We start from the raw sequence: 72,089 nt of genomic DNA, 5'->3' as shown, positions 1-72,089 counted from the left end.
TGAGTCTTTGTAGTGCACGGTATTTTCAGTGAAACAGACGGAGGGCTAAGATATGAAGAATTCCTTTTAGAGGCTGGCGGATGAAAGTCCGGATCACTTGCTTCTGTTGAACTGTATGTTGAACTACGCTGCGTCTCAGCTATATAATAGTTATGTCTGCATTTATTACATATAACTGACCTCTCATCAGCGTTAATGAAAAACTTTTTCAACAGATACTTCTTTATGGATTTGTTCACCGGTCTTCTGTTTTTTGGTTTCGTACGTGTGTTGCACACAACACAGTTGTGGAACTTCATACTGAAAAATACAAACATATTGTAATTGAAAAAATATTTAAAATAAATCAAGAAATTACTTAAAACAGCATGAAATTAGACTTAAAAATGTAAGAAAAAGCAATTCAAAAAATGTTTATGACGCAAGTGGGATTCGAACCCCAACCGCCAAAATGCAAAGCGGGTGCACAACCACTGTGCCACTGCGATGTTAAATATTTTCTGTGCAAACTTATATAAATACTTAAACGACAGTTTAGGTTCAAATATATTACCCTGATCTCTTCATTTTTTGTTTGTTTTCACTTGTGAATAGAAACAGAGAACCTATTGTTAAAATGTTAAATATCGGTAAACGTATTTATACGTTTCTTCACATTCGTCCACACTTTTCGTAATTTAGGCCATGTTAGTTGTTACGGCATGTAGAACTACGATACTGGCAATTTATCTTTAACAATTTACATATTGTTTTTTCTTACCTTTCACGATCACTCTTGATTATATTTCTACATTTCGTAAGACGCTTGCTATTATACGACAGATATATGTCATGATGGAAACCGATGTAACTCATTGCAGACTTGGAGCGGTCTTCTGCGCATGCCCGAAAGTGATTATCAATTCTAGCGCACGGCAAAAATATGCATATTTTTGCATGTCCGCATGCATTTAGTGTACAGTGTGCATAAAATACTGACTAAAGGTTAGGGTTAGTATCACCATGGTTACAAAATATATACATTTAAGATATTTTCGTTCAAATTTAGTTAATCCGGTATGTACCGGAGACTGTAATTTATACCGGCGCTCCAAGTCTGCATTGAGTCACAGTCGATGGAAACGTGTTAGTAAGTATAACCACTACACTGGGGGGCGAACGTCACGGATCGCTTCAGCGTTCCAAATAAATACTTTTATTATCATCAAAATTGTCATTACATCACTCGTACCTGTCTTGAAACATATTATATAAGAAATGAACTTACCTTTTTCCTTGTACAATAACAGTAACTCTGATTTTCCTTCGAGTTGGATGATACGATCTTGTACGTTTCTATGGACGCTGAGTACGAAAGTTTCGAACCCAAATATAAAAAATACGATAAAAGCCGTAACAGCGCTGCACTTCGCATTCGTTTATTTATGGAAGAGAATCATAAAACAGTTCAAAAACAGAAAAACGATTTGTAATCAATACTTTCGCTTTTTTAATTCTATGGTTGTACTATATATTAATCCAGTAAGTAAAAATAGACCTACTAAGGAGTCCGTAATTTATTTATTTTTAGTATGAGCACAGCCGTCGACCACAAAAATATTTTGCATACAAGTAGAAATACTGAATTCCAACTAAAGTTCAAATTATCTTCGTGGTCGAGGGCTGTGCTCTATACTAAATTCCAGATAGACAGGACGAAATGCATGAAAATAACCAATTTTTAGCCTTTTCAGGGGTTTTCAAGCTCTTGTTTCTCTATCTGAGAAGTTATCGAAATTACTATACATTGTATATTGATAAAGTTTAGACATGTATAAAGACAAAAAACACGCCATAAGTAAAATATTATTTAATTCATAATTTTGTAATATTGTAGGCCGATTTCATATAATCGTGAACCTTGTCCTTTGACCCTGTGGAGTCAAGATTTGAATAAATTTTGTAGAGGTCCACTAGGCAATGCAACATGTCAAATATCTAGGATCTAGGCCTTCTGGTTTATTTTTTGAAATATTTTGAAGATTTTTCTGTGTAAAATCAAGTGACCCCTGGGGTCATGATTTGAACAAATTTTGTAGAGGTCCACTAGGCAATGCTACATGACAAAAATCTAAGCTCTAGGCCTTCTGGTTTTTTTTTAGAAAATTTTGAAGATTTTTCTATGTACAATCAAGTAACCCTATGGGGCGGGGTCAATTTGACCCCGGGGGTCATGATTTGAACAAATTTTGTAGAGGTCTACTAGGCAATGCTACATGTGAAATACCTAAGCTCTAGGCCTTCTGGTTTATTTTTAGAATTTTTTTGAAGAATTTCCTATGTAAAATCAAGTGATCCCTGGGGCGGGGTCAAAATTGACCCCGGGGGGTCATAATTTGAACAAATGTTGTAGAGGTCCACTAGGCAATGCTACATGTCAAATATCTAAGCTCTAGGCCTTCTGGTTTATTTTTAGAAAATTTTGAAGATTTTTCTATGTACAATGTACAATTAAGTAACCCTATGGGGCGGAATCAATTTGACCCCAGGGGTCATGATTTGAACAAATTTTGTAGAGGTCCACTAGGCAATGCTACAAGTTAAATATCTAAGCTCTAGGCATTCTGGTTTATTTTAAGAATTTTTTTGAAGAATTTCCTATGTAAAATCAAGTGATCCCTGGGGCGGGGTCAAAATTGACCCCGGGGGGTCATAATTTGAACAAATGTTGTAGAGGTCCACTAGGCAATGCTACATGTCAAATATCTAAGCTCTAGGCCTTCTGGTTTATTTTTAGAAATTTTGAAGATTTTCTAGTACAATGTACAATTAAGTAACCTATGGGGCGGAATCAATTGACCCCAGGGTCATGATTGAACAAATTTGTAGAGGTCCACTAGGCAATGCTACATTAAATATCTAACTAGGCATTCTGGTTTTTTAAGAATTTTTGAGATTTTCCTAAGTAAAATCAAGTGCTATGTAAAATCAAGTGACCCCTGGGGCGGGGTCAATTTTGACCCGGCGGTCATGATTTGAACAAATTTTGTAGAGGTCCACTAGGCAATGCTACATGTCAAATATCTAAGCTTTAGGCCTTCTAGATCTGGTTTATTTTTTAAATTTTTTTGAAGATTTTCCCATAGAAATCTATGTAAAATCAAGTGACCCCTGGGGCGGGGTCAATTTTGACCCTGGGGTCATGATTGAATAAATTTAGTAGAGGTCCACTAGGCAATGCTACATGTCAAATATCTAAGCTCTAGGGCTTCTGGTTTTTGAGAAGAGGATTTTTTAAGATTTTCCTATGTAAGATCAAATGACCCTGGGGCGGGTCAATTTGACCCGGTCATGATTTGAACAAACTTGGTAGAGGTCTCATAGGCAATGCTTCACACCAATATCTAAGCTCTTGGCTTCTAGTTTTTGAGAAGAACATTTTTAAAGTTTTCCTTTGGTTGCCATGCAACCAGAGTCTGCATGAAATTCAATTCTTTGAACAATTTTTGTAGAGCTTCACCCAAGAACATTCCTGTGAAGTTTGGATGAAATTGGCCTAGCGGTTTATGAGGAGATGTCGTTTAAAGTAGAAGTTTACGGACAACGGACGGTGAGTGATCAGAATAGCTCACCCTGAGCCTTTGGCTCTGGTGAGCTAAACGAGAGGGCCATGAAGGCCCTGTATCGCTCACCTGACCTACTGTCCTAAAGATCACCAAGATTAACATTCTGACCAAGTTTCATAAAGATATGGTCATAAATGTGATCTCTAAAGTGTTAACTAGATTTTCCTTTGATTTGACCCAGTGCCCTAGTTTCTGACCCCACATACCCAGATTCGAACTTGACCTAAAGATCATCAAAATTAACATTCTGACCAAGTTTCATGAAGATACAGTCATAAATGTGGCCTCTACAGTGTTAACAAGCTTTTCCTTTGATTTGATCTTGTAACCTAGTTTTTGACCCCACCTAACCAAGATTTGAACTTGACCTATAGATCAGCAAGATCAACATTCTGGCCAAGTTTCATTAAGATATGGTCATAAATGTGGCCTCTACAGTGTTAACTAGCTTTTCCTTTGATTTGATCTGGTGACCTAGTTTTTGATCCTACATGACCCAGATTCAGCCTGGACCTTAAGACCATCAAGATTAACATTCTGACCAAAACTCAATAAGATACAGTCACAAATGTGGCCTCTACAGTTTTAAAATGCTTTTCCTTTGATTTGACCAGGTGACCTAGTTTTTGACCCCAGATGACCCAATATTGAACTTGGCCAAGATTTCATTGAGAGTAATATTCTGAACAAGTTTCATTAAGATTGGGCCAAAATTGTGACCTCTAGAGTGTTAACAAGCTTTTCCTTTGATTTGACCTGGTGACCTAGTTTTTGACCCCAGATGACCCAATATCGAATTCGTCCAAGATTTAATTGAGAGTAATATTTTGACCAAGTTTCATTATGATCGGGCCAAAATTGTGACCTCTAGAGTGTTAACAAGATTTTCCTATGATTTGACCTGGTGACCTAGTTCTTGACCCCAGATGACCCAATATCAAACTCGTCCAAGATTTCATTGAGAGTAACATTCTGACCAAGTTTCATTAAGATTGGGCAAAAATTGTGACCTCTAGAGTGTTAACAAGCTTTTCCTTTGATTTGACCTGGTGACCTAGTTTTTGACCCCAGATGACCCAATATCGAACTCGTCTAAGATTTTATTGTGTGACCTCTGGAGTGTTAACAAGATTTTCCTATGATTTGACCTGGTGACCTAGTTTTTGATCCCAGATGACCCAATATCGAACTCGTCCAAGATTTTATTGAGAGCAACATTCTGACCAAATTTCATTAAGATTGGGCCAAAATTGTGACATCTAGAGTGTTAACAGTCAAATTGTTGACAACGGACGGACGGACGACGACGGACACAGGGCGATCACAGAAGCTCACCTTTGAGCACTTTGTGCTCAGGTGAGCTAAAAATAGGATGTAACATGCAAGTTGTACTTAAAGAAAAGTGGTTTCAGCTTTTCCCTAAGGCCAGTAAAAAGAGGACCATGATGGTCCTGAATCGCTCACCTCTTCCCACATGACCCAGTTTTGAGTATGACGTCGTTTTTTCTATTATTTGACATAGTGACCTAGTTTTTGAGCTCATGTGACCCAGTTTTGAACCTGACCTAGATATAATCAAGATAAAAATTCTGACCAATTTTCATGAAGATCCATTGAAAAATATGGTCTCTAGAGAGGTTACAAGGTTTTTCTATTATTTAACCTATTGACCTAGTTTTCAAAGGTACGTGACCCTGTTTTGAACTTAGATATCATCAAGTTGAACATTCAGACCAACTTTCATACAGATCCCATGAAAAGTATGACCTCTAGAGAGGTCACAAGGTTTTTGTATTATTTGACCTACTGACCTAGTTTTTTAAGGCACGTGACCCAGTTTCAAACTTGACCTAGATATCATCAAGGTAAACATTCTGACCAATTTTTATGGAGATCCATTCACAAGTATGGCCTCTAGAGAGGTCACAAGGTTTTTTTTATTTTTAGACCTACTGACCTAGTTTTTGACGGCACATGACCCTGTTTTGAATTTGACCTAGATATCATCAAGATGAACATTCAGACCAATTTTCATACAGATCCCATGAAAAATATGGCCTTTAGAGAGGTCACAAGGTTTTTCTATTATTTGACCTACTGACCTAGTTTTTGATGGCACGTGACCCAGTTTCGAACTTGACCTAGATATCATCAAGGTGAACGTTCTGACCAATTTTCATGAAGATCTTTTGAAATATTTGGCCTCTAGAGAGGTCACAAGGTTTGTCTATTATTTGACCTACTGACCTAGTTTTTGATGGCACGTGACCCAGTTTCGAACTTGACCTAGATATCATCAAGGTGAACGTTCTGACCAATTTTCATGAAGATCTTTTGAAATATTTGGCCTCTAGAGAGGTCACAAGGTTTTTCTATTTTTAGACCTACTGCCCTAGTTTTTGAAGGCACGTGACCCAGTTTCGAACATGACCTAGATATCATCAAGATGAACATTCTGACCAATTTTCATGAAGATCTTATGAAATATATGGCCTCCAGAGAGGTCACAAGGTTTTTCTATTTTTAGACCTACTGACCTAGTTTTTGAAGGCACGTGACCCAGTTTCGAAGTTGACCTAGGTATCATCAAGATGAACATTCTGACCAACTTTCATAAAGATCCCATGAAAAATGTGACCTCTAGAGTGGTCACAAGCAAAAGTTTACGGACGCACGCACGGACTGACGGACGACGGACACCGCGCGATCACAAAAGCTCACCTTGTCACTTGGTGACAGGTGAGCTAATAAAAAGGTTACAATATATAAGCTACTTATATCAATAACAAAGGGCAGTAATTCTAACTAGAGCTACCTCTAACTATCACTAAAGGTGATGAATGTACCCCCGCATGCACTGACACAGTACATTGCAATTTGACGCACACAAGATTGCATGATTATGTGGACTGTAAATATATAGACTGTATGTATACAGTATAGTTACAAAAACAAAGTCCCACAAGTATGCAGAATATTTATCTAAAAGAACGTAACATGCACCATGCACAACTAGGGTTAGTACTGATCACTTGTGTGAAGTTTCATTAAACTGTGTACAAGGGTTCGGAAGATTAGGCACGCACAAGATTGCATATGCAGACTGTATGTACATAGTATGTTAACAAGAAACAAAGTCCCATAACTCTGCAATTTTTGTAGTTGAAAGAACCTAACATGCCCCATGCAGAACTACTGTTGTTACTGATCACTTGTGTGAAGTTTCATTAAATTGTGTCAAGGGGATGAGGAGAGATGGTGTGCACAAGATTGTGTCTATGTATATAGTAAAGTAACAAAAAACAAAGTCCCGTAACTCTGCAAAAAAAATTTCTGAAAGAACCTAACATGCCCCATGCACAACTACAGTTGTTACTGATCACTTGTGTAAAGTTTCATTAAATTGTGTCAAGGGGATGAGGAGAGTTGGTGCGCAAAACATTGTGTCTATGTATATAGTATAGTAACAAAAAACAAAGTCCCGTAACTCTGGGGGGGGGGGGGTACGAAAACAAGAAGACCAAATGGTCCTTGGTCGCTCACCTGAGAACAGTTTGATCCAATTTAATGAGTATCTTACTTAAACTGCGACCACTTTTGCATAGGCAAGGTATTTGTTTTTTTTGATTCGACCAGACGATCTTGTTTATGACCCATACTTGATCTCTACCTAGCTTTTAAGACAAACATTCTTATCAAATTTCAAGGAGATCCACTGAAAGATGCAACCCCTATTGCAGATGCGCAGTCAGTGCAAGATTTATAAGTGATAAAGTGAGACTGAAAAAATGTTAAAAGTGTTAGATATACAGACAAGAATTATTGTAAAATCAGGTTAAAAACGCACTTTGCTACAATTAATTGCATGTATGTTGGAATACTGCCTGCTTGAAAGATTCGAGCATAGGAAGGATAACAACTTCAGATGGGAGGTTGTTCCATAAGACCAGAGTACTTGGAAAAATGGAAAATTTGTAGTAATTGGAAACTGTATGGATTTGTCTATAGGCCAGGGTGTGTGTGTGACGAGTCGGTCTCCCTGGTCTCTCAAAATATGCTGGGGCAGGAACTAGCTACTAGTGAATGGACAATTTTGTAAAACATTATCAATTTTGCATCAGTTCGTCTGTTCTCCAAAGATCTTAAACCGGGAGAATTTTGCTTACCTGAGACACTGTTATATGTGGAATAGTTGTGGTATATCCATCTGATTGCTCTTCTTTGTACCATTTCCATCTTATTGATATTAAGTTTAGTGTAGGGTGACCAGACTGTGGATGAGTGTTCTACCTGTGGCCTGACAAAAGTTTTATATACTATTTCTTTAACCTTCTTGTTTTTAGTTTGGATTGTACGTTTTATGAAACCAAGTGTTCTGTTTGCTGTTGTGCAGATTTTGTTAATATGAGTGTTAAAGGAGAGGTCGTTTTTTAGGTCTACACCAAGGTATTTAGCATTTGTTACTGTTTCAAGGATCTGGCCATGCAATATATAATCATGTTGTATTGTATGTTTGTTTCGTGAGATGTTAAGAACCTGTCATTTACTTGGGCTGAAGTGCATTTCCCATTTACTTTCCCATTTCTGTAGGGTGTCAAGATCTTGTTGTAACTTATTGCAAGCAGTTGTATTATTGATAGTAAGATGGACAGCTGTGTCATCAGCAAAATGTCGGACCTGGGATTTTACATGATCAGGTAAGTCGTTAATATATAACAGGAAGAGGAGAGGCCCCAGGACAGACCCTTGACGCACACCAGATGTCACAGGAATTTCAACATATTTCTCGCCTTCGAGAACAACCACCTGGGTTCTGCCTATTAAAAAAGAGCGAATCCAGTCAAGAAAGCCGCCTCTGATACCATGCTCATGAAGTTTGTAAAGCAGTTTAGTGTGACTAACTTTATTTGCTGAACTCAAGGAGAATATGGTCTGCCTGCTGGCCTGCAACAAGGGTTCTGGCAAGGTCGTCATCCAATTGTATGAGTTGCGTTTCACATGAGCGGCGCTCTCTGAATCCATGTTGCAGTTCATATAGAATGTTGCACCTAGTAAAATCGGACGAAATGTTTGATGCAATAATATGTTCTGTCAGTTTACAAAGAATACAGGTTAATGTGATAGGACGATAGTTGGACGGATCACTCTGGGATTCTTTCTTGTATAGAGGGGCAACATTTCCTTTCTTCCAATCTGATGGTAAAGTACCAGAGTCAAGAGATTTTTGGATAAGTATTTTAAGGATAGGTGCAATTTGGCAATAAGTTCTTTAAGGACAATTGGTTTGATGTCAGGACCAGCAGCTTTATACGTTTTAAGATTTGCCAACAGTTTGTGGATACCATTTAGACTTACAGAAATATCAGACATTGTGGGATACATACTTTTGAGATAAGTGGGGAGTTCTGAGCCACACAGTTTGTCCCTGATAGTATGAGGACAGGACTGTCCGAAAGAGAGAGAGGGGATTTAATGAAGTGAAAACAGATTGAAATTGGTTATTAAGGATGTTTGCTTTGTAAGTGTTACCATTTTTCAGTGAGCTACTAGAATTATCTAATAGGGGTGCAATACCTTGTGTGTCTTGTCTAGCATTTTAAATTTAGTGATATTTTTTTTTGTGTTGTAGGATGCTTTTATCTTTTGTTTTATCAAATGTTTAGGGTGTTAGATGTCTTTTTGCCAAATGTTTCATTCCAGCATGTTTAGCCAATCTAAACAATTTATCTCTTTTTCTAATTAATATTTTAATTTCCATGTTTGTCCAGGGCAGTGGTCTTTTTTCACTGATATGTTTAGTTAGAATAAATTTTGATATACCTTTTTTCAATAAGACTTTTAAAACTAGCCCAAATGTCTTCCACAGTTTTAGACTCTTAATCATAAATTAACTGCTAGCTCTCTTGTTCTATGTAATTTCTGAATTTTGTTCCAGTCTGCTTTTTTGTAAAGATGTATTTATCTTTGCTTTTGTTTATTCATTTTTGGTTTAACATCTGATGTTATTTCTACAATGTCATTATCTGAGATGCCAGGAAGTGTACGGATGGTGTTAGTGAGTGTGTGATTTCATGTTAAGAATAGGTCAAGTGTACTATCTAGTCTAGTACTTTCTGATACCATTTGGACTACGTTGAAATCGTCAAGAAGATTTATAAAATCTTCATATATTTGAGGGAACGGGCAGCCATATTTGATTGATGGGGTATGTGTTTCATCCTAACAAAAATAAGAGTAGTTAAAATCACCAAATACCCAGAGTTACCTGTTAGAAACCTGGTTTTCTCTAAAGATAATCTTAACTGTTCAGCTCCATAAATGTCGGACTCTCTCGGACGGTAGAATGCGGAAACACAAACTGGTTTACACTTTGCCATTTCAAGTTTCACCCATAGTATTTCACAGTCAGTGGCTAGTTCTGGTTGCACTGTTGCAATTAACGTTTGACGGACTAAAATAAAAGCACCACCACCTCTGGACCCAGATCTATCCCGTCTGAAGGGTGTGTAGCCGAGGACTGGGGAAAAATTTCAGCATTGGAATGTTTGGAAGAAAACCATGACTCCCACAATAATGTCGGGTTTGTGTTAATCTATGAGAGTATATAGTTCATGTTTTTTATCAAGTATAGATTGGCAGTTTACATTTAATATATCAAGTGGATGCGAGTGTTTGCTTTCATGACAGGGGAATTTTGGGTTTATTTTTCGATGTTTAGCATGACCAGTCGACTCTTCTCCATTCAAAGTGTTTTCAGATACCAATGAATCAATAGTAGTGAAAGAAGTATTTGAAAAAGTTTGTTGGTCACAAATTGTGCAAGACCAAGAGAACGAAACATCACACTAAACCAGGTTATTATATACACTGGGACTTATATTTTGGCAGCTTATGTGGACCCAGGAGGAGCAGCCATCACATTTAAGTGCTTGATCACTATCAAGGACCTCCTGACCACAGCATCCGTATTGGTATTGCAGTCCAGAATTTGACTCTATATCTGGGGAGAGGGAAATCAGTAGAAAGCACAAGTGTGATGCGTTTATTGAAAGCATCGTGTATAAAAGCTCCATCTTTTCCTTTAGTCATTTGATTTTCATTCATTACAAGCTTTTTTTTTCTGTACGAATTAACATGATTAATACCAATTCGGCTTTTGCAATATTTTGATGGTATATATCGGTGTCTCAATTCATTCAATATTGAACATTCTATTATAAAATGATACTTGTTTTCTAAGATATTACAAAGTTAACACGACATAATCATTCCTTGAATGGTGTAACTACTTGTCTTGATAAATGGCCTGCTTCCAATTACACTCTATATAAATTAAATACTGATTGAAAATGGCGTTGGGGTGACAGAAATATCGTTAAGGGCTAGCGTATAGTAATAGGGACGGGCACAGTTTCTAGATAACTCAGTATGATAGAGACATGCTCTTGAATTACCGATGATGAGATACAGTTCATGGCCTGCTTCAAATGATAGAGACACAGATGACAGAGGCATAGTTTAGTAAGGTAGCAAGTATGATGAGGACAGGTTCGCTCATGGTCTAGTTACGAAGATTTAGACACACTTTACGGCAAGCTAAGCATGATAGAGATATAGTTCACGTCTAAATTATAGATATTAAGTTTATTATTATAGCTTAGAATGATAGATGCATGACTAGCGTGTGGCTATCATTGGATTAACCAGGCACAGCTCCTGACAAGATTATAGTTATAGAGACTAGAACAGTTCGTGGACATTTTTAGGACATTAAGGATAAAGTAAATATCTAGTGTAGGATGACAGAGACGCGGTTCGTGAAAAGCTATGCATGACAGAGATGCAATCTATGATTAAGCTTAGAATTTGTGACTAGCTGAGGATACTAGAAAGGGCGACCAACACGACAAAAATAAAAATTATTAAATTGAAGTTCTTGAATACTTCGTGATGATAGAGATACAGTAAATGACAAGTTAATGATAAAGAAACAGCTCATGACTAACATAAAGATACAGTTCAGTTAGCATGTCAGTATAATACAAACCAAATTTATAGTCACTCAAGTGTAATAGAAACAGATTTCATGACTAATTGAGGACGACAGAGGCACATTTCGTAGCTAGTTTAGGGAAAATGAACACAGTTTTTGTCTAGCTTAGGATGATAGAAAAACAGGTCAGAAAATGAAGGTATTAGATGCACTGTTCATGACTTACAAAATGATAGAGATAAAGTGCAGGAGTATTATGTAAGTATACATGTAAACACACAGCCTAGGGCTAGCTTATGATGATGGAGGTACTGTTTATGACAAGATAAGGATGATAGCGACAAAGTTCATGAGGTGTATAGGATGACAGTGATAACGTTCATGACTAGCCAATCGCAATAGAGACACAATTCACGATCTTCTACGCATGAAAGAGACTTTGTCAATGGCTAGATAAGGATGATAGATATATGGTTTATAGCTAACTTAGGATTATAGACACAGTTCATGACAGGGGCACATTTAATTGCGTACAGTAACTACGGATGATAATGTCACAGATTTTGGCTAGCTTACGATGATAAATACATTATTCGTGACCAGCTTTGCGTGGAAACTAGCTTTTGGTTGAATGGATAGCAGAGGCATTATCATTGACAAATTTAGGATGCTAGAAACATAGTGCATGGGGATGAGAGAGACAAGAGATGCCGCTGATTATCAACGTTATGGGATACAGTTCGTGGCGTATATACGTTTCATCAAAAATTAACTAAAGGTTGATATAAAACTGGCAAATGACTATCTATAGACGATACTAGAGGTCACGCACTGTCATTGTTTTTTCCATAGGCTTCCATTATAAGAAAAGACTATGCTGCATACCCCAAAATTTAGAAATGAAAAGAATTAAAATGTGATTCAACATGTCATGCCAGACACCAAAAAGTAATAATTGTATTTAGGCTTAACGGTTCCATTATTTTACAATTTCTCTTCGGAGACAACTACCCCTCTGGTGAATGGCATATAGAGGCCAAATGCCCACTGACACCTACTATTCTAAAGTGACAATTGAAAAGTCCTGCATTCAGTCAGACACTTGTAAAATAATCCAAATGTCACAGAACAAAAATTGTATTGTTTGATTTTGAAACAAATTTTATGATAATTGTAAACATTACCTTTTTATTCAATCATCTGGTGCTTCATTGATACTAACGGGTTTCCCTACATTATTACAAGTATCAACTCTGATTCTTACAGTGTCTAATTGACAGTGACTGTTAGAAGGCGAAGGCATTTAATATTTTTGGCTGTTTTGTTTTCGCTGAACGTCTCACTGAAACCATTATAGGTCATATCACGACATGCCAGCTTTTTATGATGGAAGCAGACTCAGACCATTCCATATGCCTTTTCGGTCATTATTGTAGGCTTCAGTGGGAACCTTGCATTTGGTAGAACCACGGACCTTTCATGTCAGTATAATATAGCGGAACGAACAATACGTTGTTTCTACATTAAAAGTTATTTATTAAGCTGTATATTTGAAACAATAAGATGTACTTAAAATGATTGACCATGTAAAGAGTAAAACACATCAGCAGATAAAGTTATGAAATACCATAATCAGGAAGGGCTTGGAATTTTGTGGTGTAGCTGTATTGTAAATAAAATCTGAAAAGTTGATCCCTCGGAAACACTGAGAACAAGGCAAACAGTGAAAATTGCAGATTCGGTTTGATTGAGTCTGTTCCTGAGCAGTAATGGAAAATGCAACACTGCCCGTGCCCCCTAGCACCGGCTTAAGCAGTATTCAATCTTCAAATCTAAATGAGTTGAAATCAATGATCCCGAAGGACCAGAAAATATAACAACACTGAGATGAAGTCGGGGCTACTTTTTACGGCCGCCACACAGTACTTAACACCCGCAGTTGTGAAGTAAATAAAATCTGAAAAGTAGATCCGTCGGAAACACCGAGAACAAGGCAAACAGTGAAAATTGCAGACTCGGTTTGATTGAGTCTGTTCATGAGCAGTAATGGAAAATGCAACACTGTCCACGCCCCATAGCACCGGCTTAAGCAGTATTCAATCTTCAAATCTAAATGAGTTGAAATCAATGATCCCGAAGGACAAGAAAATATAACAACACTGAGATGAACTACATGAGGCATAAAAATTAAGGTAGTTTTGCACGTTTAATAAGCCGGAAATAATGCCGTAACTTGTTGTTCCGGTGTTCGTAGAATAAAGCCTGGAGTAGGCATACGGAAACAAAATAATTCATTACGAATTAAGGACAATCCGGAATAAATGTCTTAAAACGGCGCGGATAGCTACGTCTAGCTACGGACAGAAACGTAGTAATCCGTATCGATCCGTACCTCAGCCGTACCTCAGAGTAGTCATTCGTATTAATCCGTACCAAAACGTGGTCAAAACGTATTCAAAACTTATTCCAAACTTGCAAGTTTCTCCAACTTTTGAACATGCACAAAAGTTTGAGAGAACCGTAGCCATTTGAGCGTGACTTTAGTCCAACTTGGCTGAAACTTATTCATCCGTAGTTAAACGTACTTAAACGTAGTTATCCGTGCTGTTACGTACCTCGCCGTAGCTGAACGTAGTTATCCGAGGCTGCTCGTATTTAAGCATAGTTCAACGTAGTTTACCGCAGACCCGTCCGTGCGCTGGGCAAGTTGCAAGGCGCAGTAAAACGTAATTCAACGTAGTACCTCGTACCTATCCGTACTTATTCGCGTCCTGTATTGTTTTGTTTGTTTCCTGTTTCTCACCATTTTTCCCGTATTAAGACGTACTGCTCCGTTGTTATACACCCACAGACTGATCCTATCCACACCGTACCTCAACGCACGGACATATCCGTATGTGTGACTGTAGCTTAACCGACCAAGTGTTGGCCTTTTAATTGTAACTGTAAAAACAGAGTAGATACTATAGTGTCATTACTATCATAAAAACACTAACGTACACTGTCATTCGATGGTACATATTTTACTGACCCGAGACCTTGAACTATATTTAATATCAAAAGCGTCCGATAAAGTTCATTTAAGATAGGACATTACACCCATTACACTATAATATTAGATAAGTCTTCGCTAAGGTTATAACCTTAATCGCAATTTTAAGGGATTTTTTTTAATCATGTGTGATATCTTAACTTGAAGATACAAAGTCGAAAGTATCATTTGTTTGTAAAGATTTTAGTTGACGGCTATTAAGATCCACTAGAATTAGTAAATAAAAAGATGAGCGAAGCAAGTGAAAATGGAGCTAGCGAAAAACCGCGCCTGAATTTAGAAATCGTAAAGTGCAGGGGGATATTGATCGCTAAGTGTGAAAGGGATGAAATCGAGAAAATGGAGATGCGAGATGACGATATATGGGTCTGTACATTCCCCAGATCAGGTACGTACAACTCACTCACTATAATACATAAAGAATGCATTTTACGCTCGTATAAGCTACATGGCTATTTTCACCGAATACCGGATACTAGTATTCGTTGTAAATGAAATGCATTTCGGATAGGTTCGAATATTGCATGGACATTAGAGACCTCGTTTATCCTATATATTATGACTAAAACATTTACTGACTATTTTTTTTTTTTTACTTTAGTTGATTTTTAGTGAATGGTCTGACTCCTCCAGAGATCGACAGCGGTTCAGCAATTAGCGTGTTTAAATCAATATCCATAACGGACGTTTGATCTCGATAAAGTATACATTACATCTCTAAATGAAGTTAAATGTCAGAAAAGAAGTAGGAAGTGAAATAATCACTTCATTTTCATAAAAATATGTCGACCACATTTTTTCATATCTTAAAACTTGACGACCATTTGACATTTCTTCAACATATATCATGAAAATTAGGAGAATATGTCGGTCAACATTTTTATGATATCGATGAGAACTAATATTTGGTTGTTGACAAATGATTTCAACATGATATCATTTTTTGTTTAAGTTGACTACATTGAATGCTTCTGAAGGATTTTTGATATATATATTATTAATTAAACTATCATAACAGCAGTGTGCAGTGTAACGGCCGTAGAAAGTCTACTTGTACTTGGATTCAGTGTTGTTGTGTCTGGTCATTCAATAGACATGACTGAGCCGTGCCATGAGAAAACCAACATAATGGGTTTGCGACCAGCAAGGATCCAGACCAGACTGCGCATCCGCGCAGTCTGGTCAGGATCCATGCTGTTCGCTTTCAAAGCCTATTGCAATTAAAGAAACTGTTAGCGAGCAGCATGGATCCTGACCAGACTGCGCGGATGCGCAGGCTGGTCTGGATCCTTGCTGGTCGCAAACCCACTATGTTGGTTTTCTCATGGCACGGCTCATGTAATAAAATTCCTCTTAAGCTAAGTACCTCCATTAACAGACTTAATCCAAAAGAATTTGCTATTACATGTATAATATAATGCTTATGTGCAATATACGCTTCCATAGAATGTGATATATCTCACAGTATAAATCGATACACTCGCGGGTGAAAAAGCTCGCGAATTTCCAATTCCGTATGTTTTGCGATCATCAATTTTAGCAAAAGTTACGAAGTTAATATTGTTTATTTTCACTCGACTATGATGACATGTTTTGGTGAACGTTGAAATTTGATCTTCATGACATTCGCGCACAATTTAATGTCTTAAACTTTTACACTTATACGGTAATTCATGTTATATTTGAAGGAACGACATTAACTCAGGAGCTTGTTTACCTGATAGAGACTCTTGACTTCGAAAAGGCAAAGTCTGTTCAGCTAGATGACAGGTTTCCCATTATAGATGTTAAAGATGATAGATTTCCCTATTACAGAGGTATGTGTTCATAATGTCATTCAATAATAAACATCATGAGTAATTATTTCCTTAATACAGATGTGGGTTTTCCGAATTAAGTGTCAAATTACAGGTGTAATAATTGAAAAATCTGTAATTCAAAAAATGCTTTTGCTTAATACAGATTAAATTTCTAAATCAATGTATGCGTTTCAAAATCATAGATTTTAATAAAAAAATAGCTTAAAATTTCCAGGTCATAGGCAAAAATGTTACAAAAGAAAGCAATTTTAAAGTTACATGTATCTATATACCAGCTGCGTCAGAAAGAGCTCAGCAGAAATCAAGTAGCCTTGCGTTCATGTTTTGGTTTAACTTGCGAAGTCAATTGTAAAACCATTACGATTACAAGATGTTTCCATGAATAGGAGTTCACTTTTCTGGCACCAGGTGTAAGATTTTGATAAATACTTTATAGTAAATATGTTAGAATTGGTATCGGATTAATGTTGAGCTTGAAAGCATAATAATATGATTTAAGAATTTAAACGATATTAGCAAGATATCATTGCTGATGTACCAGTATTATCGTTAAGAACTCGTGTTATTATGATCAGGAAAATTATAGTGACACCATGTCTTCCCCCCTCCCCCCCCCCCCCCCCCCCTCTTCACATATCACGGTCTGTTTAATTCAAGCCAAAATATTTCAACTTCCAGGGGTGAAATTTGTTGAACAAATGCCTTCTCCTCGAATGGTAAAGGCACATGCGCATTTCGATTTTCTGCCTGAGCAACTGCAGAATGGAAAAGGAAGGGTAAGACTTGCCGCATCACATGTAAAGTAGCAACAGTATTTTGACTAATCATTATTGGACAGAGAATAAGCGCAGAATAAAGTTTTTCACAGATTGCGTATTAGAGAAAGTAACATCTGACATAAATTTAATAGTTGGAAGCTATTACTCCTGGCTAGTTGTCTAGCGCATTGGCAGAGGGCTTAAAGGCTTTCCTACGAAGTTGAAGGCCCTGGGTTTGAATCTTAGCCACTTTCATTGTAGTTTGTACTTGGTAATGCACTTCATCACGACTGCATTAGTCGGCACAGCTATAAATGGGTACTAGCAATTTACTGGGGGTAAGGTATAAATGGTTTTAACTCTTCTTAAAATACGGTCTCTCAAAGCTCTACAGAGGATATGCTCGTTGTTTCACAAAGCGAAGGTGGATCAAATGTTTACATTTACATTTAGAACCATACGCACTACACTTGTTTCTACAGTCCTCTGTTGATTAACAGCTAACTAAGAAAACATACTCTGAAATTGAATGTGTTTACCAGCTAGCGTTAAACCAAAACGAAACAAATTACTTTCCGGTTCATGTATGTTCGTGGATATTCACATTATAATGTCTACGACTATGTGCAAATTGAAATGATTGTCTCATTTTTCAGATTATTTATCTGGCCAGAAACCCTAAAGACGTAATCACGTCTTATTTTCATTTACTGCAATGGTTGGATGAATTGAGGGACGATAACAACACGTGGACATCATTCTTTAACTCATTTATTGATGGCACAGGTAATTGAAGTAACCAACTTCGTTAAATTATGTCAGACACTGGCTTATGCATCAAAACAAACAGATGAAACGACATCTTTTAAATTATCAAATATTACATTCATTTTTGCCTTGAGGTTATAGTAACACTGAAACACTATAGGAAATAGGACGATGTTCTAGCTTCAATGGTGGGGGAAATAGCCAGTCTTGCTAACTAGCTTCCTCGATTGAAATAATTACTCATTTCACGTTGAGATGAGAACTATAAAAGGGTCGCTATGGTTTGTTTATAATGTAGCTGCCACATATTTTGTTACGAATATAAAATTTACATAATCGTGTTAAATCCATTTCTCGATAATTGTTTTCTCATATATTTGAGACGTGCCATGAGAAAACCAACATAGTGGGTTTGCGACCAGCACGCATCCGCGCAGTCTGGTCAGGATCCACGCTGTTCGCTTTCAAAGCCTATTGCAATTAGAGAAACTGTTAGCGAACAGCATGGATCCTGACCAGACTGCGCGGATGCGCAGGCTGGTCTGGATCCATGCTGGTCGCAAAGCCACTATGTTGGTTTTCTCATGGCGCGGCTCATTTGTCTATTTACTAACATGGTAGCAATTATTACTAAATCGATTGTAAGAGTTTTTGATAACCTCCCTTTATGACTCTAAGTGTTCAAGTTCATGTGCATATTAAAAATATTTTTTTTCTAAAGATATAATAGTGCATTTTCTCTGTTTGAATAGCTTCTCTATCTATTTAATGACATATCAATGAAAGCATTGTGGAACTTCAAAGTCTTAAGAAATCATTCAATCATATTGAGAGACTGGGGATTTTAACATTCCACATGTAAATTTTGAAATAAGAGTGTTGAAGCCAAGCATGGCTTGGAACCTCATGATAAATAAAAGAAAGGCGATAAAGAATCAGACACATTTACCACTCAATCAATAGGTTATACGTACCAAAAGATTATAGTTTAGTTTGGATAAACATTTGGAATAGAGTAGTAAAAAGATTTTGTATAATTAAGGTACTTCCGCCATCTTGAATTTAGAGTGACCTTCATTTGAGGTGTGAAAATATTGTGAACAAAAGCTTTCAAATGCAGCTGTTCCAGAGTACAAAAACAGCTCAGTTTGCAAGATCTGAAGTAAAAGTAGCTGTATAAAAAGTAATAATAAAATTTGGAAATAAACAAAGAAGATATTTTACCTGTATTTTTCCAAATTTTTGGTTAGATTTATAAATCCTTTCAAAATACTTCATTAAAAATTCATGAATGGCAAAAGTTATTTCAAAGTATCAATTAGTGCATAGGAGAATTGTCTTACCGAATAGAACTAAACTTAGTACAAAATCTGTTTTCAAATCTGACCACCTCATGTATTAAAACAAAAATAAATCTGTACATATTGCTATTTTCAGCATACATAAAAGTAGTGCAATGTGCGGACAATGATTTTTCTATGTATGGTGTACCAAACTGCCTAAAATTGTAAGAGAAGTCTCAGACTTAATGTGAACAAGATTTGCAGCGATCCAAAATTCTTTTCAAGGATTGTGCAAGTATAAGAAAATTTTAATTTACTATTGTGGACTTTATGTACTAACGCGCTGCTTATCTCACGGAAAATTTAATGGAAATGGAATTTTCGGCACTTCCTGCGCTAACTACCGAAATTACTTAACGTAACTTTCTCACACATACGTGATTGTATATTTATAAGTTATAAAAACAATCGAAATATTTGCGTTATCACGATATATGCAAATATTTTAGACAATCTTAAAACATTTGACCACAGTATTTCCGCATACTGGTCGGGGACAAGTTCGATGTGTATAATGATTCCTTAGAGGTTTCATGCGTCGTAAACTTGCCAATTTTGATCTTTCGACTTTTTATACAATGTGAGAATTTATGCAGCATGTAATAAATCGCAGAAAAAAATGTGCAACAACATATGTTAGGAGGTATTATAATTTGTATACAATTGTAGATAACCTGATGATTTGTCACACTTTCATAGATTTAAACAGATATTCTTGCATAAAAACTACTTTTTTCACTGGATCCGCCCATGTATTAACGGGAGAAAAATCGTGTGCAAACAAGGCAATTCACGTGCTGTTAATACCCGATTTTTATTTTTAAAAATGCTTACCCAGGGACGTATATGTAATTCTGCGCAGATTGACATCTAGTATCTACGTCTTTTTTCTTTCATAAAAACCTCTACTTGAAGCATTAAATATGCAATCTAAACCATAGAATGATTTACTGTATCAGTAAGTTGAGTAAGTAACGAATACGCTAAACTCCCATTTTAACTCTGCGTCAATTCAGATTTTGTAGACAACCGTGAATTTTAAAGAATTGCGTGTTTACCTGTACGATTCTTTGTTTTTAGGTATTATATTTATGATTTTGATATGTATCAATCAGTATGTTTTTATCTAATTTCTCGAAGAAATTATATAAACAGCTTGGAAACATGACACTACGTTCATACTCATCCGTACTCCAATATAACTCGAATGTAAAGTTATTATTCTTGAAGTTGTGATCGAGTCCACCAAATTGTGAACTGATATGAAAAATTATCGGTAATTTTATATTGTAATAATGAGAGATAACAAAATCGCTTAAAAACCTTCAGGATGTGCTTTTGATAGTGATGTTTATTTCTGAGCCCTGGATACGGATATTTAAAACATGTTTACCGTTTCCGAGAACAACTGGAATGGTAAGTAAAAAATGTACCGGAATCGTCAAGTCATCACATATGAAAACAATATATAAATCGTCGTGAAATATATTTTTATGCAAGAATAGCGACCTTCGGTCTCGGTCACAAACAATCCCGCGGGCTTCTGCAGACGTTACTACACACAAAAAAAAGCGTGTATTATCCCTACAATAAATGTGTATTGAAATTCCGGCATAGAAATGGACACTGACTTTACATTAGTGGTCACTGCGGTGTTGACAGCGGAAGCAGCGGTCCAGTACTAAGACTGTCTACAAAACCAAGGATAACGAGTTCTTTATCTGAAAATTACGAACATTGGGATCAGTGTTCAGTATACACCTGAAAATAATAGACTTGCTATTTGCCGAGTGCACACTTGTTTTCTATCATCGTTAATATAAAGTAAACTAGTAAATATTCGAACATATGCATGATCTCATAAACACTTCTTTATTGTATGTTCTCTGAAATTAACAAATAACTGGCTCAGCTGAGACACCATACTTAAAAGTAAATTCAGTTTATTCACCACGAGGTTCAAAATGCACGGGAGTCTCGTGATAGTACATGCCTTTATTTCACATGGTTGAAGTGTAAACAAATAGTTAAATTTGCTTCGTTTTATTTCTCACGGAAAAGATCGGACGGTTTTTTATATTGGAATAATCATAGAACATATATGCATTTAAAGTTGAAAGTTGATTGTTTTATACAGGACGTAAAACTGAAACAAGTAAGCACTTTTACTTTTCCAGCAATGTTCCTCAGGTGAACTTTGACATTGTTTACAAAGAGAAATCAGTTTTGTGTCATCTTGAAATGCGTTGTTCGGCTGAAACGTAAAGTTCCCGGAAAAGTTCTAAAATGGCTTATTTGGAGGATTTTTGTTTTATTTATAAATTCAACACAATGTGCAATATTTCCAGTTTTTGAAAATGATTGAAATCGAACTTGTTTTTAGAAAAAGACCCGATCTTTCATCAATATTTTGTCAGCGGATGCTTACAAATTTTAAGTGAAACGGCTTTCTTGTCCAAAAGAGGTGTGTAAAGCGAAAAAATATCATTACACATTGCGTTTATTCTTTAAATGTAAAGGATCGGTAACAAATTAAGGAGATCGGACAGTGCAAAACTATACTAAATGGATATCTCTAACCATTGATAAGGAGGCATATATATTTCAGTAAGGAAATCTGAGGTAAAAGAACAATCATATATTTTATTTCTTGAAATAAACATGGCGGCGAAATATTTTAGAAAAACTGTGCACGTGTTTTGCGCATTAGAATGTTTAACGACATTTTCTTGAGAAAATAGCGCTCGTGTGCACTATTTTGGCATTTCTTTGATTTGAAAATAAATATTTTATAGCAATTTAGGATGCATACGATACTAAAATTTTGCACCAAAAATGTTCACTCATTTTCTTCCAAAGCACTGTGGATATAGGGTTCAACGTAACTTTCATACTCGCAAGTTTACCTACAGATATATCTTTTCAAGTTTTATCATATATCTTTTGTGTCCTTGCATTTCGAAAGCTGTTTCGAGGATTCTGATTTTTCACATGGATTTCTAATTTCAATTTGCGGAAGTACCTTAACCATATATATATATATTGGGTAAAATATAACGCATACCTCTCTTTCATTGATAATTACACACAGGCTGTTCGATATTGAATATCTGGTTGAATATATCTACTTTAACCTTTACCCTGCTAAATTTCTAAAAATGACGTGGTCTGTCATTCAGTTTGGGCAGTACAATTTATTATTCGAAGGGGTGCTTACTGAAAATTTTCTGACAGAATAGCGAAAAGTGCAGAACATGATCTTGGTCTGTACTGTTAGCAAAGGCAGAATCACTTGCCGCCATAGCCTAAAGGTTAAACTTTCAGGAAAAGAACATTCAATTATATTAGACTAATTGCGTTCGTTTGAGCTTTTTGAAAACCAACATAGTGGCTTTGCGACCAGCATGGATCCAGACCAGCCTGCGCATCCACGCAGTCTGGTCAGGATCCATGCTGTTCGCTAACAGTTTCTCTAATTGCAATAGGCTTTGAAAGCGAACAGCATGGATCCTGACTAGACTGCGCGGATGCGCAGACTGGTCTGGATCCATGCTGGTCGCAAAGCCACTATGTTGGTTTTGTCATGGCGTGGCTCATATGATAACAATGTCAGACTTTATAGCAAGTTGTTTTTGTAAACATATTTAGCTCTTCATTGTCCGTGGCCAAGACATGTGTTGAAATACTGGGAGAGACGGAATGATAGCAATGTACTTTTTCTGAAGTATGAGGAGCTAGTAAAGGTATGTAAACGTATCGTGCACCATTACTTTGCTAAATTTCGACTGCATAGTAATTCGGACAATTTCAAAACTTATTATGGTAAGCTGAAAAGTTCTAACAATGTTTTTATTAAGTAAACATGCCATTAACGATAACTTTGTTCATAACTAACTTTGTTCATTACTTTGCTAAATTTCGACTGCATAGTAATTGAGACAATTTCAAAACTTATTATTGTAAGCTGAAAAGTTCTTACAATGTTTTTATTAAGTAAACATGCCATTAACGATAACTTTGTTCATAACTAACTTTGTTCATTATTTTGCTAAATTTCGACTGCATAGTAATCCAGAGAATTTCAAAACATTATGGTAAGCTAAAAAGTTCTTACAATGTTTTTATTAAGTAAACATGCAATTAACGATAACTTTGTTCATCATGTTCATAACTTTGTTCAAAGATATTTTTCTTAGTTGTCTGTTGCTGAAGACTGAACTCTCGTGCAAGGTTACTTTGTGATCAGTGCCACTGTGTGTGATAATAACATAACAAAATGAAACATTTAGCATTTTTAAGACTAAATGAGCCGTGCCATGAGAAAACCAACATAGTGGCTTTGCGACCAGCATGGATCCAGACCAGCCTGCGCATCCGCGCAGTCTGGTCAGGATCCATGCTGTTCGCTAACGGTATCTCTAATTGCAGTAGACTTTGAAAGCGAACAGCATGGGTCCTGACCAGACTGCACGGATGCGCAGGCTGGTCTGGATCCATGCTGGTCGCAAACCCACTATGTTGGTTTTCCCCTGACACGGCTCAAATGTATGTTTCAGAGGAATATGACCTCATTAAATGTTTGACGTGGATAAACTGTTACATGGTAAAGGAGGGCGGAACCTCTAGCTATATAGTTTATCAAATTTGTGAAGCAGTACTATTTAAAAGTAACGCTTCAGTGAATGGTTATGTCAGTGTCTTCTCCAACAGCGCCTTTGTTTTCATTATCATTACAACACGTATTTTGCATAAGTCTCCGCTGACAAATGCAAATAATCACAAAAGGTCTCGTGCTTGTTATTATTGAGCAAGAATAATTTTTCGAATACACCTTTGACGATGGAATGATATAACCTAGAGATAAAATGTATAACTACAGATATTGAATGATGATTTTCAATATTGCGTATTTTACGTATGTTCCTAGAAAACAAAACCTAACAAAATACTTTATTTCGTAAATTTGCAAATTTATCCAACTTCTACATGTATGTACCGTTGCAAGACAATTAAACGTAAGCTATTGTAGTATCCACTACCGTAATTGAACGCAACAATGCAAGATGACTTTTTATCAGTCCAATGCAATATTAGGGTAAAATGATATCATTCCAGACAGTCATACTTTAGTTAAGAGTCATATTAATGATCTGATACTATAAATGTGTAAAACAAGTGTTTTGAAAAAGAACTTTTATTAGGTTTCAGCATTAATATGTAATTTTCAAATAATTATATATTAAACTATAGCTATTTATTTATACAGATAATAATTAATAATTTTGGTCATTCCCAAGCTAAAACAATGTTTATGAAGACATTTAAATGTGAACCTGATTAACTGCAACATGTGACCAGTTAATGTTTTCATTCTAAATGTGTTTTGAAGTTTAGCATCTGTGTTATATATCTATGAAGTAGTAGACCCGTATTGAAATCGGCAGTTTCCGTTCATTTACGTAAATGTATTCTCCGAATGCAAATTCGATGTTCTCCGGTTGTTATGAAAACTAATTTTCTATTACGGCCGAAGAGTGTCGAAATAGCTTACAAAGGATACGCAATCTCACGGGAATTGCCGATTATGGTGCGTGCCCATTTTCCACTGTGGATGACTTTTAAAAGACCCTGTTACATCGCCGTTTATAAAATCAATGCTTTATCTGATTTCTGTTTGACTTTCTCTTACAGGACTTGCCAAAGGGTGTCCGAACAATAGCAAAGTTTTTAGGAAAAGACATTTCGGATGAAAATGTTGCCAGAATTTGTGACCATTGCAGTGTCGAAAATATGAAGAAGAATGATAAAGTGAATTTGTCCTACTGGAGGGATGTTAAAAAAGTGAATGACGACGCTGGTGGTGGATTTATCAACAAAGGTATTTAAATTTAATTAGGTCTGTACACTTTAGGTGTATCTATTGTACATGTGTGTTTAAAACGCGTAATAAAACATTTAACGCGGCTCGATAATTTTGCAATGTATTCTATTTAACTAATAATTCACGTACGAACTTTCTCATACATTAAGAAAGATAATTTATCAATACTGCAAGAACATCGACTAATTGTATGTTATCATTTTATTTATTTTTCGACATCAACCCATTCTAAATTTATACAAAAATACGCACATATACCGAGAGTTTACAAATTATATGGCAGAAAATTCATGTTGAAAAATTATATTTTCTTGTCCTTCGGGATCATTGATTTCAACTCATTTAGATTTGAAAATTGAATACTGCTTAAGCCGGTGCTAGGGGGCGTGTGCAGTGTTGCATTTTCAATTACTGCTCATGAACAGACTTAATCAAACCGAGTCTACAATGTTCACTGTTTGCATTGTTCTCGGTGCTTCCGAGGGATCTACTTTCCAGATTATATTGATATTTGACCTACATTTTGTATCAAAAGAAGATATACTTGAATGTTTGATCAAATTAAATCATTCATGTTTTTGTGACATTTTATATTCGGCAGAGGTCATAACATTTTACTGCATTACTCGATTTTGTTACAAATGTTATATAAAAGATAATAGGTAAGGGTAGATTTCTCGGAAGCACAGAGCATCTAAAACACAGCCTCAGAGCCACACATTTGCGAAGTAGGCCCACAACAAAAAGAAGCAAACAGCAGAATTATTTTGTAATATGAAGGATATCTGCATTAACTGCATTTAACAAAAAAATATATTAAGCGAAAAGTACATTAGTCATAATTTTACAAAAAGCAAGGGCATAAACCATTTTAATTCTCCATTGGCGGGAAACCTTGTATACTTTTAATATAAACAACAACACATCTACGGAAAATGTGTCACAAATATACTATAATGTTATATTGTATCGATATATTTTAGGGAAAGCTGGAGCATGGAAGCACGTACTTACACAAGAGGAATCGGAAAAGATTGATATCCTGCTGAAAGAAGTTGAAAAGTCTGGACTCACATTTGAGCTCCATTAACTGAGTCTTTTACAAGTTAAAGCTGAATGATTATTATGTATTTCAGTTCTGTGCATAATACCAAATTTGCCAAACAGGAACTAAAGATGTGATATTTATTTTGAGATATTTTATTGTAAAATTAACTCAAACGCATCATTTTTTAAACAAGTTGTAGTAATATCTTTAAGATTTTTTTTTAATTTTAATGTCAGCACACATAAGCTGACATGGGAGGATATTCCGAAAATTTCGAATGGATATTGTATGAACTGTGTTAAAATATAATGATTGCAGCCTGACAGATGGGCATAAACTAGCCTAGGCACTAGCATTCCTGGAAAAAAATTAGCTTTTAAAGCAACCTTTAAGTCCCGTGTGGCGAAAGGCAAAAATCTGTTTGTATTTGTAGGCTGTGATATTATATCTTCTGGTTGTTTGGGATCGTGCTTATCGTACTATTCCGTTTGAGCCATTGCAGTGATTGTTGCTAATATTTCATAACACTCACGAACAGACTCCATCAAACAAAACGGAGTTTGCTACTATGTTGCTTAGTTACATTCTATGTTTCGAAGAATATGCATCTTTTATTTTTTAGAATCATACATTTTATTTTACTTGATTGAAGTGTTACTTAAGAGGATAATCTAAACACTATGCAAAAACTGCCTTATTTAAATATTTACTAATTAAAAACTTTAAATTAATTTACAAGTATAATTCCTAAGCTTGATTGTGTGCATTGCATATTTACAAATATACTGGAAAATACGAGATAAAACCTCATATTTATTTGAATTAGTTCAGTGCTTATTTTAGTAAGAGTTTCGTCTTGACATCACTCTGTATCATACAAATTCCCTTTGCTTAGGTACAAACTGAAGTGTTTAAAAGCCAAAACATTTTACATATGTCCTGCAGATTTCGTCCGGGTAGTTTGTTATTTCGTCTTTCTTGTTTTGAATTTTATCTGCTAAAAGTAAATGCCACAGAAAGTCTACCCATCTCAACGGATAACCATAAGGAGTTTCCAGTCGGTGGTCCTCATGCTGCCTAGCTATTGATATAGTCTGACAGGGCTGTAAAATATGGGGAGCGGTGGTTTTATAGTTAAGATGTCGGTCATGGGTCTTTCGTTTGAGCCTGACTGGGGTCATGGCCACACCTTCTCATATGACATCAGTACTGGTTTTCCCAGGAAGCGGACTCGAGAGATTCATATAAGCTTGAAGCTTTCATATAAATCGAGCTAAAATAAATTAGTATATTAAACTAAAATAGAGGTATGCTCCTCCATACAAGCTAGGGCTTTTCGCGTCAACGGAAGGCTAAGAATGGTTGAATTAATTTAAAAGTTGTCAGTCATGTCAATAAGCGGCTGTTTCCGTTTCGAGTTTTAGTTGCACATAGAGCACAAAATTGGCATACACTTTCGTGACATACTTTGCAACTGTTACATGCATATTATCAAGTAATATAATATAACGTTACGTAATATTTTGATTTATTATACCTCACATTAATGTCCAATGCAAATTTCCCATTAGTTTAACTTGAATATTATATCATATTCCCCAATGATTTTGTAACTCATGCGCAAAACCGTTATTTTCAATTTCTGCGCAGGTGATATGATCCATGATTTCATATCACATGCGCAACAGCGTTATTTTGTTTTTCTGCGCATATGATATTATTTTTTCATATCACCCGTTGAGAGACTGATACTTATGCATTGATTAAAAGACTGAGTCGATAAATTTTCAGACAATGCGCTTACATAATTATACTTTAGGATTAAATTACCCTTTTCTGGTGCTCTTGCATGTGCGAATCCGGCCGAATTTTCTTTTTTATGCTACGTGCAAAATATTTCGAAAACAACTTTTCATCTAATATTGAATCGAAACTACCACCATGAGATTGGAAATGATCTAACTAAGAAAATGAGTACTCACACTTATATGTTTCGTTTAGAAAAAAGAAAGTTATCGCCGTTTTTCGAATGTTAGGCCTACTGATTGACGCAATGTTGAAATATTAGAATAAATATACTGTTGGGGTCAGCGATATGTAAACGTCCCGACTAAATCTATCAAAAAAGTCTTATTACACAGCAAAGTCGCCATAACAAGTAAATACTCTTTTATTCTGTCTTCATTATCTGGTTAGTAATTACTTTTTAATGTTAAATAAATTATGTTCATTTTCCAGTAAGTGTTTTGACCCTTATAATCTTTCGGTATAATAAAATAAATATTGCATTCCTGAGAGGGTGGTATGAAAAATGTTCACCCCTCGAAATATGAATATAGACCTCGGCTGGCGCCTCGGTCGATATTCATATATCTCGCGGTGAACATTTTTCATATCACCCTCTCAGGAATGCAATATTTATATGTGACGTCGTCTTTGAAAACCGGTCCAGATGCGGCATGACGTAATATCGAGAAACGACGTTTAAAGTTGCGCCAAGTTTACGCGCGCTGCTTTCTACCACCTGTTTCAATTAGCAAAAGTTTGACCGTTAAAATACGAGTATTTGTTACATGATTAATAACAACTTCTAAGAGAATGACTATTTAGACGTTGGGCATGCAAAAAATTTAATGGTATTACGCCTAAAGCAAAAATATTTCGGTCAAAATCGATTGTTTCCCCTTTGCTTAAATTGTTTCCGGTTTCGGATTTACCAAGAAAGCATGTGAAGTTTACTTTCGTAAAACTACTTTCTGTCCAACCGTGATAGGATATGAGACTTGTTATATTGTTTACTGATAAGGTAAGTACCTTTATAAACAGTTGTTAGCGTAATATATATGAAATATTGCCTCGAAGTCTTGGAAAGAATTACTAATTTGTCACGTACAGGTACCCGGAAGTAAATATTGTTGCTAACCCATGTTTGTTTATAGATACCAGGATCAGTGTCATACCGAGGGAAATTTAAAATGAAATTTATCGTTTAAAATGAGTCAATCTAGTGCTACAAGCACAGTACCGTATGAGCTAACAGATTTTCAAGATCAAGACTTTATTGAAGAGCTGAATGAAGTTGACAATTTGTACTTTAACGACAGAATATTAACACCACAGTCGAACCAACAAAACCCTCTGTTTTATGTAGTCCGACAGGAGATACAAGTGATGAAGAGTCTGATATTAATTATGATTCTGACATTGATGATGACAGTGAACATGTCCCTCTAGAGTTTAATGAAGCAGATTTTAAAGAGTACAACTGCCAAGCCCAATTCAAAACAAATACATGTGGATGCAAATCATTCTACGGAAAACCATGTAGTACTGTTGTAGATTTTGATTTTTTGATTGAGTTGAGGGAAAACTACAAAGAGTTGTCTAGAGATGAGTTAGATATAGCACTTAAGTCCGAGTTATTAGGTCACAGACATTCTGACAGTTTAACGGATGGCAAGAAGCATGTTAAAAAAGAGAGGGAAAGGCCATATCAGGAATTTTATTTGTCTGGTAAAAGAGTTTGTAGAGCTACATTCTGCTTTGCTCATGGCATTGACAAGAAAAAGTTGCAGGCAGTAGGTCGGTCATTGGATGTTGATGGCTTAAAACCTCGTATTCATGGCAGAAAAGGTGTCCAACCCTCACATAGCCTTACCTTTGAAGACCGAGAACGGATAAAAACATTTATTTGTAGATATGCCCGGGATAATGGGCTTCCATTGCCCGGTAGATTACCAAATTTCAAGGAATCACATGTTCTTATCATACCGTCAGACAATACTGTGTCTGACATAAATCAGAAGTATGAAAAGCTTGCCACGCAATTACAGTACAGAGTTGCTAGTCTGGGGACGGCATGATCTGTGTCCTTACATAAGTGTTTGCAAACCCTGTACAGATATTTGTCAGCAATGTCAAAAATTTTCATATGAGATAGGTAATAGTGGGAATTTGCCGGAAGAGGAAAAAACAGCTCTTCTTGTTGAGTATCAAGCTCATTTAAATGCTGCAAAGCAACAAAGGGAATATTACAGGCAACAATGCATGGATAGTACACTTAACTACAGTCTCTTGCCTCCAGAATACAAAAGTGATGGTGAGATTCATGAATAAATCTGCTTGATTTTACTGTACATACATTGAAAGTGTAGTTTTGAAAAGAGTAATAGCATATTATTAATAAACATCTATTATCAGTTCAGTCATATTAAAATTCTTACCTTGCTAATTTTCTAAATTTGACTACTTCCATCTTTTCAATCTTTCACTACCTTTGAATATAGTTCATAATTTGGTATTCATTGAAACTTCACTGATAGAATAGCAACCAGTGCAGGTCATGATCAAGCTGCACGGGTTTGTAAAGACAGATACAATTGCCACTTACTAGCATGCTAAGAAGTATAAAACTGCATAATCCTTTTGATATAGTTTAACAGTGCTGTATCTTTGGTGTAGATGTTTAGTTTTTCTCTCTCTTAGTTCACAAAAAAATCTGGGGTCCCTGTTACTGTAATTAAATTTTCAAATGCAGCAGATTTAAGAATGGCATTGGTCAGTTTTTAGACTGTTTTACAGCAAAACACTGAACAGTTCTGTCACATGAGTAGTCCCCAGACAGAATATCACTGGACACACTCCCTAAATGTTTTACTTAATACAAAAAATAGAACGTAGTAGCAAAGCCAAGGTATTTATAAAATGCAACTGTTTTTGCTGTGAGTATCATATTAGTCATGTAATTTCTTTCTAGGAACTACTCTATTGCCAGTATTGTTGTTTCATAATGTTTTGTAACAGGATGATTGTATATTTATAGTGGGAATTTAGGATATGAGCCGCCCCATTAGAAAACAAACATAGTGTGTTTGCGGCCAGCATGGATCCCTACCAGCCTGCACATCCATGCAGTCTGGTCAGGATCCATGATGTTTGCTAACAGTTTCCATAATTGCAATCAAGACTTTGAAAGTGACCAACAAGAGTCCTGGCCAGACTATACGGATGCGCAGTCTGGTAGGGATCCATGCTGGTCCCAAACGCACTATGTTTGTTTTCTCATGGCACGGCTCATATAATGATTTTTTTTTTTTCAATATTTGAGCCTTGCTGTGTGAAAAACTTAGAAAATGGATTCTATGATAACTTTAAAATTATTTTGTGGTAAGTTAATAAAAACATTTCATATTACTTAATGTAATATTTAGGTTATGTTTGCAACTTACATGTAATGTATCTTCTTTCAGATAATATACCATGTTCCTTTGATGGCTCGTTCCACTACAGCTGGGACTATGCTCAACAGGTACATATACCCCATTACAGCCAGGAAGTTGGCCCTGTTTACTTCAAGACCCCAAGAAAATGCAACGTATTTGGGATGTGCTGTGAGGGATCAGGTAAGCAACATGCATCCACTAGCTCCTATTGTAATTTTCATGTAATTATTTATTCATATCTCTGTCAAAACTGTACAAGAACATTTTGAATGCTTAACACAGTACTTGTATAACATTATATCTTATTAAACTGAAAATAATTATAAATAATAAGAATTTTGATTTATTAATTAAAATTAAAACATATCAATAAATTGTTTTTTTTTTCTAATAAATTGATTTTGATGTGATTATTTTCAAAATTAATGAACAATTTCTGACTAAGAAGATGTGAGGTGAAAGAAATAATTAAAAGTACTAGTGTATCTCAGTAACTTTCAGAATGAAGTAGATTCACAGAGGTACAAGTCAGTAATCTTTTTTAAAGAACAAAGATTTTTCTAGCTTCGCACTCTATACACAGTTATCATAACAGCTGGGTCAATTTTCTTTCACATTCTACACAGTAAAAGTTTGACATTAACCTAAATGATGTAAAAATCTCACTGCATTTACTATAATCATATTCTTCTATAACATTTTAATAAATTTTATTGCCCCAGGAATGAATTTTGATTAGACTGAAGACTGTAAAGGTTTCTGATATATGGTAAGGACTTAATTTTTTTTCAGGAAAACAAGTGTTTTATCTTGTGGATGAAAGTGACTCAATTGGTAAGGGGGCAGACAGTGTTGTCAGCATGGTACACCACTACCTATATTGGTATGGTCATGGGGAGATAGACGGCAAATTCCATTTTGACAATGCTGCTGGTCAGAATAAAAACAACATTGTGCTGTGGTATGGTCTGTGGAGAGTTTTACTAGGTAACAACCCCTATATTTTTATCTCTTTGAAAGCTGTTAAAACTTTGTCTGATTTTAACTGTTGGACTGCATGAGATATGTATGTGCAGTCTGGTCATGATCTGCACTGTTTGCTATTCAGTCGACACATTTTCTATGAGAACACCTTTAAACTATAAATGGTACTGTCTCTACTGAAAGATGGGGTAGTCTATTTTACAAGTTTAGCAGGTTAAGGGCTAACATAATGATAACAATAAATGTGCTTGTTCAACATGCTATTTGCACTTATCACAATCTACAAACAAAGTACATTTTATATACTGGCCGCATCCTGTTGTCAGTCTGTCTGGCAATTTGTGGTAGCATTGGTTGTAAGAATAATCCTTTATCAGTCGGTGATACTTTTATGTAATTAATGATACTTTTATGTAATTAATGATACATAAAATAATTAATGAAAAAAAAAACCCCAGATGACACCCAGGTTTATTGTTTAAAATAAAATATGTACTGATTTACCTATTTATTACAGGATATCATAGATCAATTGAGTATTCAACGATGATTGCAGGCCATACAAAGTTTGAACCCGACTGGCACTTTGGAATTTGGAAAAATCGATGGAGGAGGGTAAATGCTGAGACCTTACACGACATTGCAGACACAGTGGATCAGTCTTCAAAGAAAGGTCATAACATTGCACAGTTGGTCAATGATGGTTCAAAGCCTGTCACATTCTATCAGTGGAGAACTTTCTTGTCACAGTATTTTAAACCTTTAAAGAACATTACCAAGTATCACCACTTTTTCATATCTGCAGAAGCACCTGGAATTGTTAATGTGAAAATCTTAAGTGACAGTCCAGTTGTATCAGTCAGCTTGCTAAAAATGTCTCCTCCAAGGGTACATTGCCAAATGTGTCTCCTTGTCCTGGATTGACACCAGCCAGACAATGGTACCTTTATGAACATATTAGAGAACATTGTTTATCTGAAAAATCAAAGGAATCAATTTGTCCAAAACCAATTGTGCCAAAGACTGAAATTGTAATCAACGAGGATTGCTCTGAGAACTGGAAAAAGGGAAGTGGCTGTAAGAGAAAAAAACTGTTGTTGAATTAAAAAGTTCATACAAAAAGTACTGTCTGAGATTTCAATTTCAAAGGAACCTTGCGGAAACTATATATACAGACATTCATAACTGTGTGTATTAAGAAAAGTATGCTTTTTGATGTTTAAAGAAGATATGTTGCCTTTTGGTAAATAATGTTGACAGTTGTATATTCATACAAGTCCATTAAGAGTTTATTGACAGAAACATTTAAAACATGCATTTTAAATGCTATGGTACCATAACAAAACCATTTTTAGATATGTCGCAATGGTTACCAACTGTACATCATGCTTTTATAGTAATTAGAGGGTCTTGAGAATGTATGACTATGCTATCAAAATATACACTTTAATAGAAAACTACTGAAGAATTACTCTATGTTTCAGGAGATTATCAAATACAGATATAATGATTTTGTCATAGAATTGATGAATAAAGTTGACTGTTGTATACTGATACCAGTAGTTCTAAGATGTTTCATCTTTTGTGCTATCTACATTATAATTTTAGTTACACTACCTGAGAAAGTGAATTGTAGTATGAAGGAAGACATGTTTAACCAACTCAGTTGATATTTATTGACATGTACATACATGTTGAATGCAACCTTACAATACCAAAACTATTGCTTTATATATGTTGCCATGGTAACCAACTGTGAATCATGCTGTTATAGAAATGAAAGAGTCTTGAGTATGTATGACTAAGTTATCAATAGGGAAAAATCAAGACCACTTTGCTGTAGTACAACATGCATGTTACATCCAATTTTGAGGCATATTTTGACCTATCTCTATTGGTAAGGATTTTTGTATGGACTTAGATTTTTTTTTTTTTTTAAGATTTACTTCCCTTTGTTGTTACTACAAATAACTTATATTGTAACTTTATGTAATCATTTTTTTAACTGGCATAAATGTTTGCCTCAATGAGACAGAGTGTTGTGTGCAACTCCCAGTCCTTTTGACAGCTGACGGGCTCGACATGTTGCCCGTGGGCATCTAGTTTTAGATAAAGGAATTTAGTGTATATGTTGCCATGGTTACATAATTCAAATTATGTTTCATAGAAGTTATTGATTTGTATTTTCAATTAGGGATATACAATGTATAATTCCATTGTAATAGAATGTTCACTTTCTTTAATATTTTCCATTATAATTAGCCAGTGAAAAACAAATGATGCAGAAGGAATGACTGAAATGTTATGTTCTTACGATAATTACTTTTGTTACAAAACATACCATAAAACTGAGTATTTTAGAGTATTTGAAAGTAGTTTTGTGTGTTTTTCACATTTCTTTTCCTGGATACTTATACTTTCAAATATCTAACTTATTAGAAACATAATTTCAAATTAGTCTGTTGTTTTAAAGTATGATAATAGAAAAAAAGGAGTTTAATACTTATGTTGCCATGGTAACGCAATTTGAATATTTTTTCTTAGAAAATATGATTTTAAATTAGCTGTATTTTTCTACTTTATAATAAGCATCTACAATTCAAAATTTCCTAGTAATATATGTTTTTTTTTTTTAATAGTCATTTATTACCAGAGGTGAAAGACAGATTAAGAAGAAACAATGACAGAAATGTCTTACTCTTATGGTTATACTCATGTAACGAAATCTATCATAAAACCTAACATATTTTATATTTTTACAAGAAATCTTCGGATTCTATTTTTGAATACATAAACTATATAATATCCAACTTAATGAATCACTTTTCCAGATTTATCTCTTGTTTTAAAGTTTTAATGTTGGAAACAGAATCAGATGTATATGTTGCCATGGTAACACAATTTTACCATCTTTTATAAAAAATGTAAAGGATTTTTGTTAGCTAGATATTTGCTCTTTAAGTGAAAATCTAAATATACATAATTTTTATTATAATAGAAGATCCATGTATTTAAAGATAGCCAGTTATTAACAGTAAGTGAAAAACACAAACTGAAGAAACAATGGCTTAAATAGTTTATACTTATGGTTAATACCCATATTACCAAACCTATCATAGCACCAAACTTTATTTAATATTTTCGTCTGGAATTTTCAGATTTTGCTTTTGAATATCTATACTTTCAAGAATTCAGATTATTGGAAACATTTTTCAAATAAAGCATCTATTTTGAAATTCTACTGTAGAAAAAAGAATATAATGCATATGTTGCCATGGTAACGCAATATGAATAGTGTTTTCATAGATAATATTGACAATTTTAATTGTCAGTATTTTCCTACTTTGAATAAGCTTCTAAAGTATACAATTTCATAGTAACAAAAGGTTTAAAATAGACATTTATTACCAACAATTGTATGACAAGCTATGAAGACACAATGATGATAATGCCTAAATCTTATGGATTTTGCCAATTGTACAAAAACTGTCATAAAACCAAACATTTTTAAGATTTTTATGTTAAATCTTCAGATTTTATTTATGAATACCTATACTTTTATTATATATAACTTACTATAAACATTCTTTCAAGTTAAGCTTCTATTTTACAACTATTGAAGAAAAGGGAAATTAATGCATATGTTGCCATGGTAACGCAATTTTAATAATGTTTTAATACATGATATGGAAAATTAAAATTGATTAAATTTTTCTACTTTTAAGTAAGCATCACTAGTATAAAATTTCATAATAATAGAAGTTTCATTTATTTTAAAAAAAAACTCATTTATTACCAGCAAGTGAAAGATTACTTGTGAAGAAAAATGACTAAAATTTCTTTTTCTTATGGTTATTACCCATGTCATAAAGATGGTTATAAAATCAAACATTTTGGATATTTTTGTGTGAAATTTTCATGCCATATTTAAAAATACATTTTTTTTCAAATATTTTACTTTTTGAAACCTTATTTCAAGTGAAAATGTTTTTTTTAAGTATTTGCATGTAGAAAAAGGGAATTTAATATAGTTGTTGCCATGGTAACACAATATGAGTAATGATTTTTATTGAAAGCTTGTCGATTTTAATTGATTAACAATTTGTGTATTAAGTAGGGATCTATATTAGATCCTGCCATTGTAACTGAAGATAAACCTATCTTACAATTGTGAACTATTACCAGTGACAAATAAACTTGAAATAAAGGATATTAACTGAAATGTTCTATTTTTACTTTTAATATCTGTGTTACAAAAAATGTCATAAAACTCAATATATTGAAGATTTTCCTCTGAAATTTTCAGGATTTATTTCTGAATGGATGTACTTTCTAAATATGCAAAAATCTGAAAATGTCAAATTTCCTCATCTGGACCCATTTTCTCAGTCATGGTCACATATAATGTATTTAATTTAGCATAAAATTTTCATATAAGGTAGAGAGCAACACAAACATAAATTGATGGTGTTACAAGCTGTATTTCTGTAAAGTTAAGAAGTAGTATGATGTACAGTGGAGTAAGTCTGTAACATACTCTACACATGAAACGTTACAATTTCAATACACATTCATTCTTATTTCAGTGTACATGTAAGCAGAATGACTTACTACAAAATGATAAATTACTGTAATAAATCCACTCATTTACAGCCTATCTTTAAATGAGTGCAGTTATCTGGTCCCCATTCTGTATTAAGGGAGAAACCTCCTCCGGGCTTGTTGCTTTGGTCGCATGCAATTGGTGATGCCATAAATAAGTGACGACATAGAGGTCAGGCGTGAAATTGTCATTTTCCGTGCTGGATTCAAGCAGGAAGGTCGACTATTTTGTTTCTCTTAAAATTTTTAACCCTCCTAACCCAAAAACCCATTGGTATCGGAGAGTTGCTTCGTTCTGTTTCTTTATATTTTCAAGATAACACGTTCACTTAGATCTACTGTTATGCTATTCGTCGGTACACTCATATGATGATTTTCGTCATGTCTGACTGCTTGGAAGAACCTTGACAGACTTCCGAAGACGGGATCCCAACGATTACGACATATGCAGAAACTGTCAATGGGACTGGTTTGAAATTAAATAGCTGTAATATGTGAAATAGTTATGAGACTATAGTGTTCTTGGGATCTTGGTGATATAACGGTACAATAACAAAGTGAATAAAGAACATGTCATTTGCAATAGACTCCTTGGTCTTCAGAACTATATGCATGTGATAGCTGAACATTATATATGACTAAAAATAACATTTTTATCTAAGATAATGATGTTAAGGTTCATTCCATAGTAGACAATGCTTGTTACGATTTGATATGGCATTTTAGCGCAGTTATCAATAACATATTCATGTTGTTCAAGACATTCGGCATTGTACATGATTGGTATTTATATTACTAAACAATTTTTTATAGCATATTTGCAATCGCAGTCAAAGTTATACTGCAATTTTTGTAATAATATCTCTTCAAAATTTGCATGTACAATGTTTTTATTAACAGTCAGTCATGGCAAAAGCAATTGCCTTCCTTTAAACTCTTAATATTATATCATGATATGAATATTTACTTGAACAGAATAGAACGGATATACATATAATTGTGTTGTAGGGTTTCTCCTATGGTGACCAAGTAATGAAATATATTAACGTATTTATCAAGCAAGGAGTGTTTCTGAAGATATGGTGTATTCTGAAAAGAAAATGTAGAAAAAATCAGAGCCACTGCCAACATATTGATGATAGCTTATCCGAAAGGTATTTCTCTGTAGACTGCTTCTTCTACTGCTTACTAAGAAACGTTTTTGACACATGCATTACACATTTGAAGTAGATGCATCAGTAAGATTAAAATTCTTATTGGACATACGGTACTATCATGTTCACACTTCAGTCATTCATGTAAGAAAGGGTATGTATGCGGTAACTCGCGTGAGATATACAAAATACCATGCAAAGATAATTTAAATTCTAAAAATAGTTGTAGAAAATTTGTCTATGAATATGAGATTTAATTTGTCAATAGGTGTTATCGGGTTGTCAAGGAAAAAGATCTAAGTTTAGTTCTATCTTAACAACGTATACTTTCGTGACATAAAATATCTCATCGCTTTGAAATCGTACATTATCCGCGAAAATGTCCACGTTTTGAAAAACGCGAAACATAGTATCCGCGAACATTTCTAGGTTTACAGTACTGCACATACTATACATGTAGAAAGTATGGTCACATTACCTGATTTACTGACACTTTTTAAGACACACTAAGATGAAGGAATTATGTTTTAAGATATACTTTATGACGTTTTAGTTAAATTGGAATGAGAATAGAAGGAAATATTGAGTGCATTGATAAAACTGTAGTAGAAATATTATTAAGTAAAAAAGCGGTTAAATAAAGAACAAATAATTGGACATAAAAGTTTAGATAATATGCGCAAATCTTCTGCATTGTAACGATTATAGATACCAAGTTTCATTTTACCTGAATGGAAAATGTAGGAGGAGTTGAGTACATAAGGTACTAATGTAGTAACACTTTGAAGTGAATTAAAATACTATGAACTTTTAACATCTAATTGGTATTCAGTAAGTATCGACTATGATCTTTAAGTTGCCATTCTTCATAAAAATGCAATTATATTGTATGCATTACCGTGAATATTAAACGAGAGCAAATTGTTTTATCATACTTATTTGAACACGCTGGTCAAGCTTCGCAGCTGGTCCATTCCGCTGCATTCTATTAAAATGCGAAACAGCAAATATCTGTTGTTTTTTTTTATCAATGATGAGATGTATTTTGAAAATCTTTGAAACAGATACTTGAAACACAAATAAATTATGCAGATGTTTAAGTAGTGTAAATACTTGCATTAAAATACTAAAGGAAATATTCTGTACCTATATATATTGCTCAGTATACTAATTTAAAATATGAAATATTTCAGCAGAATATTCATTGACAAGTAACTTATATACAAGTGTATACGTACTACAAACATGCAAATTGATTACTACATGGAAAATAATGATATCACATTTTGTGACATGTATAAATGATATTTTATGATTTTAAGTTTTCGGATGCTTCGCATGAATTTTGTATAGTACGTAAAGACTGATGTATGCTTAATATATTATGGAATAACACAATTTCCAGCGTTATATTTTAGGAAAGGGTAAGTAAGGTATTTGGATTAAAATAGCACAAGTGTGTTAACTTATCAGTTATGCAAACTAAGACATGATAAATTTTATTAAGGTTATTAAAGATTACAAAATTTTGTTTTCATACATTTATGAAGTCTTTAGGTTTTTTTGCAGTTACCCTGCCAACGGTCTTTGATAAGTCTAACATCTGTTAAACTATAAGTGATATTTCTACCTATCATTAGATACCAAAAATGTTAAGCGCTACTCGACGGGCGAATGTCTTATGTTCTTACCTCATATACAGGTCTTTTACAGAACAGTATGCTTCGACCACAATCCCGTTTAATTATATTAAAGCAGACAACTTTGCCAATCTCCAATTGTCGACTTGGCAGAAAGGACAAATCATCATTTTTGGAACTGGTAGGAAGATTACCGGTCGATGATGTCAGAACTTGAAATACATTTCTCAAGCAATAATAGCTGTAATGTTTTACACACAGCTGCATGAATTCACAAGAGTGAAATAGTGTCATTGAAGTGTCTACCTAACACCTATCTGCTTATCCGCACCTGGATTTATATTTTTAGTCATATCAGTTTAAATACTAGTTTGGCAAGTATTAATCCCACGGTTTTTTCATGAGCAGATTTAGTGTAGTGGCAAGTGCCTTCTTCATCTGAAATTTGTAGAAGACAGATCGCTTACAAAAATTCCCTCCCACCTTTCCCAGATTCATTTTATTGTAAATATGTTGTTTTAACACATTTCTGCCGTCAAGTTTAATATATTTCAGCGCCACAATTTGTACCATACCGCTGGGCCCCGATACTGGCAAATTTACTGCTGCATCAACGATGTCACTCGGCTTCGAAAATCTACTGTATATAAAAGTGATGATGTGCTATACTTGTCGGAAATAAACTGTTCAGGACAGAATTATAACTATTGATAAACTATGTTAACTTTTTAATTCAGAATGTTTGATGAAGTTAAGCTACATATAATCATATGCTTGAAATAAACTTTTCAATACAGAATATCATATAAAATAAATTATACGTACGGTCTTTTGTGGGTCGAATTAGTGATGTGTTTTCTACTTTGTGAAAATGATTAGTGATGATTAAGTCAATTTATCATTAATCTAGTGACTCAGAGTTATTTTGTAATCGTGACTTATTTCATGATATTTAACTTAAATGCTTTGTCCGAAGTTTGGTATCGAGGGTCTTATTCTGTCTTGTTGGTCTTGTATATACATTGTCCGTGTTATGTGAGCCAAAACTTTATAATGATCCACAAGTTATTTGGCATGTCTTTGAAAGACTTCACGATACTACAACAGTATCTAAAATGCTCTTGTTTCTAGGTTGGCCTTCTTGTAGCTGCAACCTCGCGTCCAGGTGGTCATCCGTAATATTGGTGTTATTAGGTGGGCGCCTTTTAACCGTTAGAGATGGGCCTTGACCGTGTGGTCGGCCGTTCACTAAGTCCAAGGATTGACTGTCATATAAACAGGGCTGTTTTCTATTTATCGGCCATGCGATTATTAGTGATCAGTTGAAAGTTACATTTTATTATATGTACGTGTAGGTCCGTATATATTGTTGATATTATTTGTGGATAACTTTGCTACAAATCTCTAACACATGAGTATGTTGAAACAGACATTAAATCCCCCCACACCCCCCACCATCCCCACTATTTAATCCAAGTCTGGTAGTTAGCTCAGTCAATTGTTGCATGGATGGTTTTAAATCTGTTGTAACAATTTCTGTTATAGCACCTTCCCTAGCACTCGTGTCCGTACTCGTGTTGTAATGGATATACATTTTCATGTATTATGCATAAATGTTTAAACAAATTTATACAATTAAGCAAAGAATCGGGGGACTATCTCACCTTGCTTCGGACTTTGCTTTGTTTTTTTGTACTTTAACAGGAATTCGTACTAAATGCATTTTATTACGTATATACAATCAATATAGTTCGTTATCATCTGATTTCATTGGAATCTATGAGAACATCTTTGCCTAGTTTCCCATTAGTGAGAATGACTAAACTTTCAATTACCTAATAGGTCTAGTATATTATGCGCTTATTATCATAGTTTTCTGCACCCTCGTGTTGCTATGTTGCTTCCATGCATCCTAGCTGGAGCACTGTCTTTGATATCTTCTCATTATTTTTCTATATACCATGTTATATATTTATAATATGCCATAATATTTATTTAAAAAATTATAATAAAGTAACGACCTTATCCCACATAATCTTGTTTGGTTATTTGTTAAACTACTTAGTAATTTAGTGCGTCTTAAGATTGCTGAAACAGGGTTGAGATATCGAATATCAATGGAGCATATGTGGCTCCTTCTCATTAACCAAAACAGCCAAATATTGTCTGTAGACAACCTCCTCATACATGTTACAAAGCCTGCTTACAAAAGTCACTATTTTCTCTACCTAATACCCTAGCACCCACCAATGAATTAATGACATATCATGATTGAAGTTTATACATAAGACTGACAAAGACTTAATTATGACAATAATCTATCCTTAAAAGTCATGTTGTTACACTTGTTCTTTACAGACTGTTATTGAACAAAAAACAGGCAGCTCTGTGAACAAAGGCGATCGAAAATGAATACAAGTAGTCAAGGTGTATTTCATTGCCATGTTTTTCATGATTGTACGCGCAAAATATATTTCGTGCAATGTATTTTATAATGAATAGATCAGAGCAAATTACCGTAGGTAAATGTAAATTACAGATAGAAATATTACATATGTAAATGCAAGGAAAGAAATGGCATTTCAGTACACTTTTATTATCACTATTTAAAGTATTGTAAATACAAAGCCGTTAAAAGGGCCAAAATCGTCTCGAGATAACGGGCTGCAGTATGTGATTTCAATATTTAAAGGTGGTCAATCATATTTCAGCAACAATATATGAATACTTTTGTATACAGTAAAACTTGCATTAGAGACCATCCAAGGGAAGGACATAAAGTGGTTTCATAACAAAAATGGTCTCCTGACACAATATAATTTGTTCTTTAGGAACATAAAAAGAAACTGCAAAAGTGGGCTTGCAGTGCAAGTCGTCTCTTTATGAACGTGGTCTCTCAATCAAGGTTCTGTTAAAGATTGATTTATTTAAGGAATAAAACGCCCATTTGCATATGATTGGATTCTTTATTAGAACATATTTTCATTCAATTTGGATTTGTTTTGTAATTAGAATAACAATATTGTATTACCTCCTGTTCTAGCATTTCCATTGCTTAAAAGGTGGCCACATGATGACCCCTATATTTCTGTGGAGGACAAGTAGATTTTCAAGTCTGGTTAAGCTAAAAACAAGTAGTAAGTAAAACAATTCATTTATTGGGTTTGTTAGTGACTCTCTACAGAGATATTTTGGATCAGTTTGATTAATATGGGAACCTAGCTTACGTCTTCGCTACCCCCTATTTATCACAAATTGCATTTTGTCACAAACAAACCCAATGATTAATATTGTAATTACCACACATTACTATATATAAAAGTACATATAATGTATCAAAGAATATTTCTTTTGAATTCAGTATACTAAGTAATGTCTTTTTTTTACATTTCCATTTTGTTACTTCAGAACTCTGACCCAAATGGGAAGTTTTGTTTGTTGCTTTAGAGCTTATTTATTTTCAGTCTATCTTGTTGCGAAACCAAGATATTAGGCAGAACAAGGATAATATTAACTTTATGAACTTGTATTAAGCAATAAGTGAACATAATAAGTATACCCGATCAGATTCAAAAGTTTCGTACAAATCTATCACTCGAACAAAACTTAAATAACCACCTTTAAATAGATAATTGATATCACACTAACATAAGTGATAACGTTATCTTAGATAATGCAAATACAACGAGTTAATGTAGACAGACCTGAAATGGTTACGGAATACGAATTTAACTGAATATGGATATCGGCAGCACTTCGGATTCAGACTGTAACAACTGTACAACTCATGATTTGAAATTGGAATTCTTTTGTAAAACTCATAACTTACTTGGTTGCGCCAAATGCATGTTTCTTGAACATAAACTTTGTCAGGATGTTAGTGAAATATCAAATGATATTGAAACTACAAGACAAAAATTGTCAATGATTCGGTTAATTCTTTCTAAAGAAACAGCTAAACTCATAGAAAGGAAAGGACGTGTAAAAACTGTTTGTTCGGCAGCTATAGACAACATCGATAGTCTAAAAGACAGTTTAACTGCAAAAATTGACGAAGGTTTATTCGATTGTAAAAGGTTAGCACTCTCCAAGGAGAAAGAAACAGAAGATACCATCACGACAAAATTGATGGATTTGGCGAATTTTGACCGCGAAGTACAGGCTGTAATGAATAAACTCGATATTTGTAAAACGTCGTTGAACTGTGATGAAATCGGAAATTGCTATGAAAAGGCAAAAAGATATGAAATAATCGGCAGAGAGAAAATTCAAACAGTCGTTGTTGTGAACGACTTCGACTTTGTACCAAGTGAAATATCCAAGGACCTTCTGAGCAAACCTATAAGCTTTGGACTTGTCACCGAGAAGCCGCTAGAAGATAACGAAACAGATGATTGTTCTGCAAGCTTTGAAATTCAGACCAAGAATTGCAAGACAGTCCAAACTGATGAAAGTTTATTTGCACCAAATACAAGTATTGTTAAAGAAAATAAGCTCGTTCAAACAAATGATACAAGTACATGTACAAATAAATGTAATGAAATATTGGAACAACTGTCAGACACAATTTCCAGAATTAAAAAGAATGGAAACGAAGTCGCAATGTACTTTGGTAAATTAATAATCGCTGAAAAGGAATTAGTAAAGTCATTTGACTTTGAAAGAGAAAAGACAATTGTCGAGCTTAAGATGGAATCCCCTCCGTCCAATTTGATAACCGTTGGTAACAATTTTCTTGCTGTTATACTGCGACAAATTAATGTTATCATGTGCTATAAAGTTGCGAAAAATGGACACTTGGTTAGGCATCGCAGATATTGCGATGACAACAGCTGGAAAGAGGTTCTATCAATTGCCGAAGGAAATGACAGACTTCATATTTTAGCTACAATAAAAAGTTTCGAAACTTCTGATTTCAAACATCCAACCACGTTAACAAGATTACATAAACTATATTTATGAACGCATGAGCTACAGAAACTGCTGTATATGCTTTAAAAACAGTTTAACGATAATTTTGGAAGAGATATGAGTTAGACTGTACGACATACAACACAACAAAACCAAGCACATGTAGTTTTGTTTTTATTTCTGTAGCGATTCCTTGGACCGTATTCGTCGGCGACTTAGGCTTTTTGAAACATCAATATTCAGTTTACCATAACTTTCTTTATAGTTTATTTAAATTAGTGACATTGTGCTGAACTGTCTATATTCGAAAAACACACATTCTTTATTTTAATTCTGACTTAGTCTGACTATTTATAATATGCATACGATAACGACGAATAAAATGTGTTTAAACCAAAGAAAGTTTTGTTATCGGACAAATATAGTTTACCGATGATAAGATAGACCCGAGTGTAATTTTTGTAAACGCTATTTATAAAACAAAGTCAGGTCATGCATATTAAGTGTAGCATACAATACAATAGGTATAATTTGGATTTTTGTCTGCCTGTTCGAAATTTACTTGTAAAATACAAGCCGGATGTTTGCTAGATCTTTTATAATAAAATGTAAATATACAATACTTCATATATACTTTCCTGATAATATAAAATGTGACTACTGCCTGATTCTTGTTTTGTGTTCCCTGTCTTTTCATTTAGCGCACTTCCTATTGAGGATACTGACGCGGCTTTATCTTATTTAAACAATTTTAGTTTCCGTTTTTGCGACTTCAGTTTTTTCTATACGACGGCGAATAACACATTGAAATAGCTTCAACACATAACTGGGTTAAGATGGTACCAAAATTGGAACTTCTTATTACTACTAGACAAACGTATGCTTCTTCAGTACAAATATTTAATGTCAAAATCCAGGTCGTCACTGTATACAGCTTTGTCTTTTCGCCGTATATTGCCGTTGAAGAATAAAAGACAATGTTGATATCTTTCTTGCCATTAACCATTTTCTTTATTAATCAAGCGGACAGACACACAGACAGAAAGCTAATTGCAAATATTCGTTGATAACTAGACAAATAATGGAAAGTTGAAACAGTCTGCAGGAGATTATGTCTTGTCTTAAGAAATAATTAATTGTGTACGGCTACATAACCTTAGTTTTTCTGTACGCTATTTATAAGAACTGTTTGGAAGGATATCGTGTTTTGACAAATTAAAAGCGTTAGGCTAAGCCTAATTTGATTTTTAATTTCAAATCGCTCCCTATTTCATACTAGAACTGTCACAGGAGTGAGGAATACCCCCACAATACGGTCTTGTCACAGAAGAATGGCACCTGTATTTTATGATGTTACACATGTGTACCAGAATTTATCTAAATCTATCAAGCCTTTTGTGAGTTATTGTCCGGCAACCATGAGTTTGGCAAATTTTAATTTGGAAAGGGGCCATAACTACATATAAAATTGGTGGTTTGTAGCCAAAGTAGACTTAACCTGTATTTTATGATGTTACACCTGTGTACAAAAAAAACCATTTAAATCTGTCAAGAACTGTCACTGGAGTGTTAAATGACTCCAATGGTTGATAAATATTGCACAATAGCTTGAGTCTGTGTTAAAAATATCAAATAATAAGAGAGGTACAGACAAAGTGTATCAAAACACTTTATAAGGATAATTCTAAGCCAAAAGGGGACAAAATTCATAAAATACTGGCGTCAGAGTTATGCACCTTGTGTCACATGATGTGTGTGATAGGGTGGTAATAACTGAGATACAGTGAAAATGCATAAAAATTAACCTTAAATTCTAAGTAAAAGGGCATAATTCATGAACAATTGGTGTCAAAGTTATGCCCCTTGTGTCATATTATGTGGGTGTTACGGTGAAATATCTATTCTAAGTTTGAATCAAATCCGTTTAGTAATAACTGAGATATAGATTTCGGGACGCGACGTGACGCGACGGGACGTGACTGGACAAAACTGACTCCTATATAGCCCGCCCCCGCTACAAACATGTTTGGTGGGGGTATAAAAATGAAATATAATTCACTTAAGACATTTTTTTCGGTGTTCATGCGAAATGAATGTCAGAATAGGATCGGCAAAAGAGAATGAATCGCGCTTCATTTCGCATGAACACCGAAAAAAAGTTTCATTTCTTATGTTCATTTAACATTATATTTCCCTTCCATTATTACACAAGTTTATATTAAAAATTTCACACATTTTATTTCATTTAACATTAAACTCGGGCATTCTATTCACCGGGCGGAACAGTGCAGCGTCATCTCCCTGACTATACGCGGACGTAGTCAAAACAGAGGCCTGTTTTCTCTATGCGGCGTTGACGTACTTTCGCGCCTTTACCTTTGCTGTTCATACGAAATGAACGTCATACTTTTCAGTGGAGAAGAATAGGGTGACTGTAACTATCATATAATCATAAATTTCGAATTCGATCATGTAGATCAGGGAAAAGAATTTTGTAAACTTCCGTTACAGCTATTTCCCCGAAGATGAATGAACGATCACAGGTACTATGTGACAGGAAATAAAACTGCTGTGTTGACTACCCGTCGTAATTTGACCGTTATTTGTCCTATTTGAAATTCTTTACAATTAAAGTCATAGTCGATGAGCCAGACCCGGTAATTTTGGCTAGCGGTACCATCCGAGGGGAACAAGCTCATTGCAATTTTTGGAAAGGTAATCATCTGACAAGTTAGAAACTATGAGATAGCAGTGCTGTTGTGGTAGCTTTTTGTGCCTTATTAGCCGTGTAGTAACACAATCCCAAAATGGACTTTTATCAAACTTGCGTCATAAGAAGAATTTCTATTTCAAACTAATGGTTCTCTCTTATTATTGACTATAATTGCTTGACAATCCATAGACAAATAGCTCAGTTTATTTATTTCCTATAATTGTTGTTGAAATGTTGCCTTTCTAGCATTTAGTTTTGGCAATTGCAGGCAGACATAGACCAGTGCTTAAACACTAAAGAACATATAGTTTTGTTTAATAAAATGCAGTTAGAAGGGTCTTTTTGCTCATTCTCGTATTAATATGTCATGTTTAGATACGAGGGGTATTCCAAAAATAATGTCATTTGTGTTTTATTTCGCGGAAATCGTGTCATGTGTACACAAAACCACCTCGTGTCGATAGAACGATCACTGAATCGTAACATAGGTAAATATCGCGCTCACACGTTCACTGACTTTGGTACAGTGTACATTGCTTTATAGCGTATTCATTACACTTCACACAAAATGACTGGGAAAAGAGCTGAACATGTGCTTGAAATTATGGCCTACATAAAAGATAGGTCGCTACTCGGCATGAAGCTTGTAGATATTCACCGTGAGGTGTGCGACATTTATGGGGAAGGTCAAGTGTCTCATAGGACTATTTGTAGGTGGGTAGCTAAATTTAGGACCGGACAGCAGCAACTCAAAGATGCTGCTCGCACAGATCGTCCTGCAACAACTACGTCGAAATGTAACATCGAAAAAATCCTCAATTTCCTAAAAATGGATGCCCGATTCACCGTAGGACAATTGGCCCGACTGACAAACTTGTCGTTAGCACGAGTTCATGGAATTTTGAAGAAACACCTAAAACTTAGAAAAATAAATGCAAGATGGATACCCCATTTGTTAACAGATGAACAAAAGAGGACCCGTGTAACAATGGCAAAAAAAAAACTTCTGAACATGTACCTAAAATACATCAAAGAGGTTTTTGATAATATAGTTACTGGTAATGGAACCTGGGTTTATTATTTTTAACCAAAGCGGAAGTATTCCAATCGAATTTGGGTCACCAAAAATGCGAGACGCCCAAGTATTGCCAAAACGAATACGAACGGTGAAGAAGGTTTTGTATGTATTTTTTTCACTCATAAGGGTCCAATCATTCAAATTCCGGTACCAAAAGGCAGTATGGTCATAGGAAAATTCTATAAAAAAAAGTTGTTCTAAGAAAATTGAAGAACTACTACAAAAGTCGCCGCCCCAAAACAGGACTTATGTAGCTCCGACTTTTGCATGATAATGCACCCGCTCACAAGGCACGCATTGTGACCGAGTTTTTGGAGTCAGAGGTTACCGTCCTTCCACACCCTCCGTTTTCGCCAGACCTGGCCCCCCTGCGACTATTTTCTGTTTCCCAAACTTAAATATCATCTGTCTGGAAAGAGATACAAATCGAGAAATGCCTATGGATCTGCAGTTTATCAGTATCTGATGGGTAGAAGAGTATGAACAATGCTTCCAAAAGAGGATTGACCGGCTCAGAAGTTGTATTCAGGCTGACGGAGAGTATTTTGAAGGGCAGAGCAAGTTAAAATGATCAGAACATTTGCAGTATAGGAGAACCGATGCAAATGACATTACTTTTGGAACACCCCTCGTACACCTATTTGAAGAAAATTTAAGCATGAACTGTAACAATGCTTACTTATGGTTTATGTTATTACGCTAGATGTTTTTATAATCATTGTTATAATTAACGTTTACCCAAAGCAGCAAACCAAAAAATGTCGAATATTAAGGAAACATTTTATTAGTTTGTTCTTGCATACTGGCTACAAATACATCAATTATACGTCTTAAATGATTTTAATTTTCATGATTTTGTCTTTCATACTGCCTATAAATGTGGTTTTAAATGGGTATGCTGCTTTCTCCTTGATTCGAGCCTCTTAGATCTTTTAGGGTTGTGCATATTTTTGTAAATCTGTTCAATTAAATAATTTTTGTTTTTAGTTACAAAAATATTTGCATTTAACAATGGGCAATAAGAATTACAATTTTATTATCTTTTATATGCATTTTTTTGCACGAGACTGAAGGAGGTCAAACTCCACATAACTTTAAAACTTTCTCGTCGATTCGAGCCCTTTGTTTGGAATGTCATTAAGTGTTAATGTTTGCATATTTTATTTCCATAAAGCAAATCTCTATCAAGATTGACTTCTTGTTCACTCTTACAACATTCGAAATATGCTCAGGATGCTTTTAATTTGAAATTTGGGCTCACAATATTACCCACTATGTAATTTCCTTTAGAAATAAGCAATTTTTGATGCAAAATATTAGAACAGGTATTTACTCATTTTTTTCAGTGGTTTCATGACGAATATTTTCCAAGGCATTTTAAAATGTAAATGACACAAGTTTCTGATGGAAGAACATGCTAGCATCATCAGCATGAATTTTACTGAAACACAAGGGCTCGAATCGATGAGAAAGCTCGAATCGACGAGAAACAGGCATAATCTGTCAGCCATATCAGATAGTAGCATTAGCGGACGGTTAAACTTAATATATATATATTTTAAATTCTAGAATAAATTAAATTCAACCCAATACGAATCGATATTTTTAATCATAATAATGACAAAAACATTCAAAAATAATCATTCTTTTCAAGAGAGACAATCGCAAGAACGTCCAAAGTTGGTGAAAGTTTATAATCTCAAAATCACAGTTTAAGACAAAGCGAGAAGGTCGGTTTTGCATTTTTTCTACGAAGTATCATAAAGCTATGATACTTTCATTGCATGTGAGTGTGTTATGTATAACATCTGTAAGTCAATTATGTATATTTCAGATTTGTACGACTAAATGGAGGAGCGTCAAAAAGTGTTGCACTTAATGAGTAAATGGTATATAGCAGTTTATCTAATTTTCAAATTCCTGGAATAGAAATTTAGTAAGCCATGTAGTTTGGCTATACATCTCTCGACGTCGCAGGCGTGTGTAAAACATGTTTAAAACTTTACACATAGATACTACTAGGAGAATGATCAAGGTCGTCATTTTTATGAAATAATTTTCGTTCTAGCGTTTACTAAATAGATGGTTTTTATTGAAAAATTTGAGATGAGCTAATACAGGTCTGAAGTTATTCCCTATAATGTTGCTCAAATGAGAAATGTGTTCCTTCTTTGTAGTTAAACACATATGCTCAAGATGACGTAAGTCTGAGGACCTATTGCTTTACATCCGTCGTCGTCGTCGGCGTGTGTCAACGCTATGTTTACTAAACCCGACAAGGTACATGTAATATCTGAATCATTACTCATCGCAACTGGAGGAAACATCAGATATGCCTTCCCCAATGATCTCACCAGCTGAAAAACATTAATTCCAGAACTTTTATTATCATATTTATGAACTTATGTCCTTGCTTTTTTTCAACAAACTATAAGTTGTACTTTAGTAACTACACCTTTAAGTGGGAAATTTCACATATCCCTCCAGACATGCCTTCAATATTATAGTACAATCTAAAGGACATATGTTCAATAATTCATATGCCTGCCTTGGTTATTATGTAGCTCACCTGAGCACGAAGTGATCGGTGCGTGAGTTATTGTTATAGCTCACCATCCGTCCGTCCACATTTTTCTTCAGATGACAGCTACTCTGAAACTACTGATCAGACCTACACTAATGCCCTCTATAAAGTTTGTTCAAATGTTTATTTGCTTATAACACCACTGTGTGTCTCATGTGGAAATCCTAACTTGTTACACACTTGTGCAAAATGATCTCCATTCCCTAGGACTGGTCAATGAAGTTCAATCCAGATAATTATAGTGTACTAGAGACTACTTCAAAGAAAGAAAAAACAAGTATTTACAATTACACAGTTATTTCATAGCATAACTGTCAAATTAATAGAATGAACAAAATGCACCGGCGTTATGTCCGACCAAATCTTGAATGCTGCACTACCATCTGACATTTATCACATACAATTCAACGAGTATAACTATAAGCAGATCGAAGCGTATGCATAAACTATAATCAAACAAGCAGTATCAAATTAAAGAAGATAATTGACAATCCCTTGAAAATCGCAGTTTCCAAACCTCTCTCTCAAAATATTCTATAAATAAAGTATTACGTTGTTGAAACTTATCATATTAATATCATAAGGAATCTAATATATCCAATAAGGAATCTAATATAGTTGATCCCGCAATGTCACACCCAGTATGCAAACTCTTTATTCCAACAACCATACGTTCTTTGAATGACACCGTTTAAGAAACAAAAGGACCAAACTTCTGCCTTGTCCAAAATGACTTAATTGCAAATTATGGCATTTGTTTTATTGAATATCGAAATAATTGAATGCAAGCTGCAAGAATAAATAAAGCCCATGGATATATACTATGCGCCAACGATAACTTTATGTTTACAAACACGTTTATAAAATAGATCAAAATGGAACATAGGGAATTCAACATTTTTTTTTAATATGTTAAAATCTAAATATTTCTATTTTTGCACCAATTACAAATTGGCTCAGAGGTAAAGCATACTGTCCATGTTAAACAGATCTTTTGCCGTGTGTGTTCGAAACTCAGCATCGACATTTATTTTTTTATTTAATGTTTTGCATAAAATAATTGAGATTCCTTCATGTGCTCTGTGACAACACGGCAGAGAAATAGCTAAAGCCGATATGGCAGACAGGAAAGGTTTAGCATCATATCAAAGATGATATTAATTAAATGCTTGCACTTAAGTGAATAACGAACATAATATTATGTTATAAAAGACATACAAACCATCAAAGACAGAAAAAAACTGAAAACGAATAGGAAAAACGAAAAAATCCTCATGAGGATTCGAACTCACAAAACAATTTGCTTATATCCAATTGTTACTTGCATTTTACCCGACTGAGCTATGCTGCAGTATACTAACTGGGTAGTTAAAACGAAACAAAAACTAATATTTACTTGTCAAGTAATGTGTAGGCATTACGAAATTATTGTTATTTTATTAGTTATCATGAAATGGATTTGCCCTATCTTTTTGAGGGAATCATGTTATCATTGGGGATGAGTATCAGCAACACATTGTGTTTAGGTTATGGCTTTTATCCTTGTACATTGCTTATTTTTTATTCTGTAACTGTTTGCCCTTCAGCTGGACATTTGACACAATCGTAAAACTGCACATGATTAATTACTGTGGTATCAGTAATAAGGATATTTGTTTCTTCCATTCATACGTTACTGAGTATTTAAATCTGTGACATTTTGCATTTGTTTAAGAAACTGTATTGACAAACGTTAATCTAAGCTGATACGTTTTAAGTAGTATGATTTATCATAGTCGCTACAGGTACCGTACTGTAAGCACCGCAATCACACAGTTTTCATTTTAAGCATGCTAATTACTTTTTATTGAGAAACAAATGATCAACAAAATCCGCGAGGACAGGTAAAAAGAGCGAGATTCCCGGCGTGCGTATGTGTTTTCTTTAATTTTCGAGCCGGGCTCAATCTACTTCTGTTCGTTGAAAAAAATGGCGTCAGAGCTACCTTGTCATTTTTTAATATAAAAACAATTAAATCGAATATTGGTTATTTGGTGACTGTGCATGTAAAGAATTTCAAATAGAAGAAATAAAATCAAATCTCGGTGGCTAGCCAAAACGGTGACAACATTTTCAGCCGTAACACCTGTATCGTCCAAAAGTCCTGTTTATCTTTTATCATGTTTTATATATCCAGCCATTCAACATTGTTTCACAAGGATAAAGTTTAGAAATATTAAGGATAATGCACAAACATGAATATTATCAATTTAGGTCAAGTTTATACTGATAACTAACTAAGATAAAAGTACATGAGACATATACAAGATGTCTGACAATTGTCAACTCATATAAGACTAAATAGCTTATTGTCAGACTGTGCAATTTTTGTTTGACATATGTCTACAAAAGTAGATAGCTCAGAGGTGTCATGTACATGTCCCAGGGTGAGAAAAATGTGCAGCCAGACCGGGACTCGAACCCGGGGCCTCGGAAAACTGTTCCAATGCTCTACCGACTGAGCTACCCGGCCGCCCACACACTTTCTCCCTGTTTTAATATTCAAGTTCTATACCGTGACATATTTCCCCACCATTTTGAAATTCGTTCTCGAATTTCAGCGGGTACTTTATATATAAGCAATTACAGGCGTCGAAGACTAACCAGTGTAATGCCGTCACGGTCCCATGTTGGGCGCCAAATGTCATAGGGTGAAAAAAATGTGCAGCCAGACCGGAACTCGAACCCGGGACCTCGGAAAACCGTTCCAATGCTCTACCGACTGAGCTACCCGGCCGCCCACACACTTTCTCCCTGTTTTAATATTCAAGTTCTATACCGTTACATACATTTTATTAGCAATGGCTCTGATAAAGCAGAAGATCAAGACTAACATCAAATTAATGATGTAACCCGTCTGAGACGAGATGTTGGGGCACATCTATATAAACCGTCTGACCCAAGTCCCTTCATTTCGCATTTTACACTATAGATCTCTTGTGTTTTGTGATTAGAAGGGAAAACTGAACATTTCAGGTAAATAACTTTATATATCTTTGCATTAAATTTTTGTAGCAAACTTCAAGACAATTTAAGTAAAGCTTAATATGTTTAAATTTTTAGCATATTTTGTAGTACTATTAGTACAAGTTTTTGCTATTTTAGGTGATTTGAATACACTGAGAGACAATTATTCTATTCTACATTTAAAAATTATTGTATTGTAGTTATAATTGTTAAATTTTATATAGCTTCGCTTAGTAAACCTACTAGCGGCTGCATTTTGAAGAAGGTATTATTTGAACATATTGGAAATAATTTGTTACCTGCATTAAACTTGATGCTTTCTTTTTATCTGAATATTTGTATCAAAGTAGTTATGTCTTACTTTAAGAAGGTCTTGCTCTAAGAAAGTATAGCATGCTGCATTCTCAAGGAAATTTATTAAACTTGAACTAGTGAAGTAGAATTGCGTAGATATACTCTACATTACATAGATTTATCGTTGTTTTCATGTTTTTATGCTGCATCGTATTATATATCATACAGAAAATAATAAATTAAATAAAACTTCGCATTCTAAACTATACAATATCTCCTGTGTTTTGGGGTTTGAAGACACAATTTAATACTTCAGAACCACGAAGTCCCCTTCAGAAACACTTAAGAACTCCCTCAAACAAATCAACCTTCTTATTTCTAAAGCAAGTACTTTAAATATCCTCATTTCAAACATGGTTCTCTGGTAAAGACATACTCATTTAAAACAAAGATGAATACCCAATAGGGATAGCCAAGTTCCAAGAACGTTTTACAAATTTTAGAAAAAAAATGGCATTTTGAAAGGGCTAGATTCACTAACCTGTAGTTTTAGCCTAAGATTAGCGGTAAGCTGTTTGCGGACTTAATACTACAATACGTATTTATTATTCCCCATCAAAGGCGGAAGGATATTGTTTTGACCACTGGCGCCATACCAGAAAGAAAATGCCTCTGTACATGTTAAGAAAGAAAATGTCTCTGTACATGTTATACCCTGCCCCCAGGTATTCTGTAAGAACCATGGTCATGAACGGGAAAATATACTAACCCGTTTCAATCGTTAATTTCTCAACTTAAACGCACAGTTCGGTGAATGGGTACCTAGTATATTGAATAAGCGATAATTTATCTTCGAACGTGCACCAGTCACATTGTCTCAATATTCCATATTGCTTAGATTATCAACATATTTTATGCTTTCGTCAACGTTACAGAAAAGACTTGCTTGACCTTCCCTAATGAACATCCGAACTAGAGGTCACGGCAGTGTGCACATGTTTGGCGAAATGTAAACAAACAAAAACAGAATTAAAAAAACACACATTTTGACAATAAAACTCGAAATGATGAATGAAATTCATCTTGTATATGATCTTTAATTTAAAATGGTACATTGCTCTGCATCTGTTCTGTTAATTTTATTCGTTTTGCACATTTATGCTGCATTTTCACATTTTAGCGAACGCCTGTAGTAAAATGACAATTGACATATATTTTCACATTAGCCAATCAGAATGGTTTTGTAATCTAGAACGGAACTTCACGAGAGAAGTTCAAGCAAGTTTTTTTTTTTGTGTAACGTTGAAATAACTATAAATTGCGCGTTGTTTTTCTAAAATAAGATGTATTGAAGAAATGTGACCGGTACACAATGGAAGATAAATTACCACTTGTTTGATATCCATAGTACACATTTACCGAACTGCGTGTTTTAGGTATGAAATGCGCGATTGAAACGGGATCTAGAACCTAGAGGCAGGGTATAACATGTACAGGGGCATTTTTTTTCTGGTCTAGCGCCAGTGGTTTTGGCGTTGTCTGTCCGGCTGATCGTCCGTCGGTCCGTCCAAAATCGAAATTGATGATAGTTCAACAAGTATTTTGGCTACAATGACAAGTTTTTAATTAGGACACGTGTAGTATTATTTTAAAATTTAATACCCTTATTCACAAAACAACGTATTCGGTGTATTAATATAATTCAATGATTTGTTTGCTTTGTTATGAATTATTATAGTAGTTTACTTGGCATTGTACAAAAATACTTATTGTATTGGTGTTATAAGCAATTAAATGATTAAAACATATTTATTTTCACAATTTCAGTTTTTTTTAATTAAATGTTTAAATTTAAATAACTAGACAAGTACTTTTTGCAGTACGAAGCCTAAAATCAAACAAACTTACTTTTGTAGCAGCAATATGTCAAGATATCAGCATTTAAGAGTAAAATGCTACACATGTAATAATTTTTAGGTTTCTGTTTTAAAGCTGGCTAACTTATATATACATTTTAATTTGTTATGAATTATATTTGATAAAAATGCTCTTCAAAATTATATGTTTTGATTATTTTGCCCTTAAAATCAAATAAGTTCTCTGATATGTTGTCCAGAAAGAACGGAGGGTTAAAAGAAAATGCGTTGATGTTTTACATTGTGTAAAACCCAAGTCAAACAAACGGCGCAGATAGCTACGTCTAGCCACGGATAGAAATATTGTAATCCGTATCGATCCGTACCTGAGCCGTACATCAAATTAGTATCCATTCCAAAACTTGGTCAAAACATATTCAAGACTTATCCCAAACTTGCAAGTTTCTCCAACTTTTGAACATGCACAAAAATTTTAGCAATTCGTACCATTTGAGCGTGACTTTCGTCTAACTTGTTTGAAACTTATTCATCCGCAGTTAAACATACTAAAACGTAGTTATCCGTACTGAAACGTACTTTGCCGTATTGATCCGTAGCTGAACGCAGATATCCGAAGCTGTCCGTACTTAAGCGTAGTTCGACGTAGTTCATCGCAGTCCCGTGCACGCGCTTGGAAAGTTTCCATGCGCGGTAAAACGTAGCTCAACGTAGTACATATTCGCATGCTGTATTTGTTGTTCCCCGTTTCACACCATTTTTCCAGTTCTATAACGAACTGCTCCGTACTTATCCGTGTCCGGCCCTAACGACCCACTCCATCCGCACCGTACCTCAACGCACGGACATAACCGTATTTGTGACTGTAGCTTTACTCACCAATTTCCCCGTACTAAGACGTACTGCTCCGTACTTATCCGTGTCCGCCACCCACAAACCAATCCCATTCCAATCCCGTATCTCAACGCACGGACATATCCATATGTGTGACTGTAGCTTTATACTTTTAAAAGATTAATGTTCCTTAAGAACTCTATCCAAACAAACAAAGAAGTTCTCATTTCTTTATCTAGGTAATTGTTTTGCCCGCGTTTCGAGCTACATTTTACACCACAAAGAACCTAGAAGACAAGTTAAACATTGAGGTTTGTCTCTTTGAAACTAAAAACGAATATATATATCAATGCGAAGTTGGCTATATGGCGACTTTGCAGCTTTGATAGTGGAGGAAGACCCCAGGTGCCCCTCCGTGTATTATTTCATCACGAGCGGGTACCTGGGTAGAACCAACGACCTTCCGTAAGCCAGCTGGATGCCTTCCGCACATGAAGAATTCAACGCTCCGAGTGAGGCTCGAACCCACATCGGTGAGGGGCAAGTGATTTGCAATTGGCGAACTTAACCACTCGACCACGGAGGTCCCTTGTGAAATATCAATCTTTTGCATACCTGCCAAACAATGGAACCATGTAAGCGTAACTCATTACTAGGTAGTATTTCGTTAGTGACTTTTATTTGAAAATCATTGGTATACATCTCGTGTAAATTTATCTATTGTTTATAGCTAATGTGTCTAAGAACAGGAGGCATCCTTCTGAATTCTGAACGAAACAATTTGAAATTAAAATTCGACAAGTACTTACATGCATTTATAATCACTTCGCATTTTAAGACGAATGTTAATATCGCATTAGAATGTAAATAAATGAGAATAATTTAAACCTCATTAAATTCAACGACAAATGAAATTGTGAGAGGTTGAACAATATGTATAGCTAAATATGAGCAGATTCGTTTTTATAAGGAAAATGACTACTTCCTTTCGCATAAATAAATACTTACATGCAAGATATGTTTAACATTTAGTGTCAGACGAAAACGTCTTTCATTTAAAGGTATACTGTTTGGGAAAGTGACTAAAGCAACGTTATCATCTTTTGAGAATATGTTACACATTTATTTGACAAACGTTCTGTTGATACGGCTGGTGGCAAGTAATAGAAGAAGGTGACTTAACTTTTTAACAACTAATATTTGAAGAAGTCCAATAGTGTCTCTATTCGAAATAGATCTGAACAGTGTACGAATCAAGGATAGCGTTTACAGACAGGTAGAGGATGACAAAACAACATGTGTTTTGATCTACAAAAGATCAGTCATTTACAACTTGGAAGTTAGTAACGCTTCCTTATTCCTCATTCAAACATCAACAATAATACACAGTCAAAGATTTCGAATAATGTTTATAGTTGATTGATGTGTTAGGCATGATTCCATACCCACACACAATTTAGGGGAAACATTCTGGTTAAAGATAGATTTAAAGGAGACTGGCTTGTACTGCATTGTTTGACTCTTGCTATTTTATTTCAATTATGGAAGTCAAGGTACCTAGTGTGTTTATGTCTTAATTGCGGTGGCTCATATCTCATTACTACCATTTGTATTACCTTTTTCATTGAAGGATTGCATGTTATAGGGTGTCTGCATAAACTCTCTAATAACATATCATTCTATTAGACGTTCTGTTATTATATTTTTCCTTTTTCTTCCCTCAATCATTGTAAGGTTTGATCAACAGGGTGTTAACGTTATTTTAAAGTCTGTGCTATTTTGGGATTTTCCACATTCTTGTTTTTTATTCTTTGTGATACACGAAAGTGCTGGAATTAAAAATAGACTCTACAGCTATTTAATATTTTCAAGGTATTTGAATTGCTACTTTTCAAAATAAGATAATTATGTTGTTGTTTTGCTGGTTTGTTTTTCTGTTACTCTTAGTATCTTAAGTAACTATTAAATTCCCTTACACGTAACGAGGTACCATTTTTAAATGCAGTGAACGAATTTTATGCTTGTACTGTGTACGTGAATTGAATTAAGAAACTCGATTGACTTTCAGAAAGTACCAAGCCTTATACACCTATCCGATACCACATCAGTGAACATTTCGGATAACATTTAAATAATCATTTGAGCCGTGCCATGGGAAAACCAACATAGTGGGTGTGCGACCAGCATGGATCCAGACCAGCCTGCGCATCCGCGCAGTCTGGTCAGGATCCTTGCTGTTCGCATACAGTTTCTCCAATTCCAATAGGCTTTAAAAGCGAACAGCATGGAGCCTGACCAGACTGCGCGGATGCGCAGGCTGGTCTGGATCCATGCTGGTCGCAAACCCACTATGTTGGTTTTCTCATGGCACGGCTCATTTATTTTGACAAAAGGTCGTTCGATGTCTTTCACAACGCTGAGACTACAAGTTTAAAAACAATTTACTTGTTTTCTAACCTCATGTAATACCGTAAAAATTGACTGCGTTTTATAAAATCAGGTTTTATCTTAACAAGTTTAAATCGTTAGGATAGTCAAGATTTATGAATACATGCAGTAATAAATATAATATGCTCTTGAGCTGAAGTTTATTATAAACAAATAGAAACTTCCGCATTATACTCTCACACAAATAATGAGACGAAACAAAGATAATGTTTCACTTCCTGATGGCTACACACTTCGTTTATATAGTTATATCTATACAATTTATATTATGAAATCATTTTATTTCGTGGGCACGAAATTTCGTGGTTTTGGACCAAACCCGCTTTTTATGGGATATGAATTCGTAAATAATACGAACGGGATTGTTTTTATGCGTTTGCCATGATTAAAATTTGCGGAATCATGCAACTACAAAATCAACAAAAAACAGTCCTCCCACAATAATAATAGATTTCACAGTATAGCGATATATTACCGATAAATTTATTTGATAGTTGTTTGGAGTGTCTCCCACATTTCATGCTTGAATAAGTAATATACAAGTGTTTGTTGATAAAGTAGACGAGACGCATATTTAGTTAGGAAAGAAGTGTTTTGTATTTTACTTGTCGTTCCTCTTTCGGAAAATCAACATAGTATGCTATTCGGAAAATACATGTATGAAGATGTTTCCTAATGCACTCCATGTAAAACTATGTTGCGTTTTCTTTGTTTGTTACAGCTCTCTACAAACAAAAGCTGATAGTACAGATCAGGAACCACAATGTACATCTAAGTTTGACTACGATTATAAGATTATACAAGAGTTAATTCTTTTAAGACAGGATTTAACGGCTGCAAAGGAAGAAATTCGAAGACAACAAGTGGAGATACAAGCTCTCAAAGAAGCAGAAAAATGTAAGTTGAATAAGACCACAATAACATAAATTGTATTCAATATTTGAACAATTGTTACATTTTGAATACAGACATTTTTACACTGGATTTGTTTTGTGTTTTTCTCTCTAAATAATTATTATGGTGATTGTTTTTATGTTTTCAGCTATTGGAAGCACGTATATTCGTTGGGGTCGCAAAGTTTGCCCTGAAAATGGAACGAACCTCATATACTCTGGTAAGAACTTTCGATTCTGATAAAGGCAGCACTTGATAGATAAGAATTATTATACAAATGAAGTCTTAACATTAAAAAGATGAGCTTGTTTAAACTTCTGTGGATATTATACGTTATGGCTATAATTCCGATAAAAACCTTCCATAGCGACGGATTCAATGAAAATCTCGCAGTAAGAGAGGTTCCGTTCACTTTAATCTAACTAATTTAACGCAATCCTGTGGAATATTGAGTTATTTTTCTTAAGGGGCAATATCTGCAGTGACCACTCACTCGAAAGACCAAAATAGTGCAGGAAATTTCCGACGAAATTATCATCGATACCGATTTCGGTTTAAATGCTGGTTTTGTTGCGGATACGAGATAAATTCAAATAAAACTTACATGTATCAAACCATATATATATAGGGAATTCAATACCTCATTGATTTAGGTAAACATTAAATCATTTCCAAAATTACAAATTCTCTTATGATTTAAACCTATGTATGTACTGTACACGACTAACGTTTACTTCGTCTACACGGCCATATGCGCCCGTTTGCCTTGACAAGATCGCCATTATAATCAGCATACTGTTTTGTTGTACTTCAGGCAAGAAATGTAGAATAAATCTAATGGTCTTCATCAAACTGATTTCGGTGACTTAAACTTTTTCGTTATTATAGCTAACGCAACCCTTTTCCCTTTGATGAAATAGATAATAAACAAGCAAATTCGATGAACTGGTATCCCCCGCCGAAAGGGTTTGTGGTCAGGAATGGCAAAAAAATATATCCGGCAAAAAGTTAAGGATGTTACTAAGAAGCAAAAGAAGCAAATAATTTCATTTGTCAAAATCAATTTAACAGAAAATGAATGCTATTTTTTGGTTGGGGGGAGGGGCAGCGGGGATGACTGGGTGAGGGTACAAAACATCGATTATTGTCATTGATCATCGATGTTGATTATAAATATTGAAATATGGATGGAAAATTAAAAATGAAAAAAAAATAAAAATGTGGGGGTGGGGGGGGATGACTGAGTGGAGGAGTGAGGTGGGGGAACAGTACAACTTTGTATGTTGATAAATATTCATGAAAGTCTGAAAAAAATAATAATAAAAAGGAAAGATTTTTTTTTGTGGGGGGGGGGGGGGGGTGACGAAAGCAAGGTAGTGACCAGGTGTGGGTACACAACTTCACATGTTTATAATAAATGTTCACGGAAAAGAATGAAAGAAGTTTTATGAAATTCTACCAATTGGTTGGTTTGTTATGTACAAATCTGTAGATTTTCAAATAATTAAAGGGCAGTAACTCTTAGGAAAATGACCAATTGAAAAAAAAAATGACATACATCATCAAAGTATGTTGATTCATATTTATTTTAAGTTTCATGAAATTCTACCAGCTTGTTACTGAGAAATGGCTGCAGACGTGGATTTTTCAGTAAATAAAGGGCAATAACTCTAAGGGAAATTGACCAATCCAAAAAAAACTTGATGGACATCACTGCAGTATGTTGGTTCATATTTATTTCAAGTTTCATGAAATTCCACGTTACTGAGAAATGGCTGCGGACGGACATTTTTGGGCATTTTTCATTAAATCAAGGGCAATAACTCTAAGGGAAATCGACCAATCCAAAAAAAAAACTTAACGGGCATCATCGCAGTATGTTGGTTCATGTTTATTTCAAGTTTCATGAAATTCTACCTGCTAGTTACTGAGAAATGGCTGCGGACGGACACACGCACGCACGCACGCACGGATGCACGGACGTGACGGACGGACAACGCCATTTCAATACCCCCTCCCGATTTCATCGGCGGGGGATAACTAATCCTGCATAAGACATTTTAACCGCTTGAGAAATAATTGTTTATGTTATTAGTTTTATGCACCCGATATTGCACGACCTTACATACTAAAAATCACTCGTTGTAAAATGTTTCTCCAAGAAAAAGCATTGTTTCAAACATTTGAGAACATTCAAAACCTTTATAAAATCGTTATCTTTTATTTCTTACTAGGTTTTATGGGTGGGTCTGATAAGGAACAACCGGGAACCGGGTCCAATTATCTCTGTCTTACTGCTGAACCTTTGTGGGACCACTTTAAGGACACAGCAGAAAGTCTAGGGAAAATAACTGGTGTAGAGTATCAATTTTGGAACCATAGATCTAATGGAGCTGCAGATTTTTTCGGAGACAACATGTTCAACCACAACGCTGTTTGTGCCGTCTGTCAAACGAAGAGAAGTACATCGTTGATGATTCCAGGGAGAAACAGGTGTTACGATGGTTGGACGATGGAATATAGCGGGTATTTAGTATCTGGTTACTACGGTGATAAGAGCGCTACTGAATACGTTTGTCTCGATCGACGTCCAGAAAAAGTCGTCAATGGTGATGCGGATGATGAGGATAACCGTCTTTACTTAGTTGAAGGCATCTGTGGGAAAAGTTTGGCCTGCCCACCGTACGTCGGCGGTAGGGAGATAACATGTGTTGTCTGTACTCTTTAAGTACATCTGTGTATGAACAGACAGACAAAAATAGCAATCAATCTGAAGATTATTTAGAAGCTACCTATCTAATAGTTATTCGTTTCAGCTACATGCTTACTAAATTAACTTCATACGTAGTCGTACCTGTTCACTGTGTTTCTTATTTTATCAAAATAATAAAATCATTAGTCATATTCTTAACATTAAAAAGCATTCTGGCTCTGTTTCGGGAAATTTTAAAATTGAATTATTTTCAGAGAAAAAAAAAAGATTATTCTGCGAGACTATATTTTGAAGTTCATAATACCTGACGCCTCTGTCTCATCTTTGCTCAGATAAACTTAAATGCCTCACAGGAAATGACATCATTTCTAGATAAAACACAATTTTTGTTACCTCTTAACTGAATACGCTGGTGACATTATTATAACAAGAGCTCGTAGAAAACTAAATTCCCCTCTTGATGCATTTAGTAACTGCACAAGGAACAGAAATTATTTGGTCACTGTACGCTGGACGTTTGGCGTACTGACCTCAAATCAATAATAATTATTGTGGATCATACGTGACTACCGTATCAAATGTGGTCTTAGACCAAAACATATCTAGTTATTTGGCAAATAAAACTTCCACTGTTTTGGATCAATGTGACCTTGACCATTGTCCTTCTGAACTCAAAATCAATAGTGGTCATCTGCTGGTCATGATCTAGCTCCAGGTCAAATTTCATGATCCTAGTCCAATGTGTTCTCATGTTATCGCTCGGAAACCGTTCAACTGTTCCTGGTCACTGTGACCTTGACCTTTGTTCTACTGATAAAATAATCAATAGGGAGCATCTGCCGATCATGTCCAATCTCCTTTTCACCTTTCAGGATCCCATGCCTAAGCTTTTTTGAGTTATCTTCCGGAAACGGTTTAACTGTTCCATGTCACTGCGACTTTGACCTTTGACCTACTAATTTCAAAATCTATGGGAATACTTTACTGGTCATGACTAATCTTTCTATCAACTTTTATGATCGCGTTCTTGCGTTATTATCCGGAAACTGACCGGTCTACGGACCGACCGAGCTATCTAACATCCGACTGACCGACTTCTGCAAAACAGTATAGACAGTGTAACTATAAAAATACAAACTTCAAGTATGAACAATCTATTTTAGACATATGTGTAGTTAACTGCATCAAAGTACATAGACTGAAAAAAAAAATATGAAAAATACCATTTTCTGAAAAACAAGTTGTTTGAGCTGAATAAAATGAACCCGCCGGGTAAAATCTTTGGATAAAACGGAGACAACTTCCTTAAGACTTTATAGTAGATTTAGGTGGCTGTTGGCCTAGAACCTCATGCAAACTATGCAGTTTTTACCTCCAGGCAGGGAAAAAGCGTGCATAATTGCCATTGGATTAGCAGTCTGAAACTAATTAAAGATCAAATAAGTTAGTGCCCTGGAGAATATGAAAGACTTTTTCTGTGGGGAAAAATTGTCAACAAAACCCACATAATTTCACAAGGTAAAATATGCTAACAAGACTACTTCTGGAAAGAAAACAATCTCTACTAACCGCATACATGCGTCAACGTATGGGAAAATATCTAGAAATATAAGAAAATTAAAGAAATCAATTTCAGGACTGTTAGATACATGACTGTCTTATCATGCATAGCATTTAACATAGATAGGTTACTTTTCATTTGCACTGATATAACATGGACAGGATTAGGATTAACAAACGGTGTTTACTCAACAATTTCACCATATAAACAGATTGTTTCCCATGTTTAAAAAAAGGCTAAGGGTAAGTCTGTAAATAATATACTACTCCTTCAAATGGGGCATAATAAATGTGATTTAAATGTTTGTCTTTTATGGGGCGGGACCACGTCTGTTACTATTTAAGCGTTGCTTTATGTAGCTTTTAAAAGATAGTTTCAATATTCCGGGGAGGAATTTGAAAATACATGGTACAGACTGAAAAGAGTAACATGCGGACATACTAGAGCGCCTACATCATCCGATTTATAATTACATTCCGAACATTTTCGCGCGATTCGGATTTTATCGTATGTTTAACATGGAAATATTGAACCGTCCAAATACCGGAAAAAACAGCTTTTTTGTACGTACGTGTATTCAGTAGGTCATATATTAGGATATTGTTTGTTGCAAATAAACGTAAAAGAATGGATAAAAAAATAGATATATTATAAATAGTTATACTCCAATGTGTTATACACCCCTTTTCCAAAGTCTGAAAGTTAATTTTTCATAAGAACATCAACTCATGGTTTGCCTGTAACAGTAGCATTGTTCTAATTGAATTCAACATGTTTTAAGATTATTCTATAATGTCATTAAACTTGATTGAAATATCAGATGCGTACTTAAATTAATATACTGTTAAGATATAAAGTTGTTTCAATCATCATCTACTTCAAAACAATTTCAAATTTAATCTCTCTCGAGGGCGTGAAATCCTTTCAGATTGTGTAAGTAAAACAGTCCATAAACTGTTTGATCTTTCAATATGCAAACTATCTTATATTTGAGACAGTTAAGTGTCTGATTCATTGTTAAACACTGGTGACTAGCATTCTGTGATAGTCCTGAATATCAATGTCCTTGTCAAACTTTACTACTCAGTTTAACCAAATTCCTACGATTCTTTGATATTGTACTTTTTTGTGATTCTACAACAAAGGATCATAGTCGCGAATTTTCATGTATAATTATACCCTCACTGACAATATCTTTAACGAATACCCCGTAGCCTGGCTGAAATGCTGAATGGAATGTGAACGTTTTGACCACATTTTTTCACACAATTGTGATGGTAAGTAAATTCTCTTTGTTTGCCTTAATTAAGTAGAATTTAATTGTTTTTAAGCTTTTCTTTGGAGACTGCAGAATTGTGTTTTGAATCTGTCACCCATTTGGTCAATGATTCGTGTTGGGGGAAACCCCAATAGAATTGAGATTTACTGCTCAGTAGTCTCGTATCTGTTTTGGGCATTCAGCTAGAAGAGGTGAAAACTTCCCTAGCTGTGTGACCAGATAAAACTGCGCGCACCATGCACAACTTTGGGTGGTAGCAAGTCTCGTACGGCCTCGACTTTATCAGGGTCTGCCTCTATTCCGTCTTCATTGCAAATGTGTCCAACAAACTTAACTTTGGGTTTCTTGAACACACATTTGTTTGGGTTAAGGGTACAATAAGCCTGTTCTAGTCTAGTCAGGACAGTCTCCAGTCTCGAGTCATGTTCTTCTCTTGTCCGTCCATACACTAGAATATCGTCTGTCTGGCATAAAACCCCGTCAATATCGTCTAGTATTTGTGACATGCGCTTCCGGAAATATTTAGAACTATTGCTGATATATAAGTCCCATATGTAGACGCTTGAATGCAAACTACCGAATGGTGTAGTAAACGTAGTAAGCTACTGCCTCTCATCAGCAAGATTTATCCGCCAAAAAACCGCTATAAGCATCTAACTTCTTAAAATATTTTGCATCAGCCAGGCGCCATAGACTCTGGTTTATGATAGGCAATGGAAAGTTTCACAGCGTACGTTTCTATTTAACTGAGTAATGTTACCATTATTTTTCGGTACACAATCTATTCCTGTGCACCATTTAAAGTTTTTGTTAACTTTGAAAATGATACCTTACTTTTCCATTTCCTGTAATTCAGTTTTTACATTCGGAAGCAGCGGAATCGATATGCCCCGCCGAACTGCCAGGGCATATAGTTTAGCTCCTTCTTTTAGGGAAATACGCCATTCCCAACTAATTGTCCTAGTGGAGCGCTTTCAAGATATTCACTTACTTGAGAAAATTCGTTTACTGAATTTGTTTTACAGCACACGTACAGCAAAATGACCCACATTTACGCATTTGCCACAGTTTTGTCCCTTTTCAGGTAGCTTTAGCTGTTTCAGCTTTGTCCCGAATATTATGTTTTACTTCGTTGACTTAACTCTATTCGGGCTTTTGTCAAAGAGGATAAGCCCGCTCCTGCGTTCGTTTTGAAATTTGATTACCAACGATGTGTTGCTGGTGAAGAAGAGACCATAGACCTTTGTACGTCTTCTTGCTGTTGCCACCTTATACTCACCTTCACACTGGTTTGAAATGCTTAGGTCTACTAAGAGGACACTGATGTGAGATTACTTTTATGGAAGGTCAGTTAATATCTAGTAAGTGTCACCTCCTGCTTTAAGAACTCACAATTTTGATGTTCTTGCCCAAGAACTAAGTTCATTCACTGCAAGATTTGTATGTTCGTCTGTTTGTGTTTCTTTTTTCATATTTGGTGGTCTGTGAAAGAAAAATAGTGTGCCGTGTTTTAATATGTAGACCTGGAGTTTAACGCAGAAGACTTGTTGGTTTGGACATGTGTATAAAGAATTTATTGCTTTAAGGAGATTTTAATAGGATTCGTCTCGGTCATTCAAGAAGACGTTTTATATACTTATTACTGGTAGAACATAAGATGGAAAATACTGTCATTCAGTCGTATTTCTATACAAATGATACCATTCATACCTACAATAATCACTTTCATGTCAGGATCCGTGTTTTTTTTTATTCTTTTGAAAGCAGGTGGTTACGTTTCTCTCAGTTTGGTACCTTGCCTAGTTTCCTTAAAGTGTGTCTGAGGTTTGGTTACACTAAAACTATAGTAAAGGCAGTTAACAGAGAAAGAATGTTTTAACATTTCTAGTGACTTACACATTCTCTCAAGATAACATGCAATAAAGTTTCAAGATTTGAATACCGTTCCACTGAAGTCCAATAATTGTCCTTAGAAATTTTAAAAGGTGTCAAGAAAAGTATCTTTTTTTATAAAAAGTGAATATATTTCAAGTGCTTTACTCCTGAAATAACGTAAGTTTCAAGGGTCGAACGCTGTACAGTGTTAATCTATATTAAATAACGAAAGACTAATTACAGTACTGTATTCAACCTTTGGTTCGAATAATTCTAATTTTATTCTTGCTTCTTGCGTAGACAAGAAATCAGTGAAGTTAACTATATATAATATGTATTGTCCTGATTCGTCTTACACTCGTTCTATATTAAGGTAATGGATGCGTAATGATAGTTTCCATTCGATTCCTTTATTACCAAATGTGATTTTGGCATTTTCCGGTTGTCAACGAAACCACTGCTCAAATGAGTTACATTAACGGCCGAAAAATGCCAAAAGAGCAGACGAGAAAACGAGGTCGAAATAGCCGAGTGCCATTACGGGTCCACGTACTACCTTAACGTAACATGACGCGGCGTCTGACGTTCCCAAGAAAACAACGAAATTACGCTACTTTTACAAATTTCATGTTTTGCAAGATTTGAACAAGTTCATGCTTTCAGCGTTCCTCCAACGCGCACGCACACTTTCAGTGATACCCGTGTCACATTTTTCTAATATTTCGGTTTCTTTTGTGTTCCGTCACAAGTTTCGAAACAATTTGAGTAAGTTTAATGCAAGAAGAGGTTGGGTTATTCGTCATTTTCGTTACGCATCCATGATTTTACCAACGATGTCAAATATTGTACTTCTGTGGTAAGGATACACCTGCGAGAATGTGATAATGCAAAATATATGGTTGAATTTAGATTACTTTAAATAATGATTTCCTTGTTTTGTTTGTGACATAAAGATCTGTACTTAGAAGATTTGAAAAGTGTTCAGGTAGATCCGACCTAGTTTGGATTACAAGCTCGTACAGTCGTTTAAATTTCCCGCCGCGTTATTTTGAGTCGTTATTTAAAATGGTACGCTTGTCTGCGCTCAAAGCTGATTTATGCGTTGTTCACATGTGTTTAAATATGAGGGTAACCTAGAACGTGGTAAAAAGTAAAAACTTACTTTCAACCAAATCTTCCACGTTTAATTTGTCTGTACATAATGAAACATGTCATTTAATAATTTCTGTGTGTATTAAAAGGTAACATGATTTCGATTCTCAGGCGACAGCACGCGTACATTGTATGTTCGCCATGATGATTTTATAAAAGATCTTGCGTCCTACACCTCGGATTTTAACTGGCCGTCGTTACATCACCGAAATGCTCTCAAAAAACGGCGTTCATGCCAAACCAAACAAACAACAGTATTTCAGTCCAGTCATGTAACGGCGGACAGTTAACCTTACCATTGTTCCTGGATTCTGTACTAGTATAAACATGTTCTCCGCAACTGACGTTTGTCGTAACTGCCAACTTACCCACATGAATTACCAGAGGTGGAGGACTAATGATTTCAGACACAATGTCGTTTATCAAATAGTCGCGGAGAACATACGCCCCGCCCGAGGATCGAACTCACGACCCCGCGATCCGTAGACCAACGCTCTACCTATTGAGCTAAGCGGGTGGGCAACTTGGAGTGGACCTATGATACATGATTTCGTAAAATCAACGTTTCTTTAACTAGGAACAAATATCTTTTAAACATAAAATGTAAACAGACACAACAAGGATGTATTACGGTTTTGTCATTTATGTTACAATACACGTGCAGAAATCGACAATATTATCATTACCTTGCTTTCTTTAATCATTGCAATACAATTTCTCTTGAAATACACTAGTGACTTGCACCAGAATCATCGTTTTCAGCATGTGAAATTAGAACAACCATCTCCATTTTACTGATAAAGTGTTATCACAAATTAGAAAATCAACGTTGATGAATCCTCTGTGGCAACGAGCACAAACAAAGCAAAATTAGTTGCTACACGAAAGTTGTAAGCTGAAACAAGAACTACGTCATAAATGAGAAGAAAGAGTATCCTAAAATAAAAACCACAAATAAGAGCCAGCCTATATTTAAGTCTAATAATCTATGAGCACTATTTTGCGTGCAATGAACACACCATATAATACTGAAAATGGTGCCAGTAGATGGAATAGTCTATATCAAATAAAGATGGAAATAAGTATGATGCAACCCGCTCCCGACCTCTTGTTTAAACCCTTAACCTGCTATATTTCTATAATGGACTGGTCCATCTTTCAATTTGAACAGTACCACTTATTACTCAAAGGGGTTTTCACTGAAAATTTACTGACTGAATAGCGAACAGTGCAGACCATGATCAGACTGCACGGATGTGCAGGCTGATCTTGGTCTGCGCTGGTCGCAAAGGCAGAATCATCTGCCGCCAGCAGGCTAAGGGTTAAACCCGTTCAGTTTATCCGCAAAATCCTTAACAAAGTTTGTCGTGAATATTCCGGCCACAGTTGCATTTTTTTCCAGAAAGTATGTAGGTGGTAGTAGAAAATTCTTAAGTTTAAATATGTCTGTCATTGTCTTTGATGTATATTATAACTGGATGTGTCTGAATATTCCAAGGAAAATAATACAAGAAAAATCTTGTCAAAATGCCTTGAATTAAAGGTGTGTATTGCTACATGGTTTCTGATATTGAGGACCTACTTTACATATTTTGCATATAAAAATCGTAATTTTTTTATTCGTACTCGAAACAATTATATTTGACGATGTAATATTATAATCCAAAAGTCTTTTCCCTCAAAATTTTATATTTTCCTAGTTTTAGAGATTTTCTACCGTGAGCAATATCATTGCTCGAATCAAATATATTCGCTGGCAAAAGCCGATGACAAATAACATTACCAGCATGTAAGAAAATATTATATCCAGGCCGGTAAAGGTAATTTGATTCATCTTGCTGCCGTGCAAAGTCTTTTTTATACATACAAGGCGGTCAGACAAAAAAATGTACTGTGAGATATGGCTGCCGTGGGAAAAATATGTTTCTGACATGGCAATAATATAATAACTGAGACACACCATGAGAAAACCAACACAGTGCATTTGCGACCAATATGGATCCAGATCAGTCTGCACATCTGCGCAGTCTGGTCAGGATCCATATGCTCTTCGCTTATGGTTTCTCTAACTGCAATAGACTTTGAGAGCGAACACCATGGATCCTGACCAGACTGCGCAGATGTGCAGGCTGATCTGGATCCATGCTGGCCGCAAATACACTGTGTTGGTTTTCTCACCGTGCGTCTCAATTATTATAATCAGATATTTATCGGCTAGAACAAATATTATTTAATTATGGAGTAAAAGTCTAGTTTGAATAAATATATATTTAATATATAATATTGCAATTTTTATAACACGCCAGATTACATAACAAATAACTGAAACCACGCCAAATTAAAAGGCTGACCATCGGGTTTGCCGCTTGTATATTTTCAGAAACTCAAAAAAAAATTGTTTTTGTTTTTGACTTTCGTTCGCCCCATTGAAAAAATTCAAGGCAAAATTTTTGGTGCGCTACTTTTTACGGACGTAACAGTGTACAATTTCTTATAATTCCAGTCCCAGATTGTTCTAAAATGTAATTTAATCACAACTAATACATTTCGTCTATAATATATCAAGGCACTTATATTTAGTTGCGTTAAAGTTATTTCCCGTTATGCAGTTACGCCATTTTCTTCCAATGTTTACCAAAATAATTTGCTACTAAAATCGGACTTATTTTATTTAAAATTGGACGAAAACACACACTAATTTATTTGATAACATCAATCTACATTATTTTGGTAAGGGTAAATACATGTTGATGCACATCTGTTTTCTGGTTTTCCTGTCAAAATGATCAGTATTTTTATACGAAAGTGGGTGGGGTAAGGAATTTACATTAGGAGTTGCGTTCAGACCAATTTAGAGCTTCAGTTTTTTTTCAGTCCTCGAGCAAAATAATGTTAATGCACGTTCATTACCAGATCTGACCTTAACTAAGACTTTGTTTCAATAAATTTAATCTGTCAAGAAAGTTTTAAATTAGAACAAGAGGGAGCTGTCTGTAAGACAGC

The 72,089-nt window shown here is 35.0% G+C and overlaps 4 protein-coding genes and 1 non-coding gene across 5 annotated transcripts; 4 read left to right on the top strand and 1 right to left on the bottom strand.

Moving 5' to 3' along the window:
• Positions 1-14,702: 14,702 nt before the first annotated feature.
• Positions 14,703-27,086, top strand: LOC128546566 (amine sulfotransferase-like). Its single transcript, XM_053517359.1, has 7 exons — positions 14,703-15,038; positions 16,339-16,467; positions 17,149-17,246; positions 17,885-18,014; positions 22,988-23,082; positions 25,031-25,217; positions 26,204-27,086. The coding sequence occupies exons 1-7, from the start codon at positions 14,879-14,881 to the stop codon at positions 26,308-26,310; spliced, it is 906 nt and encodes a 301-aa protein (XP_053373334.1). The 5' UTR covers positions 14,703-14,878; the 3' UTR covers positions 26,311-27,086.
• A 4,194-nt stretch (positions 27,087-31,280) lies between these two features.
• Positions 31,281-34,144, top strand: LOC123563558 (uncharacterized). The gene is made up of 4 exons (XM_053518080.1): positions 31,281-31,670; positions 32,283-32,477; positions 32,992-33,362; positions 33,959-34,144. Exons 1-4 carry the CDS (start codon positions 31,502-31,504, stop codon positions 34,142-34,144), a joined length of 921 nt encoding a protein of 306 aa, XP_053374055.1. The 5' UTR covers positions 31,281-31,501.
• Positions 34,145-42,894: 8,750 nt separating this feature from the next.
• On the top strand, positions 42,895-45,441 carry LOC128546890 (uncharacterized). The gene is made up of 2 exons (XM_053518291.1): positions 42,895-43,007; positions 43,335-45,441. Exon 2 carries the CDS (start codon positions 43,609-43,611, stop codon positions 44,830-44,832), a length of 1,224 nt encoding a protein of 407 aa, XP_053374266.1. The 5' UTR covers positions 42,895-43,007; positions 43,335-43,608; the 3' UTR covers positions 44,833-45,441.
• Positions 45,442-53,596: 8,155 nt separating this feature from the next.
• Trnat-agu (transfer RNA threonine (anticodon AGU)) lies at positions 53,597-53,668 on the bottom strand. The gene has a single exon. It is a non-coding gene; the product is annotated as a tRNA-Thr (tRNA).
• Positions 53,669-60,122: 6,454 nt separating this feature from the next.
• On the top strand, positions 60,123-63,410 carry LOC128546565 (uncharacterized). Its single transcript, XM_053517358.1, has 3 exons — positions 60,123-60,509; positions 60,655-60,726; positions 62,741-63,410. Exons 1-3 carry the CDS (start codon positions 60,272-60,274, stop codon positions 63,232-63,234), a joined length of 804 nt encoding a protein of 267 aa, XP_053373333.1. The 5' UTR covers positions 60,123-60,271; the 3' UTR covers positions 63,235-63,410.
• The last annotated feature ends 8,679 nt before the right edge of the window (positions 63,411-72,089 follow it).

This window comes from Mercenaria mercenaria, chromosome 11 (genome assembly GCF_021730395.1).
Source record: "Mercenaria mercenaria strain notata chromosome 11, MADL_Memer_1, whole genome shotgun sequence".
NCBI classification, from domain to species: Eukaryota; Metazoa; Mollusca; class Bivalvia; order Venerida; family Veneridae; genus Mercenaria; species Mercenaria mercenaria.
Note: the sequence above shows the minus strand (reverse complement) of the source record. Positions and strands in the feature narration are given on the sequence as shown.

Coding starts and splice junctions, on each gene's coding strand:
- LOC128546566 (XM_053517359.1), top strand. CDS start 14,879: ATGAGCGAAGCAAGTGAAAATGGAGCTAGCGAAAAACCGCGCCTGAAT. Junction 15,039..16,338: donor CTGTACATTCCCCAGATCAG/GTACGTACAACT, acceptor TTATATTTGAAG/GAACGACATTAACTCAGGAG. Junction 16,468..17,148: donor TAGATTTCCCTATTACAGAG/GTATGTGTTCAT, acceptor TTCAACTTCCAG/GGGTGAAATTTGTTGAACAA.
- LOC123563558 (XM_053518080.1), top strand. CDS start 31,502: ATGTATCTTCTTTCAGATAATATACCATGTTCCTTTGATGGCTCGTTC. Junction 31,671..32,282: donor GATGTGCTGTGAGGGATCAG/GTAAGCAACATG, acceptor ATTTTTTTTCAG/GAAAACAAGTGTTTTATCTT. Junction 33,363..33,958: donor TAAAAATGTCTCCTCCAAGG/GTACATTGCCAA, acceptor TCTATGTTTCAG/GAGATTATCAAATACAGATA.
- LOC128546890 (XM_053518291.1), top strand. CDS start 43,609: ATGGATATCGGCAGCACTTCGGATTCAGACTGTAACAACTGTACAACT.
- LOC128546565 (XM_053517358.1), top strand. CDS start 60,272: ATGAAGATGTTTCCTAATGCACTCCATGTAAAACTATGTTGCGTTTTC. Junction 60,510..60,654: donor TCTCAAAGAAGCAGAAAAAT/GTAAGTTGAATA, acceptor TTATGTTTTCAG/CTATTGGAAGCACGTATATT. Junction 60,727..62,740: donor AACGAACCTCATATACTCTG/GTAAGAACTTTC, acceptor ATTTCTTACTAG/GTTTTATGGGTGGGTCTGAT.